Below are 54,067 nucleotides of genomic sequence, written 5' to 3' on the forward strand. Positions count from 1 at the left end.
TTTTTAAGCCCGACCTTCTATAACTCATAATCCCTGTTGTTCTACTTGCTAGAAAACATGCATCCACTGTGTCGGTAACAGGCTGGTAGGACAGGACTTAACATGAGTGTGTGAGTGAGCTGTGATCATGTGCTCCCCGACCATCTTTCGAAATACCTCCAGCAGTAACCTACAAAAAACACTCGTACAGCATGTTGGTCCGTAGTCAAATGCCCTGGATTCATACCCATTCATATAAAGTCATTTGGCAACAGTCGGCCGCTGACTCTTTGGTATTTTTCCAGTGTTCACGATACGCGATGGACACTTGTCAAAGTTGCTGTGGTCACTGAATTCGCGGTTGAGAGCTCTTGGGTAGAAACCGAGCTCTGTGAGTCCGTGTACGTTCTGTGTCGTGCCCGGCGGTCTCACTTTCGCACAAAATAAGCTGATCGAGTAGCTGGGTTGAGCACGAGACGACTGCGGTTAGAGCGCGAACTCACCAATCGGGATGTCTGTAGTTCGAACCCGAACTCTGCATCCTGATCGTGCATGTCTAGGATTGGGTAACCTGGCAGTATCTCGTCCCTCGCGCTTCTTTTGGGTGTCAAGGTTGCTAAACACCGTAAAGGCGATACAGCCTAACCAATATACGTTGTCATGTTCGCGAGAGTCAGTCGGTAGGTAATAGGTGAAGTATCCTACCACGTGCTCTGTTTGAGTCTGATTCCCAAGCTGCTCCAAAGGCGAAATCGTTCAGCTGTAGCGCCATTTCGATGCACAACTGCCGTGCCATCAGAAGGAAGCACGATGGATCGGATACTGCCAGGTTGCCCAAGCCTAGGCAGGGGAAGTCGAGATGCAGAGGCCAGATCCGAAACACGGACCACGATCCCAACCTGCTCCTCACCATCGCCAATGGATATAGCCAAGAGGTCGGCCTAAGTGCGTAGTCGTCTACTCAAATAGGGGTATATTTAGGCAGTGAACTGTATGTGCCAACAACTTCAATACTTTTCAGTAGAGGATAGTATTTCGGTGTTTTTAGTCTGGGTCCACGTTTCTGTAAACCCAAAGACGTGGAGGTGTCTTACAGCGTCATCCAACACGACCCATTTGGAGCAAAAAGCAGAGGGGAAGATCCCCTTTGACTTCGCTTGCTTTGCAAACACAGTATGAGACCATCGGTTGTTGTTGGTCGTCACCAAGAGGGGATTGCTCGCAATGAGTTGGATCACTAGAAGCTCAGGTGGTAATCCAGTAGCTTTTGGAACGTTCCCCGGTGACTGCCGATCAGAGAATCGAGCATGCTGTTCATTCAACGTGTGTAAATAGAGTGACTTTCTAACTCCAAAATTAACTCTGTAATTAACGCTTCCCAGTGCCGAATCGTCCGTAATGAGCACCGTTAACGTCCTGACAAATTATAGGGTGGATAAAGTTTCCATGCCGACGAAGATAGTCCAAGAACAAAGCCAACTGCCGAGCACCATTTGGTACACGGTATCTGCTTTTTTAACGCAGCGTTCAACTCCTATGCCGTTTCACACTCATTTTGTGAGCAGGGAGTCCGTTGACAATAGGTATTTAAGAATCAGTCGCCCGTGCGAGATGAACAGGAACGCGGAGACTTCATGTCACCCGAGTGATACTCCAACTGAGCAGAACACCCCGATTTCAGCACCAATCTTCGTCGCGGGACATGGGGTCGTTTTCAGGCCCTTCTCTGGCCAGTTTTTTAGAAAAGAGTCACCAAAAGTGACCAGTAGCAACAGGTTCACACTCACCATCCGAAAAAACGAAGCACCTGTCAGCGTCGGTGTGAAGTTTCCAGTTTTCACAATTCAGTTCCCATACCCCAGACCACCAACGATCAATCTTCTTCTCAAATACTTCACAGTTCAGACTAGTTTTCTCGACATCCAGCAGAAAACCATATTCATAGCGACAGGCCTGTTAGTGAGGATTATTTTGGAGAGTCCAATTCCATGGACGGAATCTCGTGGATGGGGGAAACGCTAGAGGTCAGCACCGGTTTACAACAATTGTCATCCACCCGAAAAAACAAATCGACAATTCAATAGAGGTTATTCCGACACTGACAGCCCAAACGGCCAGCAGCAGTCGTACATAAGCCTCCTCACTGTTGCCCATAAGCGCGGCATCAGTGCATCTCGCAGGCTCAAGCGATTCAAACCCTATGCTATTTTGCCTCCGTTATCCACGGGTGTTCACATTAATTATTCCAAGTAAATAGTGAAAATACCGGGCAACATGCTAGCTGGGTGCCGACAAATGCAGCAACCACGCAGAAAACACGCGACGAACCCCAGCTCGCGTGCGAAAGGTCGGACAGGAGTTGACCTTGAGAGGCAGGGCTCACATGATCGCTTGATTTTGATAAACTAAAACGTCATGGCGACGAGTTCAGCTCCCATCGGGTTCGAGGGTGCAGCAGGTTGGTACATTAGTTGGGAGTTGAACGTTCATAAAGTTTAGTCCATAGTTGTAGTTATGTACACGGACATGTATGGGTGACTGGAAGCAACGGAAAGCTTTGCTTCATAACTTGTGGCGATAAGCATTTTGGAGGTCAGTAGAACATAGGGACACATCGTATGGAATGGGTTCCATAGGTTCAATAAGTTCATCATAAGGCAGAAAACCAGGTATGGGCTCGTGGACTCCGTTTGGTGCACATCTTAAGTCCCGAACTCCAGATAGAGGGCTGAAACAGGACAATAGACCTGGGCCACGCCAAACGGCTGGCAGATGTATATCATTTAAATTTATTGATAATAATAATAATGGTAAATGCAGTACGCATACAAGTTAGCGGATGTGTTGGAGGCTGTGCGCAGCTTCTTTCTAGTCGGCTCCTCTGGAGCGAACGTTCAGGTCACACGGTCTCGTTAGCAGCAAGTGTTCTGGTGATTTAGAGGAAGGTACGAGTATTTGCAATTCTAAGAGTCATTAGTTACTTGGGTTAGCATTTCTCCATATAGAAGCGATCTCAATGGGACATATGCTTCTAGGTGGCTTTGGGGCACCTATCTTTAATCCCCCTGGCCGCCAATGCCATAAATGACCGACAGTATGGATTCCTGTCTCAAAGATCCGTTAGTGGCTGTCAGCTCCACTTCTTTGAGACCATCACAGTAGCCTACGACGCTGTAACAGTTTAATTGGGTATAGAAGAGCCACTCACCAGGACCGCCGTGCATCAACGCCACACAAACTTAGTATCTTTAGCCTCGCTGAAAACTTATTTCAGTGGTTTGCCCCCTACTTATGAGACAGGACGCAAATAACGCAAATCAGGGACATACAATCATCTCCACTATTGATCACCAGCAGAGTCATCCAAAGAAGCAGGCTAGGCCCCATCCTTTTTTTACTGTACATCAATGACATCTTGGGGGCCGTATCCCATGTCTCCTCTTTACGGACGATATAAAATCTGTGTTCTCATTCATCCATTCTGCACAAGCACTTGCCTTTCACCAGACTAAGCCAGACAGACTCACTGACTTGCTGGTCAAACGACCCTGACCTAAGCTTCTTCTGCACAAAATCCTGCATTACTTCCTGCCACTACTCTCTCCCGGCTGACGTCTTGACAATTAATGGAAATCCTATCACTCATTCCACCGAAAGCAAAGATCTCAGCCTCAGATACTCCTTTAAGTTGAGCTATCCCAACCAGAAGCAGATTGTCGAGGCATGCAGGCTCAGTTTTTAATACAACGTTCCTGTCACCTTCCAGACACAATGGCTACAATTTTTAAGCTACGCGTAAGACAAATCGTGACATTCTGTCCCACATTTTCCTCCCTCCGTACCCAAAATTGTGGAGTCGCAATTGAAAATGTCCAAAGCCGTTCCTTCGGTTCAAGCACCTCTCCAAGCGCTCCCGCTGTCAAATCGTATGCCTTAAACAGAAATGTCTCAGACTGTTAAAGATGAACCTAAGTTATTTGTACCGGCTGCTGCACGAAAATGCCTTTATAGCATGGGCTAGACCAAACGTAAACTCAATTCCCCGCTGGAGATTCCGTAACACCTGCAACCTCCTAGTGTGACTTCCCGCTCGTAAAAACCTACGCCACTACTTCTTACTAGTTTGTTGCGCTCGCATCCGGTAAAGCCCTCTTGAGTAGCTGCAAAACATCACGCATCATCACACTTTCTCATTGCGTAAACAAATTCCTTGTCTGTGAAACTGCTGCAGCCTTACTTAATGCCCATTTACTCCCTAACCTCCCCTGCGAATAGAGTCCAGTGCGCATTTATGTTTACCGACGATACAGTTAGTGAGCAAGCAAAAGATCTTGTCACCGCTTTTTCCTTCCCTCTTGACTTACTTCAAGCTAGTGTGGGACCTAAGCGTATACTTGATCTAAATGTGTTGGCCTGGTTGTTCTTCTTTTTTCTCCGGCAAAATTATGCTTCGTTCTAGTCGAACCCCTACTCCAGGTTAATCTGTCAGCTCTCTCTAGTCACTGGTGCTCTCAGCATATCTCTAACTGATAGGCGCATTCACACCTATATATATCCGTCTGACGGTTTGTACCATAGCTCATTAAACACACACACAACATCACAGTACGCTTCCGCTTAATATGGTAGCCAACACTTACCCTCAGAAACCGTTTAGCCACGGTGCACTCGCCCCTAATATCACCACTCCATTCACGTTGTCTCACTGACAGCTGTCATTCTACTCGTCTTTTACGCAATTTGCCCCCACCAACGTCTGCATTTTGTTTGCTTGTTTGAATCGACTGATCTGTCTTAACTGGCCAGGAAAAATTGGTAGCTGGAGTATTTAATACTGCACAAACCGCACTTATTACTGCTTGGATGGTTTTCCACCTCGCAGATCTGGTATCATGCATGAGGGACGAAAACCTCGTGCGGTGGATGGGTACGCCATGCACGGAAAGTCGAATTGTTACGTTCAACCATGGTGCGTCCGTATATCCGCCACCCCTTCAGTAGCTCGGATGCATCGCCCATCGCCGGTGGTTCTGAGCCCGACCTGTGAATCCAGGAAATCAAAAAAGCACTGCTGACTCCTGTTTGTTACTGTTGGTGTTGAACCCGCATCGGCTGTGTTATTTATTTGGCAACGCCATTAACCACAGATAAACAGGACTGGCCTCTCGTCTGTCAGAAAACGATATACTTGGGATGGCCTGAAGAAACTCTGCGATGCCCACGGCCTACAACGACTAGCATGGTTTTCTGCCTTCGTCAGAATAGAGGCCGCACTGCACCAAAACCCGTTTCGTCAACCAAACAAGGAACACGCCTACCTGCTGTTCTCATGGATAGATACATACAATGTATACATATACAGCGAGACTTCAAACCCTACACTACCAGCATGCTAGGACAGCGTTGAAAGTCTTCATCGCCATGCACCACCTGTAGATTAAGGCTGATAGTAGTGCTTCGGGGGCTGATGGCCATGCCCCTTACCATCACCTTCCCTCTTCGATTGTCCTACCTCAACAATAACACTTAGATCTAGTCCACCATCTCAGAAGTTCAAATCCCGCCATTTTGACGTGTTTGGTTTCTCTGACCACGTCGACTCCCTTCCTACCTATAATAGTAGTGCTTCGGGGACTGATGGCCATGCCCCTTACCATCACCTTCCCTCTTCGATTGTCCTACCTCAACAATAACACTTAGATCTAGTCCACCATCTCAGAAGTTCAAATCCCGCCATTTTGACGTGTTTGGTTTCTCTGACCACGTCGACTCCCTTCCTACCTATATCGAACTGTCCTCTGTTTCAGGCAGTATAGAGCATATATTGGTAATCTTGGCTAGACGTTGATGACCGGACTACTGAGTGCAGCTTCATCCTCATCCCTTCTCGTTTAATCAGTTGTTGTCACCACCACGTGGCAAACGTTTAGTTTTTTCCTATTAAAGGACCTTATCATGATGACTCCCGTAACTCTCCAGGCCTTATTGATCTCATCTCGTTTCGCTTTTCCAAGCTTCGGCCCGTGGTAATACGTGCTATAGGCGTCCTGTTTTGCCGTTATCTACTCCACCGGCTCTGTACATTGCGCCTGGGGGAATCACTCAACAGACAAAGAGGAAAACGAATACTAACTGCGATATTTCTTTGGCTTTACTGACCCTGTCAAATTTCCTGGTAAAACCACAACATCCCGCTGCTAACACAACTACGCATCCCAACCCAAATATCTCAGTCACAACGTCCGTTACAATGCTGTTCAGAAACTGAAGTATCTCAGTGCGGCGACGGCACGGCACACACATACCCGGTTTTAAAGCATACCCGCAACTGTTCACTTCATGCTTCAACTGGGCCCTCTCGGTCACTCGTTCCCTTATCTGAAACCGCAATCAAAGTCTTCATCTAGCCCAAGTCGCCGCCGTAAGGTGTTCATTGCAATCTACTGAACTTTTCATGGGACCTAAGCATAGCGATTTCTTATACTTTGTACTCCTCACCAAGTAAGTCATTTTTTGTTCAGTTCGCGTTCTTTCCTGTGCGTTTGCGCGAACTCCTTTTACCAAAGAATTTTCACACGTGAACCCGCTCCGGCAACGACAGTAGTCAGTCTCTCCGGTTTCACTGCAAACTGATACTCTGATTTTCTCATTACTATTTATCTGTACTGCGTACCCCCGCTCCACCAGCCATGCGTACGCTTTTCGTCGCCCTGGCAGGACGCCCAACGGCCCAAGGCCACGAAGCCTCATCTTTGGTTCAAATTTGCCGGTCATATCGTAGCAGTTCTACTGCCTCTCCAGATCCGTTATTCTGGTTCCATATTTTATGCAGTTTGAAGTATCAGGCAGAAAGTCTTCTAGTATGTCTCACTCGTGCTGTTTTTGCCCGCCACTTTCAAATACTAACGGTCATATACTGTCCCATCTGATATGTTCCCTACAAGAGTGGAAGCGCCCGTGTAATTGTGGTACCCCACACATGCCACCTCGGGCGCGACCGAGTCCACTTCAAATAACGGCCACCGTTTATATCACCGTCCCTTTTCCACAAAATTCCTAGCACTCACAAACCCACCCGTCAAACATTTATGCTGATGCTAACATTATGATCATGCCTGAAGGTATGCCACGTACTAGTTGAGAATAAACATTATGATTGGTTTATGAAGGGACCAAATAGAATCTGAATCAACGAACGGAGTCGGCAACTTCAATCTTCTACTTAAGGTTGGTGGTGGAACATAGAATGAAAAGCCGAAATTTTCGATGCATTTGGATGAAGGTTTTTGGCTTTGGTCACAATTTGATTTCAACCAACTTATCTGCATGGCATAGGTTTTGGAAACCGTCCGTTACCGTCAACCCAAAATTGCTCGACAAACCTTATGGTTATTTCAACTTTTAGCTTTCAGACCTACTTAAAATAAGACAATTTTTGTTCTTTGATGGGGATGCATTGTGTGCTTTTAGTGAATACCTAAAATGGACCAATCTGTTAGTACACATTCAGCATATCACGCCGCCAGGTTAGCCTGTTTTGACTAAACTGCATGGCGCGTTGCAAGGTGTTTTATTATGTTTATGGAAGTCGACTGACATGCAATACAAATTCCAGTGAAGGAGTGCAAAAGAAATAAAATATATTTGCCCCCTGGGTGCCCCATAGACACCGTACCAGAAATCATATGATTCTTTATTTTGCATCAGGCACGGACAATATTACTAAGGTATTTTTGATACGATTTTGATTCGTAAAGACGTTTAGGTCTATCCTGGAATTATGATTTGCGAGCCTGAGCTATCCACCGAAAGTTGACTCATTGCTTCCTTTCGTCATCCTCAGTCACATACAAATCTTTTATCGTGCCTGAATTTGCGGGAGAGCTTCTGGCCATCCAGCTCAAGCCGTATGATTTTGATAACTGAAACGAAAAAAATTTTAGCCGGATGAAACGCTCTGTCTTTTTGGCGTGATTGCTGTTACTGGGTATGTCCGGCACTCGTCACATCACTGTAAATTCGTACATAACTTAAATGGGCATATTTGCAACCTGAAAGACTCGTAATCAGGGCCAAAGTGGAAATTTAATTCGGCAGCCCCATGAATTGGGGGAATCCTTCACTCATTCACCGTGGAAAACACTTATGTATTTGGCCTCTTTTGGTGCAAAGTAACTCTTCTTTTTTAGCTGTGCTATTCACACTGGTTATCGTGCCCGGCAGTGGTAGCTGGCTTGTGTGAGATTGTGCCTGTGTATGTTGGTGAGCCTGACTATATACCACGTTCGTGTTTTTTGTCATCGGTCGATTTTACTCTGTCCCGGTAATAATGTGTGGGTACTCGTAATGTCAAACGCAGCTGCACGGTCCAACTTTGTACGAACAACCTAAACCCACAACACTGATCAAACATTCTCCTCAGGGATTTCTGGTGTGTAGCTGGCGCATCACACCGTTGTGGTCATCAGTAGGGCTGTGCGCTTGTTGGCGGCGCTAACATGAACAACGCAGTCGATTATACTGGTCAGCCTTCCTTCCGTGGATAGTGGCGTAGATTTTTGGATCTAGTTCCTGTCTTCTTCTTTGATCATGGCTTTGCCCAATTAAGGCTTCCCTACGGCCACCCGGTGGTCGTCCAAAAATAAAGAGGCTAGCGGGTTATTTGCCAGTGACGTTGTTGCTGAATAGCATGAAAATCAGGAGGCCAGGCACGATACTCAGAACAGCGCTACTCTAGATGGGAAGTGGCAATAAGATCAAACCGCCAGTTTCCTGTGAATGAATAACTGAACCTTCGAAATAGTGTGCATCTGTTTGTACTAGACTATGGTTTACCTGGAAGAGGACGTGTGGAGACTCACAAGTATCTAAGGTGGACCAGCTATGGGGAAGCCAACTGCCTGTCATGCGGTAGCTGACCGGCAATTGGGCGAAGAATTTCGCCAAGTAATGAAGCATTTGTGGGAAGCATTTCCAATGGGATAAGGAATAATGTGGGACCTCAGAAGGTATAGAAATGCAGGTAATTGTACCGCATGGCTCGCATGTCTAGGTTAAGCAGGATGATAAGAGAATAACCTCACAGGTTTTGAACCACGTCGGGGAGTGAAAAGTTATGCCTGAGTGGTCTGTCATTGATCTCCAGCTGGAGTTCACGTGTACTGACGGGCTTAGAAATACAACATACAGCTTCCTGAACCTGTCATGACGATATAGGAAATTAACTCCCTCACCCTACATGAGAACCGATTTGCCGAAAGTAACTCGAAATCTTGTAAAAAAAGTAAGGATGATTCCAAAAGTTATCTGCAACGCGGCTCTAATTTCCCCTAGTGTGGCCTCCCTATACAGGTAACCATTTGGCCACATGATTAACAAAAGTTTTAGGATACTTCATAGGAGAAATTAGGATGATGAGGACAGTCCTATTTCAAATGTTGACGAGGTTTTTGTTATCACCAAACAAAAGGCATAGGCCGAAGTCTTTATGGCATTAGAAAACACCACTATTTTCGTGTGAAAAAATGATAGAAAAAAGGAGGATAGAAATAACGGAGCAGGTAAATATTTATGCGGTAATTTTGTTTCAACCAGACAATTGTGGATATTTTGAAGAGGAACAGCCTGTAATTGGGGATCGAGCGTGGACAATCGAACGAGCAAGATAGTTATATGCCGTGGGAGAATTCACACGCACCCAAGGGCAAAATTACATAGGGGAACAGAAACCGTAATTCTGAGTAGCGGAGAATTGACAGCAGAAGGGGTGTTAATTTTAAGTAAGGTAAGATGCGATAGTCAAAACCACGACGCCGAAATCTATCGCAATGGCAGATAGCACAACTTAAAACTGGAAAGGTAGGACCAGACACACCAGAGTGGAGCCACAGTCAAGGAAATTTCATGGTAGCATAAACCAAACAACAAAGACCGTGTACAATATAACCGACGGAATTATCACTCGAATAACCAGTGAAGGAGGATAAATTGATGGATAACACTTACATGATCCTGCAGATTTTGAAAGTGAATAGACAAAGGCAAGAATTAACTGATGCAATGAAGCGTGTTTAGAAGGCTGAATCGTTTTTTAATGTGGCGCGCAGAAACGCCTGGCCGGTGGCACATAATTTAAACGTAAGTCATGCGACAAGTGGGGCGCAATATTTTGGAGTCGGGTTATCACAATGGTTTGCAATATTGACGCTAGATGATGGTATAAGTCAACACCGATTAATTGAGATAGGCAACTAGGTTCATACAAGCAAGGGAAATTTAATAACGCCCACAAATGGTGGCAACCATCGAAGTGACAAGCGCAATAATACTCCAAGCTGAAAGAATAGAGGAAGAGAGGCTGACAATAGACGCGGTGATACAAGTAGAGCCATTTGTGATAGAAACTGATCAGTGGGTGGAAAATTGGTAGTCATTGGCGCAGAGAGGAACGAAAGAACGCGTATCATGACCAAATTTTGTGCTGTTTTACAGCTTGCATGTCACATTGTTTAAAGTAACTCAAATATTTTTGAACACCGGATTTTTTGACATTGTGTTGATTTGGTGGCTTATGGACGTTTATCTTGAGGCCTCTCCGCAGGCTAAGACAGCCCTATCCACAACTCCGATAAACGGTAGACTGACATTCGCGTTGCCGTTAAATATAGAACATGTATAGTTGATCAACTTATCAGCCTACCAGCACCTCAAGCGCATGAGTTTGAAAAACGAAGGCTCGCATAATCTAACACAGAAATTTATTGCTCTGTAAGCAGCTGTGTTCAAAGGTTGCTTAAATTTTTGGATCATAGCCACGCTCATTGCAAGACTTAATGCTTGAGCGCAAGGGAGGAATGTGGGTGGGGATATTCATCTGTATATGGAGCGAACGACAGCTTAAGAGTGGGTAGAGTCATTTGTTAAGGGAAACTATCAAAACTGACCGTGTTCGTCTGCTCAGGCATGACGACACCGCTGCGTGATGGACTGGTTAAAAATGATAGTTGGCCCCTAAAAAGAACGTTTTTGATACGTCGTAATGAGTAGTAGTTTACATTTCCGGAAGAAGAGCTACCCGATGCACAACACATTAAAATCAAACAAGCGCTTCAACTGCCACACTGTCATAAAAGTAGGCATCGTTGAACAAAGGTTGCAGTCTAGGGAAAATAATCCTCCTACGCCAAAGATCCTGGACGTGAATTTTTGAGGTGTATAAATTTCAGGCTTGAGCATATCACTGTCAAATCTCAAAAACGGAATATGCTTAAGTGGAAGAGAAGCGATCTTCTAATAATTTACGACTTTTATGCGGTTTCCGTCTCCCAAATGCCACTGCTTGTTTAGCCACTGCAACCAGCCCGAATAAAATCATAACATTTTTCGAGGCATGGTACAGTGTTAGCTTCAGAAGGACACTTTTTAGAAGCCCGAAATTGAGATACACTCCATAAAGTACAGAACCGTCGAGAGTTAGATGCCGGCCAGTGATGTCTGAAAAATCACGGTGCGAAAGAATTTGGGCTTGATAGAGCAAAATAAATCTTATAAGTGCAAGGAGAAATGGAAAACGACAGACCAACTGCCCTTTTTCTAAAAGATAGACGAAACAATCAACGCTGATTCAGACTTTGTGCTGCATATGTTTTTACTCTCGCCAAGCTGTGTTGTTCCATCAAACATTCGCAGTTGGAAATTTCGAGCACAGTTCCACTTGAATTTCGCGGCAGAAGATAGAAATTTTCAGCGCCCCTGGGTAAGGTTCGGAGCATGCCAGGATAGTGAGGGAAATTTCATTTAGGTCGTCAAGCCTGATAGATGAAATCTTTCATCCTATGAGATTATAGAGGCAAACACACGCCTGACGACGGCTTGTTGTTCCACAGGTGCAGGTCTTTTGAATAGGTTAGCAGGCCATACAAGGTGTTTGAGATAATTTTAAGGCGAGTTATCGCATCGATAATGCACTGATCTTCTCAGGGAGAGGCGATGACTTCGGAAACTGCTCCTTACAGTCGGGCCTGTATTTACTGAAGACACACGAAGAGAGAATCCTGTTAGATGACATCTCTTGTGATGTTACAGGAGGTATAACTGAAATGACTTGACTCACCTCTCCACAAATAAACTACACAATAAGTAATGGCAAACAATTTTCGACGAATCAATGCCACTTACTCGAGCCGAACGTGGCGTTCCGATGTTGGGTGGGATTGCTTCGCCCGACAGGCCTTTCTGAAATTGATGAGTCCCTCGAGGAATTTTCAGTTCCAGTGAACTCCTCAATGGATGCATAAAATAGTGCGCTTGCATAAGCTTCCGAATTTGGATTTGTTCTCGGAGTCCGACAGCCTTGATTCACTGGAAACCGAATGCAAACTTTAACACTTCCTTTTGTAAGCTTAGCTTTCGGCGTCAACCTTCGAATCGATCGACGACTCATAATAATTAGTCCAGCTCTTCCACCTGTGAGGATGTCGTTTCACGCACATATCTGGCATAACAGAACCTGATATAGGGCACTCTGAACTTGAACGAACTTCTATTGCGTCCCGCCGTGCAGTAGTAGGTCCAAAGCCAAAATTTATCCATAACGCCTTAGCCAGATAATAAGCGTATGTGTATCAGGTCTTCTGGGAAGTCGTAGTAATCTGGGAGTTAAAAATTTTTGGCGCTTCTCGTAGGCACTAGATTTGAGGCGGGCCGTTAGCCTTGAGGAAGCTGGTTGCGTCCGCTTGCTGGGGGCTATTTTCCCTATCCTCGGTTAGACAGTCAGGTCAATTTCTTCAACAAGATGTTGAATATAGATTCCGCGAACCGTCTGGGAGTCGGCGCGAGTAAGATTGATGAAAATGCACCGAATCACTTAAATAAATTTGTAGGCTTCTAAGTCACTTTTGCGCCACAGAGGAAGTTAAAATTAGATGAAGACAGCCCGATGCCATAATTCAGTTTCGCACGTTTTTCGCTACTCTTCACCATATATACCCGAGGCGTTCCCTGTGTCCAGCTAACACGACAGAGGTACAATTGTCATTCATAGCATGGCGTCGGTCGGGCAATTAATCGTTCTCAATTAGAAATGTGCTTGTCGGTGGAGTTTTGTTAAGGTTGTTGTTATTGCAGTTCAGGAAAGACAGCCAATCTTGAACTGAATATTGGGAAACACGAACAGAGTTCGGCTATTGGTGCGAACTGGTCAATCCCACTTCCACCCGGAATGTTCTACCCAAAAGAAGTGCACTGTTCTGTCGCAGCAGTACACACTGAATTGCACAGTTTTAAATGAACGAACTTCTAACTACGCTTCGTCTCAAATTTTCATTTTCAGAACACGCGGCACTGCAGATGATCATTGTGGGAGCGTATTTGTGACGGCTGAAGTGCAAGGGGCGCAAGGTTCGTCGTAAACAAACTTCATCATCTAGCAATTACGATATACCGGGCAGTGCTGCAACTCCAGGCTTGAAAATGAAATATGACATCTGAAAATTATGGCGGAAACTTCCGCCTCCCTGATAATAGCTTGTCGCATACTGGATTCTCTCATGCCCTTCCCAGAGTTTTCTGAGATTTGGAGCTCACTCACGCGTCCGTGATGCCAGTTAACAAGGCCCCGTTCACAGCCATTTTTTGAACTTCTTCAAAAGGTAGACAAACTAGAATACTACCCCCATTTTCCACCCTGTGTCGATCTTGGGATCTGCTTTAGTGCATGGACGTTATGGAGCCATGCCGCAATACCTGTCAGTTATGACGCCAAAGTGCAGCAAGCACATATGTGCGTAAGGAGCGTAAGCGAACGGGATACGCGTGCGGTAAATATTTTCCTGGCAGCTAGAGGCCTATAAGACACACTAGCGTACCGTGCAAGGTGATGGAGCGAATTCTGAAGCGAGCTATCCTAGAACACCTTACTTCCAGCAACCTGATATCTCCACTTCAACACGGATTTATCCCGCACCGCTGTCTCGTGACAAACATGCTCGTGTTTACGGACAGCTTAACCCAACCCAAGGACGAAGAACTCATTTCGGATGCGAGAGTTTTTGACTTCTCAAAAGCATTTGATAGGGTCACACACGTCCCGATGCCCCACAAACTCGAGTCTTACGGGATTCAAGGAAAAATCCTTCGCTGGACCAAGGCATTTCTATCAGGCAGATCGTTTCGAGTGTGAATAGGCTCGACCTACTCTTCTACAGCGGCGGCCTCCATTGGATTTCCTTAAGGCCCCGTCCTAGGGCCAGTGCTGTTTCTGATCTACGTCAGCGACCTCCCAGATGCTCTTGCGAATCCATGTCTACTTCTTGCGTACGACCTGAAATCCTGGAGTACCAATGCAAGTGCCCTCCAAATGGATGTTGACGCTGCCAAGCAGTGGTCGTTCGACTGGCACCTTCCTCTGAATGACGAAAAATGCGTCCATATGTCATTTGGAGGGGACTCAGCGAAGTCTTTTGTTAGGCATGGTGAGAAGGGACGAGAAAACGTCATGCGGATAGACGCCGAGAATGACTTGGGCAACTGGGTCTCCTCAAACTTGTCCTTCTCACTACACCATGAGAAATCGGCCCAAATTCCTTCGCCATTTTTCGGTTGATTCGACACAACCTTTCACGTGTTACTCGCATGGACTTCCAAATACTTTTGGGGGCCTACGTCAAACCGCTCCTGGAATACGCCAACCAAGTTGTCTACACAGGATGCATAAAAGACGGCACCTTCATTGAGCGTGTCCAGCAAGCCGCCACGAGAATTGTTGCCAGCCTCAAATCCGTGGACTACGAAACGCGTCTCGCGATGCTTGATCTTTTTCCTCTGGAGTATTTTCGCCTCCGAGGTGACGTACTTCTTACTCATGTCTTTTTTGAACAAAGCTTGGCCAACAGTTTTTGCACCGCCGACCCAGCAAACACACGGCGGAGACATGGTAAGAAGATTTTCAAACCCAGAGCGCACACATTCATTAGGCAATTTTTCTTCTCATTTTGGACAGTAGCTGCGTGGAACGACCTTTCTCCGACGGTTGTCCACGCTCCTTCGAGAACCCAGTGCAAAACACTACTAGACATTTATGCGAACCTTCGCGCTGGCAAGCATATTGCCCCACGCTGCGAACATAAAGAGCAGTGCTACACCCATTTTTCACTTGTGCCTTTCAGGTGAACGACAGCCGCCGACCGACAAGAACAAAAGCGACCCGGTAAATTTGGGCAAAGGCCTCGATCCTGTGTATCAATGGAAGAATCCGTGAATTCTTTGAGTGCGTCAAAGTAAAGGCTTCAACCTTGAAAATCAAAAAATCGAAAACGGCACGTTTCTGAATTTGTTCGCAATGATCGCGGAGCAACGGAGTAGCAGAAATATCTATCCGTTTTGGACTTTCGCTATTCCTCTTCAACAGTATATGAACCTACTCGGTTTCCTCAGAATCACTTGGTCATTTTCATAGTGAAGAGTGTCACGTTAGTTTCTCGAAGATTTTTTCGTTGTACCACAGAGACGTGTAATAGGGCCGATAGCGTATTTAAATCGGCATTCGTAGAACTAGCTTCATCGTCAAAACGAGAAGGTTGGCATTTTACCAGATTGCTTAACACCAAGAACGTACGTCGGATATCTTGATTTTTACTGCGTAGTATACATCAGGTTTCATGCCAGTTTTTGCTTACATGTTAAATGCTGACTGAATCAGATCGTCGCTGTTCTCTCATAAACACCTCACTGACCTCCCGCTCCATACATTCCGTGCATGCCTGCCATTTTTTACTTAACTGGGCCCAGATATTTTTTTAATGAGATTCTATCAGGCTGGATTTTTGCAAGTAGCAGCACTAGTAAACGGTAAACTATTATTTCCATCACCAGCCTTTCCGTTACCAGTCAGTCCTGTGGTCGTAAAACCTTAGTCAAGTAAACTCACACTAAAAGGGTGGATCCGGTCATCAGGACTCAGAAAGTAAAAATAAAAAGCTTTGAGGTCCTTTCAAAATAAAAGAAGCGAAGGCGGCTACGAAAAATGCAGATGATGGTGTCAACAGTGTAGGCGTATGTTGAGGATGGTAGGATAAGACAGTGTACCAAATATACTGAGTGCACGTCTTTTCGAAAATGATGAGCGCTCACAATAGGCAAGGAAAAACACTCTAAGAAAAGGAACTGTAGTAGTTTTAAACACGTCCACTGTTTAACAATGCCAGACACATCAGGGGGATGATATGTCATTCACTGATTTCATATGAAATGTTCATAGCCCGATTTTCTTTGGTCATCTACAAAATATGCGTCTATACTGAGTGATAGAATAAAGCTATTATTGCGAGAAAAAGGTTACACAGAATTTTTGAACCAGATGTATCTCTTAACTTGCACACACAGCTTTACAAAAGATGTGCAACTCTGTTAACAAAATATGAACACCTGTGGAAAGTACAAAAACACGACAAAAACTATGGGGCTTCTGTTTCACAAACATATCGCCATTTATTCGTTGAAAGCGCTATTTCATTGCAGCGAACCTTTGTGATTACAGTTGACTTCTAGGCGAATGATGTACGAAATAAGTAAGACTAAAAATCTGTTTGTCGCATCAAAGTTCTTGTTTCAGTTATGAATTGTCATAGTAATCGTGCGCAGTCGACTTAACATGTCGTTTGATTGGTTCAAACATACGCTAGTCATTTTGGGGCACAGAGATTTTATAGCTTTTGTGATACTCAGCTCATACTTACAATAAGGAAATTTAATAGCTCTTCTATCACAACGATGAAAAACCTGTAAAAGCGTTTGCAAAATCGCGACACCAAACTAGCGATACGCAATGGGTGAAGCGACAGAAAACCTCGCCTGACTTAAACACGCTGGGCGGGGAAGCAGGTGCATAGGAAAGTTTACGGGACGCTTTTTGTGAATATATTTTTTGTTTACTAGGGTATGCTTGAATTGATTGAATTTGAGGACACAGGAAAAACGACAGGCACGTTCTGTACTCAGAATAAACCATTGTCATTTAGTATAACAGGGCTATTGTTTCATACTTTGGAAAACCAAAAAATAAAACACACAAAACAAATTAAACGAGCAAAATGAAGGCCGTTGTCAGAGTGTACATAACTCCGCCCGCATAATCGTGCATGAATTTAAAAGAAGTTTAAAAGTAACTGGTGGAAGGCCAAATACGTGATGACTAAATGAGACCATAAAGGACTTTCAAAGGCTGGTGATATTGTTGGGGCATTTGGTATTCTAACTAGATACATTATTTATCAGCTTATTTTTTTAGGCTTTGCACCACCAGTGTTGTTGGAAATTCTTCGGAAGCCTACGACCGGTTTTTCTATTCTTAGAACTCAGCGGATAGGCGCAATTCCAGAATTGCCGTGAGCCTCAAGCTTGGTTTAAATAGAACATTAGGTTGACAGAAGTTTGAGCATTGTGCCTACCCGATGAGCTTCGAAAAAGGCAAAACCGGTCGTGAACTGTCGAAGTGTTCTCAACAACCTAATAAGTAGTGTATTACGTCTATACGTAACGTCCTTAGCAGATCCACTATGAACCAGTTATGCAAATGACGCCTCGGACTCTTCAGTTCCCTTACCTTTAGAAGTGGAAACACGCAGTTGCGTGTAGGTTATACAAAAATAGTTATACATTTTTCATTGGGAGACATTTTGATAAATTTTCAATAACAACCGAACAAAACATTTAAAAATTTTACTCAACATGTCGGAAAACAACACAAAAACGAGCAAGCTTAGAAAACGTCGGTACCTTCTTGGTGGACTCAACCCTGCTGAGGGGTTAACATTGATAATCTAGTCTTAATAAATCAAATGCGATCCTCTGTCCTCGACTACAAGAACATGTTAACTGGGACACGAAGTTATCATAAAGGGCTTTTCAAAGAGTAGTTTTTGCGATCCAGTTTACCTGAAGCTAGCAAAAGCTGATTACTTATCGACTGATCCGGGGCACCCCGTGACCAAGTGCAAAATGTCTCTTGGGATATCTGTCAATCCTTATAAAAAGTTTTGAAATTTGAATGATATTGTTGGAATTTCTATTGAGCAGGCTAGGTTGATGTGAAAAAATCACAACGATGATAGAAGATATTGACGAATGAAACAGCAGACCATTATTGACCCTAAGTTGCTCATGGGTAACTGAGGAGCATCTTGACAGTAAACATGCACAACTAACTGATGTTATATTCCTTAACAAAACAGATGGAAACAACTCCTGTGAATGTCTCTGTTTTTCACAAAACTCGAACAGACTTTCAACTTGTCAACCTGGCTTGATCAAGTTCTTCAGTAACCAGCGAACTGACGCCCAAAAGTGAATCCAGCGATCTTTTTTCAACATTCTTAAAAAAAACTCAATATGTGAAAAAGCGACCTCTAGATGCAGACAATAAGGCATCACGTTAACATGACATGACTGTGCAAATTATGTTAACATATGATTTACAGAAGCAATATTCAACTGGGAATTAGAGTCCTCCGCTAGTTTTCATGAAGCATTTGTTCTCATAAATTTCGCCCAAGGAAAATTCCCAGTCAATTTATGAGAAAAATCTTCATTGCAGGTTTTATCCAAATAAAGACTAGGGTATTAGCTGGTAGCACAAGAAGACCCATAAAACTCTTCCAGTTTTTCCTATAAAACAAACTAACCGAGAAAAACAGGAACAACATACATTTCCACAATGCCAGTACTTAACACAGATTATCAGTAGAATCATCAGATGCAGCCTTAAGAGAATTATTTCCGCGTTTTGTTATTAAACAACACTGAATGACTTTGAAGGAGGACGATGATCACCTCTCCCTCCTGTAGGGATAAATCTTTCAAGACATTCATCATTTAAGAAATGCACAGACCCATGGTGTGATAGGTTCTATCCTCTAATGGAATTTTTGAACTGATCTGCAAACGGGAATTTGTCCCGAAAAACAGACTAGACAGCCATTGTATCTTTGCTCAAAGTGGTTGGAAAAGTAGTTGCTTCAATAATAGAGGTAAGAGCTTAACTGCGGCTGTAAGACGGTTACTGGCCTCAGTACAATTGTGACGCCTAACCTCATCAAGGGTGTTGGACAATACTTAGGCCATTATCAACACACGAATAATATTTGCTAACAAGCGTCATATTAGGCGTCAGGAACAAATTTAGGTGAGAGTAAAAAGCAGCGGCTGCACAACGACTATAGCAGAAGTCTTAAGCTCATTCCTGACTGGTTCAAAACAATTTAAAAGTGTAACCACCACTGTCTTCACATATTGGTGAGCCTCAACTGTGTGCACTACACCTTGCTGTTGACCACCGTCTACGGGCTTCCTGCAGGGTCCTCAGCCCTTTTTCTCCTCACTTCTCAATGAAATATTGTTTTTCCGCGATAACTTTGTCGCCAAACACAATCGGTTACTACTGTTTTTGTTATTGATAACGATGATGACGTTATTTTCCCCACAGTTCAATCACACATCTTTGTAAAGGTGAGTGCTGTTATCTCATTTTTCACGAACTGTCATTCACTCATGCGACCAATAGGAACTCATCTTCTCTGCACCCGCGCCAGGGAGCGTATTTATAAAATGACACAATTTGTTTTATTAAGCTGTAGTTTCCGAAACAACTATTTCTTCCTGATTCAATGACACACGAATCCATCAGATGCCAATATTATACCGTCAAACTTTTGAATAAATGGGGAACGAAACTGGTGCGTTGGAAAAAAAATCAAAGCAAGGAAAATCACTGTTTCTTCCGGTAATTCTTAACTGATGTGACCAATGAATTTCGTGCAGGGATGTTTGTGTTGTGAAGCAGTTTGCGGTCGGTGAATGTACCTCAGATGGACGGAGCCAAATATTGAAGAGATTGCGGGTTTTAGAGGGATTGCGTCACCCATTTCTGCTGCAACATTTCCGCTGCTTTTTGGTAAAAGAACACATCGACGTTTTCTGTGAATATTGTGAAGTAAGCGGAGTACAAACTTCAGATGAGTTTGTTATCCTTGATGCTTGTCATACATGCGGTGAATTCATGCTTGCAAAACCTTTACTAATAAGGTTCCTGTTTCCACTCATTTATTTCACAATATCCTAGACATTGTCATTTAATTTGTAAACATGAAAACTTGCTTCACACTTGATGTCTCGTCACGCTGTTAACTACGATTTGACGGAAGGAAAGCAGCCTCATTTTGGCACAAGTTGATCAAACTTCTCCCTGAGTGAAAGACCTTTGGTCCTACTTGGGTTGCCTCCAAAAAGTTAGTTCAGACTGTTGCGCACGAGCATTAACACACTTGGTCTTTCATGAATATTTCAATTTGGGAAACATATAACCCGAACGAAGGTTTGCCACCGTCTGGATGCGTACTCACAATTGATATAGAACTGGGACTACACCTTACAGTAGTTAACGCGGTTACTGTCAGAATTAATCGCTGTCGGGAATTTTTTCTTTAGATCGCTTACAACGCTGCATCTGAGGTGAAGGATGAAAGCGGTCAACTTAGCCATATTCCAAATCGGGAGGATGGGTTAGAGCTTGAGCGTTGTGTGTTGTTCAACCCCTAAGAGTGGAAGGTGAAAGGAAATTCAGAGGTTGCACCTACCTGATGAACCCCAAGTACAGCCGTCCGAGTTTTCGGCTACCTTACGAGTAGTTTTCTGTCCAGGAATGTATAACGTGATATCTGAGATATCGTAACAACTGGAGCATGAGGCAGCTTTTGTATAGCACAGTCAGTTGAAGAATATCATGAACAAAGGGTTTAGCAAATAGTCAATTTTTAAAACCAGACCAAGGTGTTTTCCAGGGCCTACCACATGCAAAGGCATGGGGTGTCATGGAGACAAAGTCGCTCACGTCGCATAGGAATCGTTCGCGCGCTCAAGGTATTTTGAAGTGTTTTCCATATACTTGTATACAACCGTGTGTTCTTGTAACTTGTTTGATTTTTTTCTATAGGGTGGTAGTCTCCAGAGCTACTTGAAGAATTTGAATGAGAATGGGAGACATATGGAAGAACATCAAGTCGGAGTGTGGGCAGTTCAATTAATTATGGCTCTTAACTTCTTGCACAAGAATGGACATCTGCATGGGGATGTCAAATCAAGGTTTGTGTTCTTAAGCTTTTAAGTAGCCATACAAATCATTGACAGATCTGTCCGATTTTCAGTTTTGTTTGATGCATTTGCTATTCATATGCTCACTTTTTGTATTCAAGTTGAATAAACGCAGTGGAATGCGCAATGACGATGTCTCCTTGACTGGGGACGAAACGTTGGCAAGCCAGTTGCCAAGCTCGGCGAACAGATCAACTGCCAACTGATCAACTACCAGTAAACACACCCGAGCTGCCTATATTCCGACAAATTGACAAACAGCCTGTTTGTTTGTTTTTTAAGTTGCCTCTGAACAGCAAATACACCACTGATGTACTGAAACAGTGAATGCACAAGGTTCAACTTAGATTAAAGTGAAATCTGTACAAAAGTTCAACTTACTGACTTTCATAAATTTTTAAGGTATAATACGTTTTGAAAACTTTCCCACAAGTAACGCTGAACTGGTTAATTGTTCCGGTTAATTGTTCTTCCAATTTCTGACTGTTTAGCTTGATCTTAGCAGCCGAAAATAACTGAACACTTTAGTGTCAGCCGGCACTAGAGCGACCGTTCCATCCCCTCCAAACCGAATAATTCCTTTTTTGGATTGATACCGTGAGGGCATCACGTGCTCATCTGTGTTTTTCTATCTTTTTTCAGGAATATTTTCCTGAAGAACGGACACGTGAAGCTGGGCGGTCTTGAGCAATGCCGTTTGCCAGCAACTACATCGAAAATTTACGATCCATTTTCCAAAACACTGTACCGCCTGAGTCCAGAAGTGTTGAAAGAGGGGGTTTACACACACAAAGCTGATGTCTGGTGAGTTTCGACCATGTAATCTCTTACCAGTTATGCTCAGACAGAACTGTCATTATATGGATGTTTTTACTGCTTTACAGGAAGGCATTTCACTGTTCTGGTGGCTTTCCTGCCTGGATGATGGCTAAAATATTTTACCTAATCAGTGTCACTTACTTGAGGTTTACCGATGCATAGTTCAGTTCATTTCTGTTCACTGAATTTTCATCTAAAAGTCGTCAAAGTACCGATTCTGGTCATCTAAAAGAGTTTTGTCCACATTTTAGAAACAAACGCGTGATGTCTCCGACTGCTCACAATCGATGTAGACGACTGGACGTACTGTCATCTCAAATGTAACAATTCTTAATTAAAAGGATGAAAGTGTGGGATTCTAGAACAATTTTCAGGGTGAACTTATTTGTGCTTTTTGAACAAACTTGAGAAAGCCCGGTACGGAAACAAGCAGAGCACTAGAGTATATCTTAAAACTATATGTGTTGTGTATTCCCCATTGATTTCACCCTACGGGTCGGCCGGTAGTCTTGCTGATGTTTCTCCATGTCGCCAATATATATATATATATATATGCATTGTAACGTGGTAACAGCTATGAGACGTTTCACATTCCTATTTTATCATGATTGCAGTCCTACTCCTTTATTGTTGCTCAAAGCACTGAATCACACGCCATCACGGGTAAACTTATCATTTTTCCTATATTTCTATATCATATTTCACCAAGACGTTTTGCTTTCTATCACTGTAACGGACATATTAGAATAGACCAGCGTCAGGGTTGAATTATATGCCACAACCCGAGCACCGATGGTTTCATTTTGGACAAACGTTCAATACTCCGAAGTTGAAATTTGCCTGGCTTCTTTCGTTAGTATGGCAGGGCCTCTCTGCTGTATTGATGCAGACTACAACAGACTGGTTAGCAGTTTGGGATTAACTTGCCATGTCACTGCCTGGTTGCGTTCCATTGATTGGGAGACCTATTATTTTTCCTAATCAGCGTAAAAAAAAACAAAAAATCGTAATGTTTCAAATTCGCATGCGTTTTTGACTTATTTTTAAAAAGACATCTTTTCTTCACACAGGTCTCTGGGGTTGGTTATTTATGAAATGTGCACTCAGGAATATGCCTTAAATGGAACAGGCCTCATCCGTGTCCTCTGGCAGTCGATTCAGCAGTCATGTCCAAGGCTACCTCCACCTTATTCAGATGAACTGCAACATCTAATAGATGCGTATGTGGGGCTTGCTGTATTTCCTTTTTATTCATCTCACTTTCATTTCGTAAACAACGTGACTAGGTTCCGAGTACGAATTTACTTGGAAATCCTACGGTGAAGTTCATGCAACCGACGTGTTCTAGTTACCCATCACAGGCGATTCCTACTTATGGGCTGTTAGCAAAAACGTCTAGTAGCGGGCTATGAAAGTTCAAACGCCGATAAGACTACAGGATATGCGGAATTTTAGTCCAAAACATTATATTTGGTGATGCCCAAGTAGTATGCCTGAATGAGACTGGAGAAAAAACTATTGAAGGCTGCTGTTGTGGTTCCAATTCAACGAGACTTGGGGGAGGATTCAGCTGTATCAAGGTCGAGATCAACAACTAAGATACTTAATTACACAGCCAAGCTTTAAAGAATGTATTTTTTTGCTTTCAAGAGCAATTCAGCCACAGTACTGTCTTTGCATTTCTGCAATTCCATTTGTTTCCCACAAAGTAGACGCGCCTTTAGTAAGTTGAAAAGAATGACTACGATCCATAAAGGGAACTCCATTTTGAGAATTTACTGAATCTTGTTTAATGTATGGGAAGCTGCTATATTTCCTCAAAGCCGTATCAAAACCAATCCACAGTAAGCTCAAAAGAAATTCGAGGACAAAAATGAAGAAAGAGACTAGTATTTTTTGATGACTTTTCAGGTTTCGCACGCTAAATAGAGCATTCCCAGAAGTTGCACGTGTAAAGCTAATCTCTAATAACTGGGCGGAAAAGCAATCCTGATAATTTAATTTTATTAATACATCTACGTGCGATGTATCAAAGGTCCAATCAGATATAAAATGTTTCATAACCATCAAACTGTCTCCAAACCACATCAGCCATAAAAGAAGACGGATGCGAATACCGAATTTTGCAGCGGAAGGGTTTCGACAGTCATGAGCTTCAAAGTGATTGGCCTAGCTTGCTCGATATCATCGAAAAACTAGTTGGACGTTGCTGGCGGCTTTGGCCCTTCTTGTTACCTTCATAGTAGTCCACTAAGAAAGCAGTGAGGTTCAATAGATTGTCGCTAACTATCAGTTTGGGGATTGAAAACGACCCTTAGGGAGCGTCTACTGTCTTCATACTGATTGATGTTCACCACAGATAATCCGTGGCATACACAAGTCTGCCTTGTCACCAGTTCAAATTCGTTCTTATAACAGTAGTGGCGCTGAGTATCCCGGAGCTTCTGAAAGATGCTGAAGGCGTGCGATAGTTTGTACACAAAAATGATGGTTAGGCCTACAAAACTTTCATAGGCTTATCCATTGAATAGACTCATCCCTTGTGCACTACACCAGAGATTTAAGTAGATCACATCACCAGCAAATAGGGATATACAACAACAGGTGTTAGAGTGCGTGGAAAGGTACATAAACTGGGAACCTTTTGTGCTAAATACAAGTAATGCATGTTTGACGCTTAGAAAATATATAAAGCGAATTGGACAGGATGACTATTTCTGGTTGCTGAGTTTCCAAAATTATCCCCTTTACAGCATGTTAACAAAGGATCCAGAAACTCGACCGAATACATCCGAACTGTTCCACTACCCCTTTCTGACGCGTCAGTTGTTCGTAAGTTGCTGACTGTGTTCGGAGGGTATATATGCCGGTCGTACTGATCTTGACAACTTAATATCTTGCATGACCCAAAGGTTTGTGAACTATTACGACTTTTTTTATAGTAAAACCATAACGCCACAAATATAACTTACATGTGTGCCACACCTATTCATGTGTGAATGTCAACAAGTGAAGTATTTACGAACTAATTTTGGCCAGTACTCTCACTTTCACATCATGTCGGGCTCAAACAGCACAGAAAGTTGACGTTAAGATTGAGTCTACCTGATGAGCTCTAGGTAGGACGAAATCGGTCGTAGGCTGTCGAAGATTTCAGTAACATTATGAGTAGTGTGTTACGTCTGGATAACCACGAATGGATACCTCCCATTGTGTGGTGTAGGGATGCCACTGATGGTTGAAGGAAACTTATTCTTCGCAACAGTCAATCTGAGTGTCAACAGTTTGTCCTTCTTAACCTATTCGTCGTTTACCGTTTGATACAACAGCTGAAATTGCAGCTATCACGATGGGCTTTCCAAGTGGGAGCCAATCGTCAATATTTGTCTTTTCATTTCCGCGTTCCTTCAAACTAAACACAATTAGCTTCGTAAATACCATGCAACTAACCTTCATGTTGACTTCATTCATGATTCGCACATCTCCTGACTGTCGCAAGTCCAAACAACCACAAATTTCTCGTAACTCTTGGAATTGTGTGGTTTGAAAATGCGCGGTAGCTCAGGCTGTTGTTGATTCAAAGTCGTGCCCCAATTTTTATTTTTTACCTAAATAACCGCCACACTACTTACTATGTTCTTCTCCCTTCGCCCGCTATTTGCTAAAAATTCATGGCACAAAAGTGGCATTATTAGAGACAACTGTATTATATTCTAGTATTAAATGCTGGCGGTGGCCTTGTTGCCAGTTTTTTGAATTTGCGCTAATTAAGTGTGCCTTAACTTGAAAGCTTCACGAGTTCACTGTTAACCCACAAGCGAGTACTACAGATCAAACATTCTTAAAGAAGCAATTTAGTCATTCTGTGCTTACCGTGAATTAAGCCTGCATTATTTGAAACTATTTGAACATACACGGAAGAATGATTATGGAGATATGTTTGTTTAAGGATTTTTGAACAGAGGATGCAAGGGCTCAGGAAATTTGTGGCAAACGCAAGCGATTTCAGGCTGTTGTGTTTTCGATAGCTTCATTTGAAATTCTCGGCCTGTTAGGTGTACAGTCTGCGTCCTACGCGGTCACAGTGATTTACACTTAACTTTGTAGGTTAAGTAAGCCATAGCGCCATACCCAAGTATTGTTAAGTCTTTTCTAAATACAAAGTTCATGGAAAAACACTAGCCTAATCCTTAGGGTTGTGAGTAACGGAAGTTATTGAGGTCATTGAGGGAGGAAGCTAGAGAATTCGACATGATAGATAGGTCTAAAATCCCGTGTGCAGTCAGTCACTATCTCAGGAGCTTAGTTACCTAGAACCAACAGGTTCCTAGGGATTCGTTGGGGGTGATACACAAGCCGTAGACTATGAAGAGTAAAGTAAAGGCATTAATGCAAAATTCCTGTAGAATAACAAATTTCCATGTCAGCTTACACTCACAATAATCAAACATTAGACGCGGCTCCTTAAAGGTTCGTTCTACAGGTGTCATTTGTTGTTGCAGGATATGAACCGAAGACTCAAGCTTGCCAACATCGAAATATCAGGTATACCAATCCGTGAACAGTTGGATGAACTGCGAAAATTCTGGTGAGTGGAACGTGAGTCACGATAAGATGTTGGACAGAATTAGTATCAACCCGCTCAGCTTGATTTACATCCTCTGTGTTGCTCGGCTATCGGTTTATTCATAGGGGGGCATTCGTTGCTCACGAAAGGGAGCTACATGTACAGGGTGGGTGCGAGATGGCCTAAGTGGTTGGAGCGCTAATTTATTGACTGGTTCAAACCCGAACTCCCCTGTCTAGGCTTGGGAAACCTGTCAGTATCCCAGACTTCGTGCTCCCTTTGGATAGCATGGCAGTTAGGCACTGGAAGGGTGCTACAGCTGAACGCTATCTACATACACAGGGTGTACTTTGCCCCCCATAAGGATCGCCAGTGAGAAGCAATCACACTGGTAGCCTCCTAAAAATAGGCCCTTATTTGCGTCTGGCAGGCGTTTGGCTGTCAAATCAACTTTTTCACTTTCACCTGCAGTTTATCTCGTTTGCTGTTTGTTTGCTTGCCTGAAACATGTCGTACAATGGGAGGAAATCACCGGTCGCTACTTGAATGGTCGATTTTCTCTCCAAGATTCATCAGATAAGGCAGGTGTGCTGCTATAGATTCTGTGGTCTTAAAATTAGTATAGCACTAATTGTGGTTCAATGTTTCACCTTTTTTGAAGTGTCTGATCACCAGAGTTTCCCAGTCTTTTTTTGCGGTGTCGGGTAGGCTATAATTTTTCCGATTGATCAATTGTTAACTTTTGCGGAACGAAAACAAGGTTTTCTTTTTAGGAATAGGCATCTTAGTGGGATAAAAATGTTGTAAATACTGGTACTCTGTTATGCTGAAACTCGCTATAGCAAAAGAATGCTTTCCACTACACGAAGAAATGGTTGAGAATGGCATCCTCTCATATCGCCTTTTTCTTACTACCGTGAATCCATCGTCTAATCTTACATCCAAAATCTCTGGAAATTACATGCCTCAGCATTCTCCTAGTACTGTAATCTCTCTGTACTATGCTCTGTTACGCCGAAGTTTGATGTCTGGACCCGTAATTCAGCAAACTAAATAAACAACGGCGGAATGGATGATACAGTCGAAACTCCCCGTGTTTGAAGCCTTCAATCGCAGCAATAATCTGGACGTATGAAACAAGACAGCTGAGATCTTTCTCAATTTTCGAGTATTTTGCAACAAATTGCTTCGCTGGTTCGCAATACCGCTGGTAGTCTGTTCGAATGATTATGCAGGCAATTTCTTGCAAAGTTACTTGATCCGGGCTATTTACACCAGTCTGCATGGATGAGCTCTCGAGAATTTTCCGGCATTTTTAAAAAGTAATGCTAAGGCGTTGTACAGGAGTCAAAAGACGTTCCCGAACACGACATCCATCAGGATATTTAGCACTCTTCTAGTTTAGCAGCACAAAATGTTTGCTACTGTCGATTTAAGCCGGAGGTCACAAAAAATGGGCAGCGCCAAGATAGTACAACTAACAATGACGATGGCAAATGCAATTTAAAAAATAAACACCTCACGAGGTAACCTGGTGTAAATCCTGAGCCTTGTTGAAGTCATTTCTCAATGTCAAGTAAGTAGTAAGTAGACTAGGAGGCTGTATTTTGTTCACAGGCTGCTTGAACGAGTCTTTCTTGGCTAATAGCCTTCAGAGCACTAAATTTGGAATCTTGCTAAGCTATTTAGTGCTGTAAAGTATCGCTTCTTTCGGCTGAAACGGACCTTACTGGGAGAGCTATCATTTTAGAACTTTTCCCTCGCTTGTTGACCATTTATGGAAACTGAAGTCATGTTCTTTTTGAACACTAACTGTGCTTGTAAGCTGGGTAAACTGAAGAAAGCCTGTACACAATTACATTTCCAAAACCCCATAAAATAAGCGAAATACGATAATTTTTTAACCAATAAAGCGGAGAACTATCAATGCGGTCGGGGAAGTTTAGTGGGTTGCTGATATCAACTTCCCTTTCTTTCTGGCATGAGGCACAGATACCAGCAGTTACCTATTCTGGCGTGGCACGCAGCGAGACTTTTGGACACAATATGTTGAATGCCTCATTCGTTGTGCTCCCAGATATCACGGTTTTTTCACTTTCTTTGTTCAATGAATAATGCGGACGTGCTAGTAGTGTTATTGGAATAAATTTGTATCGTCTTTGTAATCCTCTGAGGCGTGTAAAATTGCATTTTCCAAAGAAGAGTTGGACGTTGATTTCCAGTGCACATTATTGCTGTCTTTTTCTCGCGGGTTCTCTGAACTTCCCGATCAGTGGCGCGCTAGTTTAAGGAAACCGTGTCCGTCTTTCTTAAGTTTGACCTCTTGAGTTTTCTTATCGAGCCTGTGATTTGCTGGTCGCCTGCTCGGATCACTGGCTCAGACACGTTGGCCACTGGCTGTGATTACTGGGACAAAACTTCCCACTCAGTCGCGGAAACGATGGCAGACTTCAGTATGTGGAATCACACTTGCACTAATAAAATCCTGGGAAGGATAGATACTATTTTTACATGTTGCTCCTCAGAGGAATGCAGTGGAAGAATGAGGGCTTGGTTAGTTAGACCCGGAAGTGGTAGAATCACCACAACAAGCTACTATTTCATATTTTACAGTCGTTTTGGAAATAATTAACCGTTTAAGCTGATACAATCCTTGTGCAGTTTACAGCGTTTCCCTTCGGATTTCCATCTTGTTGATCTGGCGTCTAACTGGTAGTTATTGTTAGCGGTTTTCATAGCTGATGTTTTTATCTTGGTATTTTGCTCGCCTGGTTCTATGTTTTCCTTTTATCAATGAAGTAACTTGCCGGAATAGATAAATAAATAGGTGTTTACGACATATCAGTTGTTTTACTGAGTTCCCGACTTTTGTAGGGAAGTTCCTGTAGATTCTACTCACTCACAAGGAGACGAGTTGATAGAAATACTGCCGGACAACACTCATCTGGAAGACGACAACCCCGTGCTTCACCTTGAAGAAAGTTTCTCAGAAGTGGTAAAAAGTGACGCCACCGAAGCTGATGATGCTGTAATTGAAAGCAAAGTGACGCAGGAATCAAGGTAAGCCCATCTTCGGATGAACATGAACTGTATATGATACCAAAACCCGAAATATTCCAACGCATTACTGAGGTCTTAAATTAGTTCAATGCCTACAAAAGTGTAAAAATGCCGGATCTAGTTGGCTTAGGCGTGGAATTTAATTTATCTGACTCATGGCTGTTATAATGAGGGATAGCTGTTGTGAGGCCAACCATATAGTGACTTGATCGATCACCTACACCCAAATGAAGAGTCCTACTTATAAGGAAGGCCACGTCTGGCTGGCGTTTTGATATCCGATTACACATTTCTCAGATGATAACTGTTTGACAGAAATGTTATAACAGAGCAAGCTTTGAATCCTTTTACTTCCAATTTATTGACCTAAAAGTTACAATTGAATGCTACAAGTTAACGGAATAAACCGAAAAACTGGAGATAAAAGAATACCGTTTCGATACAAATTTTTAGCACAATTAATCCAACGCCGAAGTTTTAACGGGATCCAAGGCTTAAGCACTGCAAAAAGGTGATCCACTTGGGAAGCAGGGCTCGGGATCATATTTCTCCAGTTAGGCTTTCTACTTGGTAAGACCTTTGGCGATAGCCGGAACTGAAAAAGTTGCTTCTTCTGTTTCTCCTTCTCGAGTCAGCTTGGCTTTCTCGAACGCCAGTTTTCTAAGTCAGTGTTTAAGTCAGCCAACTCCCCATAACCTGTCTTTCTAAACGTTGCAACTAACGGACCATATGGATATCCCATCCTCACTTAAATCTACGGTGTATCCCCTGGTGAATTGCAATATTCCGTCTTTTTTCACTTTTGCATATTATTTATCTTTCTACCGTATAATCTGCAGTTTGCTCTTCTCTTAGTTTCGGGAGGTTATGTGATGCTATACACCGTAAACTTCTTCGGGCATGATGCTTTTCAGGCAAGCGTTTCATCATTATCAATTAAAAGGAAGCACAGAACTGGGCCAGATATCAATCTGCGCCCGTGTTTGATAAGGGTTAGAGTTTTGGCTACATTCCTACCAGCCATGACTGATTACGGAGATATCAGTTCCAAGCGTTTGACTGCGGTTGATATCAGAAGACATATGTTTCTTCTTTATAAAAGTACATAGCTGGCCATCAGTACAATGGCAATATTCATTGTCAGTTCTTGAAACATCTACACCAAATCGATGCTTACCTTGAACTGCTTCGCAGTCCAGATGGTACGAAAAGTTCTGCGTACAAATTGCCTTCAACTATTCTACGGCTGCGACCGTTTGGAGCCTTTGCAGCTGTGTCTAATAAGGCGAATAGCATTGGCTTTTGCTTGTCACTTCCAATGTGCTCCTACAGGTGCGTAGCAGCTATTTTATTTTTATTTTATTTATTTATTTTATTTATTATTTATTTATTTATTATTTATTTATTTCCACTACATTTTCCACTACATTTTATGTACGTTTTTCCCTTATTTTTTGAGGAGCGCTAAACATCAACATTAAATTAACACAATTGTTGACAAAGTGGGATTGTAAAGGTCAGGAATAAAATTAATATATCAGTATGTGGCTATAAGAAATGACAGCTGTAGGTCTAAGTTTCTTTCCAGTGACTCAAGCCAAGGAATGAAGTTTCTTCGAGGTGCCCCTCTTAATATTTGGACTCATTTGACAGAGGGCGTTAACTAGCCAAAGGACAAACGGCGTAAAACTCACGAACCCAATCGAACACATTTCTATAAAGTCTCAGCAATTCATGTTTTTCTCAGTTACAAAATCAGCTTTCAAACATGTTAGTTTAGACAGTGAAACAACTGAAGATCTGTCAACTCCGATAGTAGTGTAAGATGAATTATTTGAAATAAAGGAAGCTTTTTGTTTGTCTCCCCCTAGAACTGATACAAATGCGTCAAAGAACGGGTCTCAGGATGAACAATTATCCACATATCCACAAGAAGTAAGATCTATGTGGTTCAATCATTTTATATTTGGCCTTCGGTATGGACAACTTCGTAGAATTATCTACTGTCCATTCGTAACAAGTAACGTGTTTAGGAGATATGAAGTTGGTCCATTCAGCACTTCCAGCGAGAAAGTGTTTCTTCCTCATCAGCTGATTTCTGAAAATGATCCTGAGAAGGAAGAACTAAAATGTTGAACGAAACCACGCAGTAAGTTTCCTGGGTGTTACTCTGAACAAGTATCCCAAACCTCCAGATTCTAATGATGCCATACTGGTTAGTCAATACCAAGTGAGTGTATACGGAGAGAAAAGAGTAACTTCAAACGTTAGGCTTACTTCGACGGTAGAATCATCGACCCGATGCGTTACTCACTGAGTGGTTTCGTCCAGTATTTTACTTATTCTTGTTCTGTTACAAAATGACTGTTTTTACCAAGCGGCCGACAGGATGTTGACATTCAGAGGAAACTGTCTTCTTTTTGTAAACGTTGAAATTATTAGTTATTTGCAGCCGAATTTCGCGTTAGTTGGATCCGCTTTTTTTGCGAACCTTTTGTTCTTCCAAAGCAACACCCATTCGTAGACCATGCATTACTCCTAAAACCGCTTGTCGTATGGACAAGCCACAAATTGTTCTATTTGTAATCTAATGTGAGAAATTCACTCTTCATGGCTGTAAGGAATGGATGGACGCTGTGAAAACCATGTGCGAAGCGGACGTATGAGTTTGGCGCCATGAAAGCTACACCTTAGATCTAGATACATTCATCTACGAGTGAAGTCCATGCCCTGGTAAGACTTGCTGAACCTAAATCATTATAAATAATATTGGTTTAAACACTCCGATGGTTTGAATATCCCACGCTTGGTGATCTGCAAAATCGCAAAAAACTGGCAAAAAACGAGATTTTATTAAATAGTTGTATTCATGGTGATGTGATGAGTTGGTAATATTCAATATAGAAACCAATCTGTGCTGAAAAGCCAAGTAGCAGTGGGCATCTCACGAAACTCGGAGAGTTTTGAACTCGCAACCTTCTCGCCATTGGTTGAACACTTAACCTTTAGCTCACGAGTGCCTGGTCAGCAGTGTAAGTAGCTGTCAAGTAGACAGGACCTGGCATCACTCATCCTTCAATAATGGAAACCACATCATGTGGTCACACATTGTTTGGCTCCTCGAGTGACCAGTGGTATTACTCGTGCAAGGTTGAAAGCATTAAGGCACAGACCTCACATTCTGACTTGCACTCTTAAGCGTCTATATGCATATTCGAATATTCAGTGCAAACCTTCAGAAGAAACAGCAAATTCCGCAATATCGCCGTAAAACTGTTAACACCAAGTGTGAGGGAGTCGCACACTCTACACCTCTTGGATATTCCTCCTACCGGGATAGCGACTAAGTGCCCTGGGAAAAACTCATATTTCAAGTCACTGATTTGCCGACTGCACCCAACTTGGCATCATTGGCATCATGGAAGAAACAACGGCTGTTTCGGGAGTACAGCAGTTGTTAATTTCTCCTTCCAAAGGTAGTTTCTGGATCTCCATTTTTAACTTGTGTCTCATTCGACCTGATAGTTACGCCATTTAGTACTGTAGACAAGTTAACTAACAACTGGCTCGCTAGACTATTTATTGCTATCTCTGAGAGGTGACAACATCGAATTTTCTAACTATTGTCACGAAACGTTATATTTCTACGACTTGTTGGCTGCACTGGTTTACGGAGGCTTCAAGTTGGCAAACCCGAAAACCACGTTTATCGTAAATCATGGTCTATATAACTATTGTGGTTCGGCAAGCTCAAACGAACACCTTCACTTTAAGACAACCTGCGGTTCGGCGAATAATACTCCCATGATTGAAACCTCAAGAAGCAGAAACGTTGGTAAGCCATGTTCAAAAACAATTTGGGCACATAAACAGGCACATACATTCTGGATTCAGTTTGTCGTGGCCTACCACGCAACCCCTATGAAGCACGGGAATAGCGTTACTGCGTAACCAATAAGGCAAAAGTAAGAGTTTCTTCCATGATTGCGGACGACCTTTTAGCAAAAACGGCGAAGAACAAAATGCTTATGCACGTTTTCGAGAAAAGCGCTCGTTTCCAAACCGATTTGGTTTTCAAGGGAGACTCAACTAGATCTCTCGTTTATGATATTCTACAACTGAATGTGCTGCACACAGGCCGCTTCATGTTTCAGTTGGTACGATATTCGAAATATAGCAGTATATTTTCATGAAGGAAACTACTCACAAGGTTGCTGAAAACTCTTCGACAGCCCACGACAGGTTTCGTCCTGCATGTAGAATATCATAAACGGGAGATTCAGTTGAGTCTCCCGTGAAAACCAAATTGATTTGCAAATGAATGTATTTCTGGAAAACAGTGCAATTTGGGTTCAAGTAGAGCATGAGGTTGACGGAAACTCGGGGATTACGCCTACCTGATGAGCCCTAAGAAGGGCGAAACGGGTCGTGGGCTGTCGAGGAGTTTCCAGCAACCTTGTGAGTAGCTTCGCTTATGCACGTTGTTTAGAAAGAAATAAGTTATTTAAGGAAAACCGAATCGTTCTTGTTTTCATGGTTTTATGGCCTACCTAAATTACCAGCAATGCCCATATTTTACGCGATCAATCCCTCTGATCGAATGGTTAGCTACCAAACTATAACCAACTCCACAAAAGCTCGTAAGATGCAGTCTCCAAAAGTCATTGTGGTTTAGTGACGCCATTGTTTTGTCATTCATCACCTTTTCAGATAACTAGAATGCCTTAGTGAGCATATCATCAACAATAACACACGTGTTATCATGCCAACTAGTGATCATAAAGGAATGATCTTACTTTGTACTCATGACCTGTTATTCAAGTTTATTAATCAATCCAAGTGACAGAACCTTGATATACTTGTCACACTCTAATCTGAGATGACCTTGATATTCACACTCTAATCTGAGATGTTCATGGGTAATTTGGAAAATAATACTTGTGTACTCCAAGTGATCGGTAACTGAAGGTCTGTGTTTTGGTCGATCTGCTCATCGGACACTGATCCCAATATAAGGTAACCTTACGAATGCACACGAATAGACACATTAGTTCGCTGAGACTCAGAGGACAAGATGGGTTATTCTCTTGACAATGCAGGAGAACTGCTATGAAATGGCCGGTGTATTCAGTTGAAGCGCTTCACTCTTCTCAAGCACAAGCAAAAATTAATTCAGTATCTTAACAGAAAGGCAGAAAGGACTCACACAAATTAAATGCTTTATTCCGTGTGGTAGCGGTTACACGGAGATCTTGTGATGAACGGTCACTCACTCGGTTTCACGCTGAGGGCAACAGCTCCGAAAAAATGTAAAGCTTTTTTCATTAGACAACAGATGTGTATATCTCATTCAACCATTGAAAGGGAACTCAATTGCGGAGTTCACATTAAGGTATGCGTGAAAGTTAACAAGTTTGCCGCTGATCTGCGCACATCTTTGAGCTCAGCTACTATAAACAACTCTTGTTTCAGAAACTTCATCATGCTGTCGGCTTTCATGTAAAACCTAGTAAGAATACATATTCATTGGTCATCTTACCAGTCTTTCCCCTAGAAGTATTTGTGAGCACCGCCTGTGTGCCGAGGCCGATTCAATCCTAAACAATCACCATACTGCAGAAGTAACTGAATTATGTCCCGTTACTGTTTTACACACACAGAAAGAGTCATAACCCGGGTGCCGCCAAAGTCAACTGAACAACTTGGTCACAAATGATCGACCGACTGTCATTCTTACCCATATTCACTTTTAACATTCACCTGGTTGTTCCTGCAAGCAGTATCGTCAACTTACAGCTCTTCATCTACTTAACCTTTGGTCTATTCAGATAACATTTTATATTATGTTGTGATGGACCGACGGAAAGCAGAAATATGCCATGTTTCCGGGGTACTTCGGCAATTGAGCGCACCTGTATTTTTGTCAGCTTAGGGCAGATTTCCGTTTTCCTTGAACCAACATTACAGAATCAGAGTGATTAGAAATAGAATAATCATAAACAAGGTGGCGATTCACCGCAAATCACCACATAATTATACTATCTTGGAAGCCGCGATTTTCAATCAGAAACAATTAACCTAGGAGTAGTAAAAGGGTCGCAATAATTTCTCGTCAGTTCACATGCAACCCGAAGCCCCCATATACACAAATATTAGGTCTGCGTTGCCTTTCACTCAGAAGTCAATCCTTTAGTGGCCTTGACCCAGATGGTTGTTCCCGTGCTGACCAGCTGCGTTAGTCCATGGTTCTTGAAACTTATTACTTTCTTTGGGTGTTTCAACCTGTGAAGTTCAGTTGTCGTAAGCTTGTCTGTCAACCATTCCATTTTATGGGACGAACGAACGTACCATGTACGGCTTCCGTTTCGGTGCTTCGCAGATTTGAAACAGCCCTTCACACTAAATGCATGTTAGGAGTCCAGTGATATTTTGGAAACATAGAGCCAAATTTACACTTGCCCTCAGGCCAGTTCGGTATGACTTATCTTTGTGCCTCTTTAAGAATACGAGCCATCCATTCTGTTGTAACCAGATTCAGTTGTGTTATGTCATCTCAGTTCGCCGAGAATCATGTTGGGTAACTTCCATCACCAGAACGTTTTTTATTTGCCCTTTCTATAAATTATATTCTCGGAACTTGTTACGCGGTGCACTGCCAAACGCCGCCGTGTGACCTCATGGACATCTCACATATTCATACCGATTGGCATGAAATATCCTTATGCTTTTTGTTGTTATCTTTTGCCCTAGGGGGGAGTGCTATACATCTCCTCTATAAGCGTCCACAGGGATCCTTCACAAAGCATTACCACAGGTATAAGAAAACAGTCTACCTCTTTTTGGGGGACAGCACGCCTAGTCCGCAGCTGCTAACATTCACCGGGCTAGCTCGTTTTCTCCTCATGGGTTTGATTAAGTTTATCTGGAAAGGGCTATGTAGGTCTATGCCTTCTTCAACGCCTAGGTCCCCTTTTCTATCAGCATAAAAAAAATTTTCTGTGGCCTTGTAGTGTGTTTCATCCACGATTCTTTTCAGACAGAAAATTTTATACCCTGGCACGAAAAGCAAAGGTTTCACCTACCGGAAGAGAAACTATTACAAGAGCTGCGTTCTTTAGCATAGGTCCCCTTTCTATCAGCATAAAAAAAATTTTCTGTGGCCTTGTAGTGTGTTTCATCCACGATTCTTTTCAGACAGAAAATTTTATACCCTGGCACGAAAAGCAAAGGTTTCACCTACCGGAAGAGAAACTATTACAAGAGCTGCGTTCTTTAGCAAGTGCGGTTTTGAGAACGAAAACTGATGTCGATGAGGCTGAAGACTTGGTTTGGCCAGCTCCTACTGCTATTTTTGGTATGTATTTGTGTGACGAAATTTTTTGCAGTTATGTGGCTGAAGTTTCCGCTTTGCTTCTGTGATAACGGATTCTGGTCGGAGTACCCTGCACGCGAACGGGAAGGTTTCCTGGCGGTCAGCAAACTGTTACTCTCACTCGAATCTTATTTTTAACATGTTTTTACTCGGTAGTTCATTTAGAAGCCTCGTCTTCTGACCTAGTAGGCTTGAGCATCACGTGGTCGGACTTGACGTTTTGTTTAAATCCTCATAGTAGGCGTGTTACGGGTTACGTGGAACAAAACTTGGCATGGACTTGGTCGTCCCACCATGTGGGCCAAACATTCTGAAGACATCATTTGGCTCTCAAATTAATTAGATAGTCTGATAAAAAGTTGTCCCTCCACAGCCGAACATCTGTGAGGTAACTTTGCGGCGACCTCCTGTATGGCCGACTTGAACCTCGCAACTTAGTGCTTATTGATTTTCTTGGTGCCTAAACACTAAAAGAATTGGAGACAAAGGACACCGTTTGATCATTTAACGGCAAGTTCGTAAAGATGTGTGTTCCGTATCACCGGTGTAGCAAGACATTTCCCCTCTCTAGCTTAACAACGTCTGATTCCTTTTTAATTATAAAAATAAGACATAGGAGGCGAGGCGGCTTATCACGGATGCAAACATCAATAAGACAGTAGGAGCTGTAGATGGGTGCTTTGCCACGCAACATAAAAGTGACGAGACTTCAGAAGAAACAAGCAGTCTGTTTTAGCTACCTATGGAAGATTTTTTTAGTAAGGCGATCATGTTTTGGCCGTTTGACGATGTCTACAGATGGGCTACGCTAGGCCATATACCAAAAAGCAGGTGTTTGTGTGTTAACAAAGAGTTCGAACCATATTTGGTGAAATACCGAAACCCAGTAAATATTCCATCTTTCTAAATTACAATTACAGCTTTTGGGGACGTATGAATCATCCTCGGTGAGAAAATAGATCGAGAGAATTATACAAAACTCAAGTGAAAATGAACTGAGTCTGAAAGCGGAATTTTTTCATTCGCCTGTTGACTGCTTAAGAAACCCATGTAACAGTTCTAGTATCGCAAACCAAAGGAAGGTAATGCCTGAAAATCTTGTATTGGTTCAAAGTGACAGGTGTTACGGCTTTCTCTATGGGTCATGATATTCTCACAACTTATCCATCAGAGCGACTATAAGTGATATCTTCTGAGGAGTCGGTTCCCCAGAAGGTGCCATCCGCTGATTTCGCTAGATATACTAAACCCAGACCAGGAATTATAGAAGACACATGTCGCCAATCACGTGTCATTAAGGTTTGCAGTGGATGCATGTGAGGCTACAGTTCGGCTGTTGATACACATTACATCCTCTTTTATGCAGTCATAGCTGCAGGGCGGATTGACCTGGTTCTAATCAAATATTACCAGCAGATGCATTACCATCGACGTCTGGGTGATAGCGATGGCTCAGTGAGCGCTTACTAAACAATATATTCTTAAAAGTTCAGGATTTTCAAGGGCTTTAGTGGTGCCTTAAAGTAGCGAAAACTTCATTCCATGCGTCGAATGACCGAGCCATTTGCTGAGTTACCATTCGTATCAACAGAATTCAGGATTGCCTCATTTGCTTTTGAAATGCTCATTAGTTTGCCGTTTGAATTCGTCGGTATATTCAAAATTGATTGAGTACAAAACACTGTTCAAAATGTTTTTCCTCATTTGACTGAATTTCGTGATGAGCGTATTTAGAAACAACAGTCATGCAGAATAAATGCATGAAATTTTACAACTAACAAGCTTGTCCTACTGACAAACACCGGAGTGTTCAAACGTAGGGATGACTTTTGAGAAGGCCACCCGAGAACGGCCACAACTGCATGCAGAGTGTTCAGATAACATAGATCCGAAAAAAATCAGTTACAATACAAATTTAATCTAAATTTCAGATAAATAAAGAACCATAGATTCTATCACTCAGTTTGTTTTTGCAGTGCGATCTAACAGTTCGATTTTTAACAAGATGTCCTTTTTTACACGTGTTTTCTTCGTCAAACTAGTGTGAAACGCTAGTAGTACAGTCTGAAACCAGTTATGGTCATTCTATGCACCTGAGTGTACAAACATCGTAATATACACTGGAAGTTCATCACAATACACAGATTGAAGATACGTTCACTGTCAGAAACAGCGGACAACTTTACTGGTTCAAGGGGAGAAAATTTTGGCATGCACTGCCATAGTCATTCTGTCTACATCAACTATCGATTTGCTTCGGATCATTTCTGCAGATCATGGACATATAACGGTAGCCATGCTCCATAGACTTTCGACAAATCTCCCCAGCCAGAGGGTGAACATTTCACTTTTTACTAAGGGGTGGCTGATGGCTCCTTTGAGACAGAGTAAATATTCTTTTCTAGCGGTAATTATTACCAGGAAGCTGTGCTGGTTTACGATAAAATGGAGGATTTCATCATTACAACCTCACTGCTACATTATATTCTAACCTATATCTGCCGCGAATTTTTTAATCTTTCTTTCTGAATAGCAGACCTAACGAAAAAATGAAAAGACTTATGTCGCTTCGTTTACTCTCAGGGAACATTTCACAGCCGGATAACGTCCCGCTGAAAGAGTATACTATTCAAAAAACACAGAAGATGCGACGCTGTTATCCAGAAGAACCATCCGCACCGTATTTGAATAAGGGAACCCAGGTAGAGAATGGGCAACGAAAAATTACTAAGAAAATCTATGATGAACAACCGAAGTTCCCCGAATACTGGAAACTTTATACGGAAAATTGGGTAACTGAACAAAGTAGCAAGCCCAGGAAGGGGACAAACGGTTCGCTACAGCCAGTGCTCGAGACTACGAAAGACAAGGAGCAACCAGGGCTTGTGCAACAGTACCAGCTCTCTTGCTCTGAAACAGCCCCAGCCGACCTTAACAGACAAACACTCATGACCGTCACAAACAAGCCTATGACATTCTGTGAGCGTGAGTATTCCTGTCATTTTTCAAATACACTTTTTTGCTCTTTCATCAATTTGTATTGTAGTACGAGTAGCTAGTGAGTGCGCCTGCATAGAATGTTGCACCCGAGTTTACATAATCCTTGTCACGGCGCAGTGTGTGAGCTCTGTGTGTCACAGACACCGCCATCTGGTGGTTGTCCGATCAGCCACAAATATTGGAAGATCTTATTGATATACTCTCTTTGATATGACAACACTTACTGGGTGCGCCGTGAGACTGTCTCTTCGAAGGCAGAAGATTCATCAATGTAAAGATGCAAACAAGGAAAGACCTGATGAACCAAAGCGAATAAGCGGGTCATGTCGGTTAAGCAATAGTTACGGGAAATAGAATGCTAACATTTATATTTCGAACTACATTTTCATGACTTACTTAGCCTACCAACACTTAAATTTACCCATGAATGGTCAGAGAATCAGCAGCAGAACAACAACATAACTGTCAGCCGTGTACGACTTTGTTTGTCTCTGTGTGAAAATCTACTTAAAAATAAACCGCTAGCCAAACTCTGGAAGTGTCGGATTTCCTCGGTTTCAAATCATACATGCATATATATCAAACTGCATTCTACAGAAGAGGTGACTGTGAACTACCAACCAAAAGCCAGGCCCACGTACACAGAGTAATTGATAAAACCGCTACTTGTGTACCAACCGATACAAACGAATTTTCTGTACATATGGGCCATAGCCCCGATGAAATAGGTGATTTTGAGAGCTTTCTGACCTTGGTAAACGACTGTTCACTACTGTCATTGGATAGGTCAGCCTGCATTTCCAGGGTCTGGAAATTCTTTTCCGCTTGACCATTCACCCCAAAAACATTTTGAGATTTTGGTTGATTTGCCTTGTTTTTTCATGCATTACTAAAGATTTCCAAAAAATTACCCGCTTGAAAAATTCTCCTCATTTCGGCAAGGCGAGTTGGGGTGGGGTGAAATAACAAAACAGTTTTTTGTTTTTTAAGGTTGCTTTTCACCAGGATAGTTAAAATAGATTCATCTCCGGCCATGAGGGAGTTTATAGGCTTTCACTTATGTTGAACTGATAATAACTGACAGAGCTTTCTATATCGCTCTGCATATGAATCATTAAAGGGTCGTCAGTGAATAGTGACGGGATGAAAACAAATAGTTCATAAACATCTGCGGTTGCGTGATCAATGCCTAGTGCTGTATTCAAATTGGAGGGCAAGGCTTCTACAGTGGGCTAAATGAAGTACATGCAATTATCTCGGTGACTGTTTCAGACTTTTATGCTACTGAAGTGACTGTCGTAACTGCCTGGTACTCCCGGTTTATGAGAGCTGAAATTCAAAGTTTCTTTGTCTTGACTCAAGTGCCTTGAGGAGGTTGAGCCAATGATTTAGATATTTTTCACGGATTTATTCAACTTCCTTGCCTACCCATTGGAACGTCACTTTGTGACGTATCCGGCCAATTGAACCTGGATAGTTGTTCATTTAGTTTGGTAAATAGCGTAATCAAGTCAATCGCTTTTGAGAAATCAAACAAGTTGAGTGATACCTTTCTCCTTAGAAATATTGAGCGCAAAAGCCCAAAATAGTATCTACCATCCACACTGTCATAAGTCATTTTTTTTCGAAGGTTACAGCCTCACATTATTATTACACTCTACTCGGTTTTTGTACCGCTATATTTTAGTTTATGAACCTTTATGTTCAGGCTCCTTATTCTTGTTACAAAAAGCACGTGACCTGGAGTGAAAAGCGTACCCAAGCTTCTGACTTAAAGTTCGCTAGGCGCGTGGCTTTCTTAGTTTAAAGTACTCATAGAGAAGCAAATAAAGCCAGAGGTTACTACAAACCAAAACGATTCATAATAGTTTATTTGAAAAGATGGCCTGGGTGAATTATTCAATCTTGAAAACTCACATCAAATCAAGCATAATTTTTTCTCGCTTAAACAGTGCTCACGTGATCCAGGCGGTGAGAATAAGGTTTACTCAATTCAAAAACAAAAATTCATCTGCATTATGCTTGCTGAAGCCCAAGTATTCAGTAAAAGATTATATGAATCTGCCCAGTTCGGCACTCGGGTTTTGGAACTCAAAGTAAAATCCGGCACCTGTGGAATAAGTAAAGTCGATGATGAAACAGCTGACTGAGCTGTCATGGACTCATCACTAACGCATAGAATTGTCGATCCTCAGAATGGTGGTTAGTCATAAACGGGTGGTCTTTGAAAAATGAAGATTATCACTGCTCAGTCTAGACATAACACGCCGGTAGATCTGGGGTGAAATGCCCCTGAGATCCGACGTAGGATATTTAGCCAAATGTTAACAGATGGCTGTAAAATTGGCTGAGTACCAAAAGCGTCTGCATCCTTCACTCCACCGAAGATGTTAGGGAGCAAAAAATGCAATTAAGTTACAATTTAGGTATCGCTATGGTTGACTGAGGCTGGGTTGTAAGTTCATACTTTTTAGAGGCATTTCTAACTATTAAGTCAAGACATCCACATTAATGTCACTGGATGCTCTCAGGTCATGGCTTCGAATTTCAGCGTCCGCACCAATCAACACTATTTTCTCCGTCTATGATGAGATTCAGACCATGTTGTCTAAGACCGAGCAAAGTCGATTGCCATTCGTGCACGTTTCGTTGTTAGTGACCAGTGCTCATTCTAGCTATTTGTAAAACTTGGCTTTCTGATTATCGTGTCTTCGTGATTGGGCTTTCCGGTATCAAATACGTAGTTTCTAAGGATGAACTTACCCTTGAGTTCAGAATTATTCCACTAGATGGGGATAAGGCGTTCCGTTCCCCTTAAAGTAAACGTCCCTCTTTTTCCAACAAAGTGTTCCATTTCAACTGTCCGTAACAGTCGAGTAATGTGCAAATGTGTGAATTGGCGTCTTATTGTACGTTTTTAGCTGGCATTAATTTGAAAGGTTTCCTCGTCCTGTCGTGTCACTGTCAGTGATTATATCCCCGTATCTGACGAAAATCAAGCTCTTCTCAGATGCTCCCTGTTTTGAGAAGCACAAGCCCCATGTTTTCTTACAGCCTAAATGGATACCTAGTAATGTGGAATCGTAAGCTTTTGGCTAACTTTCCAGTCAAGCTGGAACAAAACGGAATATTTGTCAACTTGAGAGGCGAATAACATGGGCGTCATTCATTTACTACCGCATCAAGGGTAGCGCTGCGTACTTTGATTATTATCAAAATAGTCAACGGGTACAGAAAAAAGAAATCGAAAACGCATAAAAGCTGTGTATGATACTGATTAAGTGGTCGTGGTTTTTAGGGTAACTTGCGCTTCCCTTTTCACTCCCTGAAAAGAGCATATTTCTCGTTGATTTCTATGCAGCTTGCCCCATCGTATGAACTGCAGTTTGGTCATATAATATACTATGACATAAATGAAAATGCACATATTTCAGTGATGCTATTCTCTCATACTGGGTTGTAGAATTTGATGGATTACATAAAGCTGACCATTGCTGCTGTTCGTCCTCACGTACACACGAAGCTGTAAAGGGGATCGATAACGATATCTGCACTTGCGACACTGGGCTGCTGGTGCATCAGTATTGACACAAACAACAGAATTATGGCAAATAGCACATGGGACAGTAGCAACTACTGGTCTGGTTCTAAAACCTACCACTTCAAATAAATACGAATATACGATCAACAACAGCAAGTTGCTTCAAGGTGAAGGACTGGAGGGGATAGTGACAACAGTGATTCAGTGATCTCTGCATGACAACAGGGCAATGGGTTAGTGGACTAGATGAAATTAAGAAACAGGTAAAACGGTATACGCAATGATCGGAGGATGGAAAAGTTTCGTGACGGCCTTTCGACAAGTGGGGGAAACAAGTGAACGGTTATGGGTGAATGTAATTTGCCGAACAGACAGAAGGATGCAGACAAAAGGTGGTCTGTAGGTGCGTCCCGCAGAATCCAACGTCACACTTTACAACTGTGGATACTATCACGTTCTATCACATAGTACGCGAGAACTGCGCTACAGTCAGACATGAAGAGACACAGGCCAACTGGTAATCACAAGCAGAGTGGATCCATTTTTGGGCACAACCTGAATAAATGCTGGGTGGAATGACCTTGATCACGCGACTTTTGGTCAGATTGAAATCCCTCCTGACGGTTCGATTCGAGGAAAGATGAACTCCCTTCATCAAGAGTACTCATTCGCAATGACAACAGACAGACAATGATTAAGAGACATGCTTGGAGCCGGGAGCGAGTAATGCGAAACGTAAGCAAGCATTTAACTGTCCATCGTAAAGATTCCCCATCGAATTTCATATTGGATACAATAAGAAAACATTAACAACAATAAGTCGGGAAAGTGAGAAAATCGGACTAGTAGCAATTGTTTAAGATGACGCAAACTTTGATTATTTGACTCCAAGGAATCAACACAGGTATACAAGTCTTCTTCTTGACGCCCTGAGCAAAATTGCACTTTCCGAAGTAAGTGTATGTAAAGCTAATCGTGGTGGCATCCCAAGACAGCCCATGGCAATGAACACACTCGCACTGGGCTGGTTCACTTCGGTTTCTCTACGATAGCCGTGGGAGTGCAGCGGTCTATTAGACAAAATATCATACCTCTGGTCATATGTACGTCGTCGTTGGTCAGCTCACAACGTGAATGACCATTCCCTAAGATTGCTGCATTTTTGAAACCCAAATGATTAGCTTCGAGGATTCTTGTTTTAAATACAGTTTGGTGTGTATTCAGAGCGTCGATTTTAGCCAGTCTCTTTCTTTTAAACCCGTTCATTTCAACTAATTCTGGGATTGACCTGTTACATCCTATTCTTCGAAGTGTACCGTTTTGGAGGACAATAGTTCGGAGGCAGCATTGTGTAGGCCACCGACGTCTGACTTTGATACTTGCGAAGTGGTTTGCTCTCAGGAATTTTCATATCTCCGTTCAACGTAGCTTTACTATTTCAGATATTTCTGCCTAATTCTTAATAATTAACATATAGGGTTAATTTTAATGATTAAAGTGCATGTATATAGATTCGAGCCAATCAACTCTTGTACAGATGCGTACGATTCCGTTTAAATGAATTGGCATTTCCATCTAACTTTCTGTTTAGCCCAACTAATCGACATCAATATCTCGAAGGCCACCATTCTCAAACAGGAAAAGCAGCCGAAGCCAACAAGATCAAATGTAACTCCACGTTTGGTTTCTAGTGATGACAAATCTGAGGAACACGAACCGTTCCTTGGGGATCTTGCAGAGACGAGCACTGCTGAAGAAATGCAAGTATCCCTTGAAAAGTTGTCGAACTCCCCTTGCGGAGAAGCAGGTAAGGGCACCTAGGGCCTGGACAGCATAATCGTACAAAGTATCAGTTTGTTCCCTGAATTCCACATGTGGCTTCCATGCATACCTCGCGCTGATACCTGCTTCAAGCAACATTTTATACAGCTGAGGGAAGTTAGGTCTTCGCAAGTCATGACTCCCGGACATATTGCGAGTGACCAATGTGTTGTGTCTTTAGAATGTGTGATGAGCCGTTAGGTGGAAGGATAAGTAACCGCAACTCAAAACGTCAGGACGAGAATAATAACAAACTGAGGAAACTGATATGGTGAAAGTAGTTAAAGCAGAAAGTTCAATGTAATCATAGTTTGAGGAGTGCCATCACAAGCCTGGAGACCAATGTGACCCGACTCATAGTTCATAACAGCGCACGCTGGTCCTGCCAGATACGTATATTCCTGTAATGAATATCACCCAGACAAAGGTGACCACTGGGAAAACGAAGACCCCAGTTACAAGTTGCTTGATCGACTGTTGTGTTAGAGGCATACTTTCGATTGTTGAATCAATGCTGAATAACCGTAATCTTTAGGTCTTTCTCGATCTTTTTAGATTCATGATTTTAATTACAACGTGACACAGAGGAAACTCTGTGAAGCGAGTTTATGAACAGAAAATGAACACCAATGGACGCAGACTAATTCCGTAGGTTAAACCAGTTTCTCAAGTTGAATATAGCAAAATGCTATTCTTGGACTGTTGAGTATGAGCTTTCGTGAACCAGGATGACTTTACTGGGTTCATATTCAAACCTTTTTGTCGATATACTAGCTACTTCACAACGTGTTATGATAAACTGAGGACGAGTATGATCAGCAACTACTCGCCAGGCTGACCATACGCTCGTTGCCTTCGATGTGTTCTATGTCTTACTACTTGTTCTTGTCGTTTGTGTCACTTACCGCCCAAAGTCACTTCCGAGGGCTCGAGTACTAAGTGACGCCGCATAGGAAATCTATACGATGGTTCTGGAACATCTGTACACTGCAGAAGAAGATGTCAGGCGAAGTCGTGTTTCAACTATCCATCTTCTGGCCTGTACGATTCACATACCCATTTACCCATGATTGGACGTGAAGGATAGGAACACGCGCGTAGGAGTCTCTCAAAACGCAACCGCTTGTTTTGCTTGTGTGGGACATACGGTTGGGTGCTTACTATCATCAGATGAGATGTGACACCTTGGTCTCTCCAGTTGACGGAAACTCAAATTAATTTCAAATTCAACTCCTTCAAACTTGTGAGCATGTTCATTTGGGGACTACCAGCTGAAAATCAATGGAGTCTCGCGTCAGAACCAAATGGTGTGCAAACGGGTGTATATTTCTTGTATATTTCTTGTGACCGCGCCTGTCTGATCAGCCCCAAGAAAATCGAAAACGGCTCTGCGCTGTCGAAGAGTTTTCAGCAACCTTGAGCCTAGTTCCCTTCAGGTAAACAAGAACGAGTTGTGCTGATGAGATATGGGTTACTATACTTACAACACTTGTTCGGAATTTTAGGTCGTAAAGTTCGCTGCTGACATTTTTCTGCATCACCTCATGTTGCCATCAAATAGGACCTTGGAACAGCTATGATAATCCTAAAAATAAGACGATACTTTGCAAATCATAATTCAACTAACTTGTCTTCCCAGGCCAATCAACCGTTCCTAATGACGAGAAATCAAATCTACATCTAGGTGTAGAATACGATATTCCTTCCATTGTTTAACATTAACCTGCCTATCAACACCAGGGCATCAATTCTTCACGTTGGGGAAGGAAACATGTTGGCTATGCTGTATGTGGGGAGCTGAATCAGGAAATTTCAAAAATCTCTTCCATAGACAGTTTATATCTGCAATTTTTTCAGTGCACATACTCTGAGCCTGAATCACATATCTTTCAAATTTTATCCAAAGTTCAAGTATAATCGACGCATGTATGTAGTTTCCGAGTCTCAGAGTTGCTGACCATGAGTACGCGTGCTCCGACAGATATGTTGTCATAGTTTTCAATATATATATGAAAGTGTTGATAGAAATAAGATTTATTAATTTACTGATAGAGTTTGTAGGTGATTTATTTTTCGCGTCAGATAAATCCCCGGTAAATTCTCGGTCTGAAGTTTATTTTCTAATCGTTTAGGTTGTTTGTACTAGCCAGGGGCATTTGAAAGTGATAAAATAACTGTCGGATCTACACAACGGTCTTGAGATTTACCATTTCTTTGAACTAGTCTGTCATTGTTGGCTAGAAGGAAAGATGTTTATTCCTTTGACAACATGATACCTGAAAAATTTTATTCTTCAAGTTGCAGAATACCAGGCTTCGAGTCGACCCGAAATACCGAAATTGAGGTTTGATGTGAAGTGGATAGACGCGGCCAACCTACGCAAGTGAGTTGAAGAGAGTTTTAGCGTAAATTAGCCACAGTTGCTCTCCAAAGGTTACGTGGCCGATCACTTGTCCTTTTTGTTGAGTGCCATGGAAGCTTTCCTTATTATCCCCTTTCATGTGCGCCAGGGCCTTCTATTCCAGTGTGCTTGGCGGATAAAAGGTACCTAAGAATGTTGTCGCGCTTGCGTTCAAGTAGAACATAAGATTGACTGAAACTCGGGGACTGCGCCTACCTGATGAGTCCCAAGAGGGACGAAATCGGTCGTGGGCTGTCGAAGAGTTTTTAGCAACCGGGACGAAATGGTCGTGGGCTGTCGAAGAGTTTTTAGCAACCTTGTGAGTAGTTTTCTTTATGAAGACGCAGAGTCATACATTAATCTGTTCACCTCCAGTCACACAATATCCCTTTGTTTTGCCTAGCTAGGTATAGAATCCCCCCGATTGTGAGCCTAAAAACCTGAGCCGTGTGAATGAGCTCACGTCCATGGGCAGTCAGACATTTCATGATCAGCTCTTTATGCTCTTGATGAATAATTTAAATTACACTGATATCTCCTTAAACCTTACAGCTTGGTTCATGCCAGTATCCAATTTGACTTGGAACGTGAACTCAATGTACTGAAAAGAATTTGTTGTTCCTTGGTGTTTGAAATACAGTTCCTAAATTTCCGATAACAGTTTCGAAATAAACCCTCGGTATGTAGTGTGCGGGTGCTCCAATGGCCTGAGTATGATGAAATGTTCTATCTAATTTATCGATTAACAACGGACTGCAGACAGCATAAAGGCAAGACCGACAGACAGACACTTCAACGGCCTACTCGGTGAGGCGTATCATTTACCGGAGCATCTTAACAAGGTTAAACAGGCAGCAGTCATCGTTTCAGGAAGGTTTGGCAAACAATCGGTAGTTTTTGATCGGGCGACGTTTCGCTTTCGACACAATAGCTTCATCATGTCAAGTGAGCATGTTCCCCAATCGACCAGGTTTTAAGGCAGACGGGGAACCGATCAGTGAGACCTCTTCAGACCATCACACTGGATCAGTGTTGTGTCAATTAACTGCTGTTGTCGGTCAGTGTGGCTGCTAAAATCTTGCATTGATGGGTTGGAAGAGTTTCAAATTAGTTCCGGTCTGTTTTTTCCTTAACCGTCCGCTTCATGGCGCTCCAACTGATGCTTTGCCGCGGGTGGAACTGGCAAATTTTCGTTGGTCTTTGCCTGCTTGTGAGTGTTCCGACAATTAAGTTGGGGTGGCAGGATTGGTAGGGTTAAGTGAAATCCAAATAATGATTACTCCTCACGATAGTCGCGCACCAATCCGTGTCAGCTCGACAGATCCAGGACCTTTCTCCACACGCTTGCCAGTTCCATGCCTCCTATTCCGCTAACACTTGGATGCTTGGCGATTTGTACCGCCTTGGCTATCAGTCTCTGTGATGTCTCTGTGAAGTGGAACTGATTTGAAACTCCCCATCAGTGCAATATTTTGGCAACCGCACCAACTGACAAGAGCTGTTAATTGACACGTAACATTGATCTAGTGTGATAACATAAAGAGGCCTTACTGATTGGTTCTCCATCTCCCTTAATGTCTGATCAGTTGGGTAGCCTGCTCACTTTTTTGCCAAAAGCGAAACATCGCCCGTTCAAAAACTACCGATTGTTTACCAAACCCTTCTGAAACGATGATTTCTCAATCGGTTCCAAACCTTTCCAATTGACTGGAGGCAGCAGTCCTGTTTTTCGTTATCCGCACCATGGCTTGCTTCTGAAGTAGATAACTGCATATAAAATTCTGGAAATACGTTGTTTTAGGGGAAGATTCAACTGATTTTCAGCTGAATCTCTCCAACTTAATTGCCTCACGAATTTCACCTAATTTTATGCAGGTACGGTATCCTAGATTTTGCGGTATATTTTCCCGACTGAACAATACTCATACTCTTCATCTACCTAACGAGCCTCAAGGAAAGCGAGAACATTCGTAAAAGCTTCAGCAACCTAATCATCAGTGTTCTTTGAAAAAAATATACTGCTATCCCTATTGTTTTACCAAGCCACCTGCATGAACCAATTCATGGTGAACCCCCACTTTGTTATGTGCATCACTGTGACGCCTGCCCAATGACCATTACACGCCAGTGCTCCGAAACTCGAGTTTTCGCAAAGTAAGGTAGCGTGTTTAGTTAAGCTTCGTTAGAAGAACTCGGTGCTGCCAAGTTTATCTATCCATTTCGAGCCAGTATAGGACTCACATTGTGGATTGTTTTACGTCACACTATTATCTGACCATAGTACCCATCAAGCGACAGAGCGAGAAGTATAGAAGGCATTGGCAGACGGCGCCATTCCACAGGACAGAGGCCAAGCAATACTGTGCACTGGTATGGCATTCATGTGAATGACATGTATAGGTGAGGGACAACCATTTATATTCTTTTTTTGGCTGCACATTACTAAATGACATGCCAGGTGGATTTTATGAAGACGTCACTCTAAGTAGCATGGTAATCATTAGCCAGTGACAAGATGACAGCTAAGTCTTCATGAAGGAAATTACTCACAAGGTTGCTGAAAACTATTCGACAGCCCACGACCGGTTTCACCCTCATCGTCATCATCAGATAGGCGCAGTCCCCGAGTTTCGTGGCAACAATTTGGTCTGAAATAGCTGTTTTAGAATGCACAGACTAAATTTCTTCTGACCAGCATGAATCTCTTTCAAAACCTTCAACAGATATGTCACTGTTTGGCAACGGAGGAGTGTAAAAGTCTAGGGACAGTAGTGAGTGATGGTCCAAAATAAGTGTCGACGGTCTGATAATACTTTAATAAACAAGCCGGATTCCAATTGTAGTTTTGCTCCAAAATTGGAGTGTATTCTTCGGTCTCAAGATAAAACACCTACCGGTACTTCCTAGGAAGGATTCTCTGCAGTTTTACATAGATCGGAGTGCACAAAATGAGTGTAATAGGCTTTCCTTTCCTGATAAAAGGCGCTTTTACAGCTGTGCGTTTTCTTTTTACCGGCGCCTACTATCCTTGTCTACTTCGTTTTCCTTCGAGTTATTTCCAGAGAGATGGACTTTCTGGCAACCACGTCGTGCTTGACTGTTTGTCACCTTCGTCGCGTCACTTGGTAGGGACTCAATTAACTGCGTGCTCAATGGGATGAGGTGTGCACCTTGCTGCACTTCAGTTCAGCAAACTAAAAGTATTTTCCGAGGCATATGAGGTTAAAAATACTGTGATGTTGCTCCGTTCGGCTACACATCAATAAACCGATGTTGCCAAAATCTGTAGCGAATTCGCCGCACAAAACTGGCAAACAACTTGACCATTCGATTTTCTAATTGGCTTACTCCAGACTAAAAATGAACGGCATGATGCGGTAGACTAATCACTTCCATATCAACTTCTCAGAAGTCAGACGAAGTGATAAATGCTCTGATTATATGGATCACCTGCGGTCTTCCAGGATTGCAAGCTAGTAGGAAGCAAGCGATCCTCGTCAAGTATGGTGTGATGACATACTAGAAGGAGCGATTTTTTCCGGGGCCAGAATGGAGCTCCATTTGCACGGTGAACAAGTGGAAAGCGTTTGCACAAACAAATGATCGGGAATCGGTTGTTGATCAGGCGGTAATTGATCTGTTCGTCGAACTTGGCAATCGTTTTGCAAACGTTTCGTCACCATACAAGGTGACAATCTCTGTGCATTACATTACATCGTGTCATGTTATTTTATTGCATATTACGCCAAACTGCACTGTATAGTATCATATTCCATAATATCATATATGGTATTTAATTTTCTACTATATAGCTTTATGTATGTGTGAAATATGTGTATGGTTTATCTATTCCGTGTTGATATCGTTCAGCGTTAATTGTCATTATCGCTCCCATAAGTTATCTACTATTTTTTCTGTCCTCTCCCATTTCAGCTCATGTGTTACCGAACTTGGGCCAGAGTTATTTGCAAAGGTTTACAGTTTCCTGTATACTAAAAGGATTGATGAACAAAATACGGCCGACGAACTAACGATTGTGAACGGGCTGCGTACACTTCTCAAAGAACCATCTGTAGGATTTGCAGTGGACCAGTTGGTCTTACTGGAACACGTGCGAAACACGTAAGGTCAGACACGATGACCGGTTTGAATAAACCACATATCTCCCTTTGTTATCAGGGGTGTTTCAGCGGGCGTGTGCGGTCGGATTGAACAAAAATTACTGTTTCTTCCTTATCAAACTTTCTAGTCATTTATTTTTTTAAATTCACTTGTTGCTTTGTTTATTACAAGACCAACATCAAACATTAATATACCACGTTCACTTCTCAGTTTATACGGTGGTATCTGGCACCGGATCACCATATATACGACACAATAGTGCTTGTCAGTAATTGTGATCTTGTTTTCAATTAAAACCCTACTTGATTTAAAACTGAGTATTTTCTGGAGTTTTGTAAGCGGGAAGTCGGAGGAACATCGCGAAATTCAACCACATGGGAGGTTCATCTTCGGCTTCTTTACTTTGAAGTACATTGATGAGAATGTGGAGAGATCATAAAACATGCGACCTCTGATGCAAGCCTGATTTTGGTTACAGTCATCAGGTAGAGCCTCGACTATACTAGTTTAGACATCAGGCGCTTTCTGTGTCCAACCGTCTAGAATTTCACGTGCTTTGGAGCAGGACTTTGATCTTACCCTCAATGCACTCATGTAAAACTTGAAGGCGCGTGTTTCAAATTCTAAACCGACTGAAACGAAATTAAAATTTCAAAAAGTACGGGTTCTTCTGACAGGATCATAGCTCCTCAACAAATACTGTTTACAACGGATTTGCTACTGAACTCGTCAAGGATCATTCGGAAGCTGCAGTCGGCCATCAACCCATCTACTCGGTTGTTCGAAGCCTTCGCAGTGTAGAAATGGCAGGTGTACCCAAGCATGCCAAAAAATTATTTACTCGTTTAGTAATTTTTAAATAAGTAATCCGAGAATGACAACCGAAGCAGTGCGTGACAGTCCAAGACTTCCGAATGCAGAAGATGACAAGAAAAGCCTCCTCATATCCCTAAGGAGAACCTTTCCGGAATCGAGGCTGTTAACGTACAGAAGAAGGTTGGATACCATCGAAAGAAAGACATGCATTAGGAAAAACGATCTTACTCGATTGGCGCTAGGGAGGAGGCCACATTTCTGACAGGGGCTGACTAAGTGCAATCCGACAAGGAGACCGGAGAACATGACAGAGACAAGAATGAAAAAAATCATCCTGAGAATACGTGAAATGATTATTAGCCCGGTTGTTTGACTGCAGTTTTGAAGGCCACACCACAGGTGTGAGTCTAGAAGTCAAATTGCTGCCTATTCGTAAAACTACTAATAACCAGAAAAGCTGAGACCAGACACTGATCCGGCACACAAGAAGGCGAACCCAGAACGGCCACAATTATATTTAATTCGGAATATCTTCCAAAGATTAGGATCGCCTGTAATTTGGCAGGGAATAAGGAATCAATACCTCAGGAACCTCCACAGGATAGGCAGCAGAGGGGAGCTGTATTACCTTGTCCGCATAAACGTTGCAACAAGGTGAGCAAAAATTGATTATTTTGAATTTTGTGGATAGTGCATAACCCTCTCATACCGTAAAAGCCATTGATTTTGTGGCTAAGTTACAAGTGGCGCTAGCCAGCAGTAGAAGACTGACAGGATATTAACGCTAGCCACAATCAGCGTCAGAAACATTGTGCACAATCAGATGGAGATACAGGCCTGCTCAGCTAAAAATCACCACTGTCTCATCGTTGCCACTGAGGAAATACACGATGACGGGATCCAAACAGAAAGCCAAACATTCAGCGGATGTGATCGTACCAACATCAACTATGCAGATTAGGCGCTACTGGAGCACTAAGCGTAGTCTAACATAAATGGTATTGGCAGATAATATTAGACTGTGATCCACCATTAAGTTCCAAGGGAATAACTGCCGGACAGAAATATACCATCAGCGTACTATTCTAGACTCCAAGAGACATAGATCTGAGATGGATGCGTGTAACCATCAGGCAAGTATACCTCAACTAGATACTTATAACTATTGCAAAACGACCAGCCCACACACCTGACAGTGCAACTTTGTCGCCAGCGGCTAGACGCACAATGTATTTTTCTGCAAAACGCCTGCGGACGAAATAAAAACTTTAACGTCAAAATGTTGCAATTCTTTGCATATATGCGTAGACTGAAGACCCTCCTCATCTGCCGTTATTTTTTTGCGATTTGTTTTAATCGATGACATTTGAAAATTATTGGCGCACATTCGGTATTGGCGCACATTCGGCTTTGAACTTCGTCTGCTAT

The 54,067-nt window shown here is 42.5% G+C and overlaps 1 protein-coding gene across 1 annotated transcript; it reads left to right on the forward strand.

Moving 5' to 3' along the window:
• Positions 1-20,962: 20,962 nt before the first annotated feature.
• T265_03024 (hypothetical protein) lies at positions 20,963-51,827 on the forward strand (the record flags this gene model as incomplete). The annotated part of the gene is made up of 13 exons (XM_009167413.1): positions 20,963-21,111; positions 21,763-21,924; positions 23,010-23,159; positions 24,693-24,771; positions 26,442-26,527; positions 29,381-29,566; positions 31,438-31,501; positions 33,583-33,723; positions 36,761-36,920; positions 39,522-39,923; positions 45,071-45,286; positions 47,605-47,683; positions 51,635-51,827. 13 exons carry the CDS (start codon positions 21,014-21,016, stop codon positions 51,825-51,827), a joined length of 2,016 nt encoding a protein of 671 aa, XP_009165677.1.
• Positions 51,828-54,067: the final 2,240 nt, after the last annotated feature.

This window comes from Opisthorchis viverrini, assembly GCF_000715545.1.
Source record: "Opisthorchis viverrini unplaced genomic scaffold opera_v5_41, whole genome shotgun sequence".
Lineage (NCBI taxonomy): Eukaryota > Metazoa > Platyhelminthes > Trematoda > Opisthorchiida > Opisthorchiidae > Opisthorchis > Opisthorchis viverrini.